Source organism: Lemur catta, chromosome 6 (assembly GCF_020740605.2).
Source record: "Lemur catta isolate mLemCat1 chromosome 6, mLemCat1.pri, whole genome shotgun sequence".
NCBI classification, from domain to species: Eukaryota; Metazoa; Chordata; class Mammalia; order Primates; family Lemuridae; genus Lemur; species Lemur catta.
Genome location: NC_059133.1, coordinates 53,901,820 through 53,973,908, shown reverse-complemented (window position 1 = coordinate 53,973,908; position 72,089 = coordinate 53,901,820). Strand labels below are relative to the sequence as shown.

Here is a 72,089-nt window from a genome sequence, read left to right as displayed (position 1 = left end):
ACTAATTTCATTCAACACACTGTGGATCGGTTTTAGTATGTTTCTCTGAAAGAGCGTGATAAAGTTAGTGATTGTGTGGTCAAGGATTTTGGACTTGAGCGTGGTTTGGACAAGTCAATTTGTTGAAAATCCACTTCTAGATTGGCAGAACGAAGATGACATTTTCTGTTTCACATTATGACCAGTGCTTTACAGCTTATAAAAGTGTTTTAAAATACAATTTAAATAATGTATGGTGCTATGGTAGATGATCAAGAGAGATTGTTAATATGAAAGTGTAAGTTATACTAATAAGAGCATACATATAATTAAATAACTTAATCCTAACAGAATTCTGAGATAGATTGGAAGTGATTCTACCCACTTCCCAGGTGGGAAATCTGAGGCACAAGATGAGAAAGTGACTCACCACAGAACAGATTAGGATCAAAATAAAATTAGAGCCTGGACTTTTCACATTAACATCCAGGCACTTTCCCACAGATCACACTTTTTTTTTTCAACCACTCTAAAATATACTCATGTATCAAATGACAGTATAGCTCTTGTTTACTGAATATGCCTGAGCCCACAGTGAGAATTCAGCTATCCATTGACCTCAGAGAAGCAAAGGTGAGTTACTTACCGCCCCCCCCCCATCAAGGGTGTTCTGTGGGTTTTAAAAGACAAATTATTTTAAGTCCTGCCTGAGGGAGTCGAGGGGGGGAAAAACATTTCTTGAGCATCACCATACTCTGGTCACTGAGATAACTGTGGGGGATTTTACATTTGTCATTCCAATTTTAATCCCAACAACAATTCTAAAGAGAGAATGTAATGGAAGAAATAAAATTGTATCGCAGTGGGAGAGATACAGAAGAATTGTCTGCCTTGGATTGTCAAATATTGGAAGAAGTGCAAAGTGGAGCTTCTGCAATTTCCTTCCCAGCCACTTTAAGGGGAAAGTAAAGCATGTTTAGTGATTATTAGCGCTAAATACTACATGTATCTCTTTAAAACTTACAGCAATTGTCTGGTTAAGTATAAGTATCCTCATTTTATAGATGAGACAATTGAGTCTCAGATATTTAAAGACAAAAATGTTACTTTAAGTCTCACACCTGGTTCAGTCGTATGGACAGGGATTGCAGACTGAGCAGCCTGCACTAACGTCCATTCTCTTTTCATTATACTACAGTGATATTCTCTAATATACCACATGATATAACACAGACCTGTGCCTGTGCTGTCTGATACAGTAGCCATCAGCACGTGTGACTGTTTAAATTTAAATTAATTTCTAAGAAATAAAATTAAAAATTCAGTCCCTCTGTCACATGTCAATATTTCAAATATTTGATAGTTATCTGTGGTCAGTGGCTACAGACCACTTGGACACAGCAGGTACAGGACATCAGACACAGGACATTTCCATTAATACAGAAAGTTCTAGACAGAACAAGATCCTCTCTAGGTGAGAAGTGGTGTCATGAAGTGGGTGAGGGCGCAGCCTCTAGAGTTAGCAGATTTGGGCTTGAAACCTACTTTTCCACTATTAACTGTGTCACCTTGAGTGAGTTACCCATATTCTTTAAGGCCTCAATTTACTGGTTGAAGCATGAAAACAGGAACAGATTTTCCCTCAAAGGGTTATTGTTAGAGTCACATAGCAGAAATCCAGAAAATTGGTAAGAACTTAGCAAAAGTTAGCTATTATTACAGGCTGTCTACAGTTTTGAAAAAATCACTATGTTTTGTTAGAAATAAGCATGAAAATGGTGTATACATGTTTGATGTACTGTAGTTATAAAATAAGCTATGTTGGTGTGGGAATTTCCTTAAAGCAGACATAGTAAAAATATTATCCAGGAATCTTATTTGTGCATATGTTTTCTACTCTACTCAGGGTAGAGGTACTGTATTTCATCCTTGAATTCCTGTGGCTTGGCATAGTGCCTGCCTTAGTTTGTTCTGTGCTTCTATAACAGAATACCTGACACTGGGTGATTTTTTAAGAACAGCAGTTTATTTCTCACAGTTCTGGAGGCTGGGAAGTCCAAGATCAGGGTGCTGGAAGGTGTCTGGTGAGAGCCCCACCTCTGCTTCCAAGATGGTGCCCTGAACGCTGCCTCCTCCAGAGGGGAGCAATGCTGCTCCTCGCATGGCACAGGAGCAGAAGGGAAACCCAATCCTCAAAGTCATTTTTACTGTGGCTCCACTCCCATGACCTAAACATCTCCCATTAGCCACCCCCCCACCTCCCAACACTGTTGCATTGGTGATTAAGTTTCCAAGAAATGAGTTTTGGAGGGGATAAACATTCAAACCATAGCAGTGCCTTATATATAGTAGTGCTACATATGCTGGCTGAGCTGAAGTGAGAGAGAGTAGGAGAGAGAAAAGGGGATGGGCAGGTACATTTTGTTTTGTCTAGTCCATCACATTGAACATCACACCACAACCCCCGAGTCCCACATAAATGAGCTAAGGTGACCAGCGATTCTGGTTGCCCTGTTCAGGACTTTGCATGTTTTATAACTAGAAGTTGTGCATCCTGGGAAACCTTTCAGGGCCAAGAAAACCAGGAAGGTTGGTCATTTGAATGGGTTTAGCCTTAAGGAAAATCTTACTTTGAAGTCGAGTAAAAGGTTTATCTTCTTCTACAGCCTAATATTACTTTAATAGGAAAGATTTCCGTTCATTTTATGGTTAAACAAATGAAGTTCAGCCAAAATATGAATAAGACTGTTGATATCAGAATCTCTCCTATGATGTTGAGGGAGAGAGGTTAGAAAATGGGAAGGTTCTAAAAGGAGAGTGTTAGGTCAGGGAGTGCTGGAACTAGAAAAAGGTTAGAAGGACCTAAGAAAAAATTTTGCTCACTGCTCAGTTGACATATTTTATCATTCCATAGTATCATTTCTTTTAGAAATAACAATCCATAGGTGGTATGGGGTAGAGAACGGACACAATGAAGGTTTAGAATACTGTTAGGGAATCTTGGCCTGGGAACTAGAAGGTCAAGTTCTAATCTCAGTTCCGTCACTATTTTTTGACTTTGGACAAATCATCTAATGTTTCAGAAACTCAGTTTCCCCTTGGAATGTAAAGAGAAATTTGGGCTAAGTTGATTTTGAAGTTCTTTCTACGCAAAACATTTAGGATTTAATGGGAACATCTTACTCAGGATCCCACCATTATTTCTTTCTGACCACTCACTAGTCCAAGTACTGCTGGTGCTAGCATGGGGATGTGCTGCCACCTGGTGGCAGTTTGAGCTATCTTCATGCACTAGTTTATAGGGAAAATTTCTGATTAATGTTAATAAAATATGTTGCTAGTTTCTCCAAAAGGAATACAGACATTTGCTTAATATTTGGAAACTTTAGGATGTGGTACCTATCCTTAAGCTTTTTTCTACTGACTGAACCTTTAAGTGATCACACATCATACCTACATATATAAAAGCATGTGATTTTAAAATAAAAATTAATTCAATTTATGAATTTATGATATTTAAAGTCAACTATTCTTAAACATTGGATAAAAAATATTTCTACCACGCAGACGATCCAACTTTTTTCCAAACTATTTTTCAGAAAATGCATTGTTCAATACCACATTCCACACACATTGCACTAGACAGCTCTTACACAATGACTTACTGCAAGTGGGCATTCAGTAACTATTTATTGTACCAAAAATAATGAACAGAGTTAACATATGTTGAGTGCTTTGTATATGTTGGGCACTTATCTAGGTACATTACAAATATTGCTTTAGAAATATAGGTGCTAATGTATTGATCTAGGTACTTCAGAAATATATTCAGAAATATATTTACTCATATCACTTTTATCTCCTATCTCTTCTTCAAAATTTAATAAAGCCAAAGAAGGGCTCTGGAGAAGATAGGGTAGTGTAGCTGCCCTTTTATGACTACGTCTTTGTCCTTGGAGCTCCAATGGCCTCATTCAGAGGAAAAGAAGCCTTAAACATTTTGTTCTGCATAAAGTCACTGTGTCTTAAAAAGCTTTGCATATTAAGCAAAATTAGTTCTCTCCAGTAAATTACAATTGGATTATTTGTCTGTGGGCATTTTTGAGTTTCTGTAGAAGACCTACCGACCACTTAATGGCTCATCTAAGCACGTGTGACACCACTGTGACACCTTTCTCCGTCAGTTTTAGGGGACTTAAGAATTTGTTCTTTCATTTGGATGTGATAGTTCAGCACGCTACAAATCCTCAGAAAGGTTATGAAGTTGAAAGACTCCATTTTTTCCCTATATGCTCTAACTCTAGCTTGGTAAAAATTTATCTTACCAAAACTTCTAAAACACACCTGATATCTTTGCTGTCTAAGTATTTAAAGTTAATGTCATCAATGCAGGTGGATGAGCATGCTTTCCTCTGAAGGTGAGGCAGTTAAGTTTCCTGTAAACTAAGTTTTAGTATCATTTCAGAGAGCTGAACTGTTTCTAAAGTAGAATATTAAAGTTTATTGCTATCTTTGTCACACAAAAGCAAACTGTTTCCAGTGTATTCTACTCATGGAAAATGAAAAAAAAATTAAAGCATATGATAGATCAATAGCTACATATTAGATATTGTGGATTTTGTACTTGTATGGCAAGCACTTATACAAGGTAGCTATAATTAGACTTATTTCTTAATAAAATTTATAGTAATCCATAGTCACTAAGATTCAACCTTTTTTTGTATCAGACACAATTTCTATTTTGACTCTTTAGTGGCAGTAATGATCAGGTTTACATTTATATTTTTTATTTTGTCAAAAATATCAAGGGATTCTGTATTAATAAAATACTACTTAAAAATACCCCGAAGTTGATTAGCTTAAGACAATAAGCATTTGTTTACTCAAGAGACTATAAGTCAGCAATTTTTTTCTGGATTCTTCTAGGCTGTTCTTTGTCTTGGCTGAGCTCACTCACATGACTGGAGGTCTGCTATAGTTCCATTGATCTTGGATGGTCTCAGCTGGAAAGACTTGGATGAAGCCCTTCTGTTTCATGTATTTTACCCGACAGCAGGTTTCCTCAGGAATGTTCTTATGGCAAAAGGAGAGAAAAGCAAAAATGTGAAACTGTTTTTCAAGTTGTACCACATCTTATAACATACAAGTTCAGCACAGAGATAGCCTCCACCTCTTTAGTGGTTGAAATTGTAAAATTACAGAGCAAAGGGTAGTTATATAAGGAGGTTGAAAATTTAAGACATTGAAAAATTGTAGTCTCTTGATCCTGAAATCTATTAAATAACAAAGACAACTTATCTGTACCCATGTACCCAAAATACAGTGGCAAAGCAGAGACAACATAAACGTTCTCCATTGAATAGGAAAGAATGAGCAGCACGTAGCATCACCGGTCCATAGCAATTTTGAATTCCCACTAGTGAAGCCTTGCAAGGAGGAATGTAATGCTCTTCAGTTCTCTTCCTGAGAGTGAGTCACCAGTCTACTGTTGTCCACAGCGCTATCCTTTGACACATCTCTTTTTTTCATCATAGTCCTTGGCTACTTCTGATAAAATGATCCTTACAGACATCTGAGTAGTTTTTTTCAGCCTGGTTGCTGCCTGTGGAAATTTGGAATCCAAGAGGATTTTTTACACCTCAAACAGGGTGCTACTCGACCCTTTTGTCTGAAATAGCCTCTTGATCTTCACAGGAAGGGTAACACTGTTCAATGTTTTTTTCCTTTCCATTGTTGAGGTGTCACTTCTAATTATTATCTTAGGAACTATGGAAAATGGTTGGATAATTTTAGGGTTCCACTGAAGACAAAGATAATACAGATAAAAATATCATTCATCATCTCACAACCCAAAATCTGATTAATGAACCACAGGCATATTTTGTGCTTCCAGGAATTTATAGTAATTAGGAGCCAGTATCTGACAATATCCAAGAATGTTTGGTTACTTCCTTTCACATTTAGGCTCTTACTCTGTGATAGTGATGTATGTCTACTGGGAGAAGGCTGAGAGAAGGCTTCATATTGAACACTTGTGCTGTTATATCAGGCTTATTCTTCAATGGTACTCAGTTTTCCTGCAATCATATAGATGTGTCTAGTTTATTTGGAGTTTATTTTTAAATAGTTCTCTTAGTTTGTGTTCCTATAAAAAATACCTGAGGCTGGGTAATTTTTAAAGAAAGGAGGTTTATTTGGTTCATGGCTCTGCAGGCTGTACAAGAAGCATGGGGCCAACATCTGCATCTGGTGAGGGTCTCTTGCTGCTTCCACATGTTGGAAGGTGAAGGGGAGCCAGCATGTGCAAAGTCACATGGTAAGAGAGGAAGCAAGAGAGAGTGAGAGGAGAGGTGTCAGGCTCTTTTAAACAACCAGCAATTGTAGGAACTATTAGAGTGAGAACTCACTCGCTGCCCTCCTCAAAGCATTAATACATTCATGAGGGCTCTACCCCCATGACCCAAACACCTCCCTTTAAGCCCCAGCTCCAACACTGGGAAAAAATTTCAACATGAATTTTGCAGGGATCAAATATCCAAACCATAGCAACAGTAGAAGTTTCTTCATATATCCTGGATGTCAGTTCTTTGTCAGAAATATATATTTTCTGCTAGTCTGTGGGTTATATTTATATATTAATGGTGTCTTCTGAAAAGCAGGATATTTTGATTTTGGTTAATTACAATTCACAATTTTTAGAAATTTTATAATTAATGTGTTTTAAAATTCTAAGACATTTTTGACAGATACAAGGCCACAAAAATATTGTCTTATGTTTTCTTCCAGAGCCTTGACAATGTTAATTTTAGATGCAGAATAATTATTCATTTGGATTAATTTGTTATATGGTATAACGTAAGGATCAAAGTTAATTTTATTCCACATGTTTATCCAGTTGTTTAATCATAAATTGTTTAAAGGATTGTTCTACGTTCAATTGAATAGTGTTGGAACATTTGTTGAAAAGCAATAAACTATGTATACTTGAATTTATTTCTATCACTTTCATCTAGTTCATTGCTCTCCTATGGTAATACTTTAATTACTGTAGTTTTATATCATAGTCTGATTTTTGTGATTTGAAATTAGGTAGTGTAAATCAAATGCTATTTTAAATAAATATCTTGTTAGAATTTTTATTGAGATCATGTTAAATTATAGATGAATTTCAGGAAATTTGACATCCTAACAATATTGACTTTTTAAATCTGCAAAATGGCATGTATCTCCATTTACTTAGGTTTTTTTCATAGTAATATTTTATGGTTTTAAGTGTGGGAAATCTTAAACATCTTTAATAAAATTTAAACCTAATTTTCTCATTTATTTGGATATTATAAATGTTATTATTTTTATTTAATTTTATTTTGCAATTATTTTTGTTAGTGTATAGAAATAAACTACTCTTTATATATTAATTTTATATCCCAAGATCTTTCTAAATTTATCTTTTAGTTTTAGCAGCTTTTGTGGGAGACAAAGGGGTGAAATCATTAGGGTTTTTTGTATTAATATATAAAATTTATCATTTGTGAATAAGGACATTTAAACTCCTTCTTGACCAATCCGTATGCATTTATCTTCTTTTCACCGATAGATATGATGTCAGTTTTAGGGTTTTGTAAACAACACTAATAGCATGCTTACTGTTGTGATAGCAATGTTATAAATGTAAGAAATGCATTAGCCCATTTAGTCATCATAGCCTTCTGGCATACATACTACCATTATTCCTGGTTTAAGGATGAATAGTTTGAAGTTGAAGGGGGTTAAATGTCTTATTTTAGCTCATTATGTAACTATTAAATGGTAGAGCTGAATTTCAAACTTACTCTTCTTTGCTATGATATTTTACCTCTTTATACTTTTTTCCAAGAATTATCAAAATGTTCACTTATTGTGGTGGAGTTTGTTAGGCCTTATGTATCAGAATATTTTTACGGTACTCTTGCATTTAAGTTACAAAATTTTAGGTCCTAAGTTCTTGACTCAATTCTTTCAGTGTAGCCTTTGGGAAGTCAGATGGCGATATCATTCTTGCTCCTTTTAAGATCATCTATTCTATTTCTGAAGGGTTTTTACAAATTTCTCTGTAGTGTAGATGTTTCTAAATTTTACCATAAAGACTCTGTATTTTCCTCTTTAAGTATTGTGTCTAGTCTTCTGTGAGCCTTTTTTGTTTGAAATTGTTCACATATATATGAATGTATGTCTAATTCTCATAAATTCTGAATCAGCGTAGCTGTCCTTAAGCATGTTTCCATCCATGTCTAGCCTGGGGATAAAAATCATGAGATGGTGTGGAACTTTCTAAGTTCAAAAGAAACATCTATTTTTCTAAAGATCAAGTAAATTTATTTTTTCCCTAATTGCTTTATGGAAAAGAAAACAACATAAAAAACTTATTGGCAGACTGAAAAGTCTTTCATAGAAAATGTTTACTTAATCATGGTCTTGAAGTCTTTGTTTCTACTTTTATAATGACAATTAGGAAGCAACTTGACTAGGTTGCAAGGCACCATGCCAAATGGAGCAAAAAAAAGTTACTATTCTTCATTAAATTTAAATCTGAAGGCAAACTATTCTCTGCCTGAAAACAGTAGGAGTATAATAAATCCCAGCGGGGAGATTCTGGGCTTGTGGATGGGACTAATAATGAAGGAAGTTTTTGTGTTGTAGTTGCAAATGTTAAAAGATCAAAGAGAGAAGTTGTAAGAGCACTAGCGATTGGGAGGCATGTTTCTTCTACCTTATATAGTTCCAATTCAAATGCTCTGAATGATTTATAGACTACCATGCCAGCATCTAGTGACTTTTTTGCACTAACTCATCTCTAACTTCTAAAGCTGAAAAAGCTCCTGAGCAATCACTATTGACACTAAACTTACTTAATGACTATAGTATAAAATTGTTTATTTTAGCCACCTCTTCTGGTATTACTTCTAAAGGATGTATTCAATGTGAATAACAGACCCCAGATTCAAAGAATAAAATTATTTCTTCTTCATAATGAAAAAAAGAATCATCAGTTTCTACAATAAAAGTCTTTAAAGTTTGCTATCCTTCATATTTTTAAAATGCAGATAAAACTGAGTGAAAAACTCTTGATATTCTGCGTTACACAAGGAGCATGTAGAGAGTAGATACAGTTACTGTTACAGATGAAAATCAACTTCCAGGTGAAATACCACTAGAATATCATATTCCAAAGTCAGTTCTAGCTCATGCTAGTTGCCAGTGGCGAGAAGCTGGTGATACCATAGGATTTGTAGATGCCAAGGAAAAGCTAAGTAACCAGTAGGAATTCGAAGTAATTATTATCACAGAGGGAACCGATAGGAAGAGAGACTCAGGAATTGGGGAAGGTTTTCCAAGAACCTACAAAAAAACCCATAAGTGAAATAGTCACTCTTTAAGATCTGCCTGTCAAGAGAGCAGTGATGGTAGATCCTAATAACAGTATCCTTCAAACCAGAATTTCCCTGTTCTCCTTATTCCTTCGTGTACTCTAATTGTGGTAGGTTAGAAAGATGGGAGAGAAGAATTTCTAGCCAAAAAAAGAGAGAAATGAAGCTTGGTCCTGCTCTCCTATTGCAGATGTCCTCTCTTCAGCAAGCTCTATGCATGTCATGTGTTATAAATTGTGAAACAGGTGTTTAGCCACCACCTTAGTGGATTTTACATTGTGGCCTACCATCTTCCATGATATGTGGTCTATATCATCTCCACTTAGAGCTGAAATATCCATTACACTAGCTTTATATGCTAACTTATCTTTTAATCTGTAGATCTATATTTATGTATAGATAATATCATGAATAAATCCATCCAGGAAGGTCAAAGTCTGCACCTTTCTTTAGCTTTTTAAGTACTTTTAATTGCTGCACTACTAAATAGTTTCTTGCATAAAAATTATTTCTACTGAAAATGTAAAATACAAATTACAACTGTAAGCTTATTTGCTAGATATTTAATGTTAACGTTAATGTTTCTGCATATATCTGTTTAAATGCTTTTCTTAAATTAAAGCAAATTATATAGCATATGTAGATTTTAAATTCAATTTTGAACTATTCATTAGTTTTATTTATTAGTTGTAATATTTCTTATTATTAGTTTTCTATGTCTTTTCATTGGCTTTTTACTTCAGGTGTAGGTCAAACTGCATATTTTTTTATTGTTAATTACATAAACCTTTGGTGATCTCCTACTATGTGCTAGAGATGGTGTCTATGCTGTTTGTGTTTCCATTTTGCATTTCGTATTTACTACAGTTCAGGCCCTTCTGTCACATCAGATGTCAATGTTAAGTTTCACAGAACTGTATATTATTTATTTTAAATTTATGTTGATTTCATTCATTCAAGTAAGCATTTAGAAAAACATGATGCTCAGAAAAATAAAAAAGTAAAAAGCAAATAGTGCAACAAATGCTTTTTTATTCAGTCCTGGTTGCCATAAGTACAAAGTGGGTTCTTGAAGTTAAATCATAGCAAATATTCTAGTCAGTATATATGATGTTTGTCCTTTCGTTGTTTTTTGTGACATTGTCATTTTTATTCTGTGAATTCTTAATATTATACAGCTGCATAATGGTTAAAAATATTATTTGTGAAGCCAGAATTCTGGATTAGGATTTGGGTTACATCTCTTGATATTAACTTTCTTGGTACTTCTGTATTATCATCTCTATGATGATAAAAATAGTACTTAAGAGGTTGAGACTAGCATTTAAAGTTGTTTTGAGTATTAAAAGATGCAATCCATGTAAAGTACTTGGAAAACTGCTTGACACAAGTTGAATTTTCAGTAAATTTAATAGATCACTGCTATTGTTGCAAGTTGCCCCCAAACTCTTTTCAGAATAAGGAGCTATAAATAAAATTAATTAATAAAAAAATGAGCACTAATGATGCACTACAAATTGTGGTGTTATAGGGTCTTGCAGAGCAATACATGCCATCTTGAAGTAGCTGAAAATTCAGTTGGAAATGTAAAATGACATGTATGAAACAATCAAAGTATAAATAGGTGCTATCACATGCTGGGATGACTGTAATTATATTAAAAGAGAATATGAAGTGATGCCAAAGTTGGCTGCTGTAGCAAGACAATGATAATTCTGATCTGGATCTTAGATGGTGGTAGGATTTAGAGCTAGACTCAAGGAGAAAGTATAATTTGTAATACAAATCAAGATAGTGAGCTTACATTGAGCAAGATGAATGGATCCAAACTGAGGCATCTCATCTGATTTCATGGAGGTTATAATTTGGAGAGTAATAGAAAGCCAAATTTGCTAAATAGGAAATCTGGAAACTAATAAATTCTCTTAAGAAAGAACTGATATGATTAAAATAATGCCTGAGAAAGACAAATCTGGAAGCTGTAAAAACAAAAAGAAAAAATCACTTTTAAATCGAGATGAGGAGGATCCAAATCTGGATTACTACTATAGCAGTGAAAATAAGAAAAAAAAAGATGAAATTTAGGATAATTTTGAGGTGCTAGATTAAAAATATTATCTTAGAAAATAGAAGATACATTGTTATCACTTATGGAAATTTGGTAACTGAGATAGAGCCCCATTAAAAGTTGTCATTATTAGCCAATGCAGACAGTGTGTATGTGTGTGTGTATGTGTGTGTGCATGTTGGATAAGATGGAAAAAACGGGGAGCTAGATCTGCGTGTTTCGTGGTTGAAAGGGTAAGCATGTAATCACCTTTTGTACTGGTTTATTTGTCTCATTGTCTCATTGCTAGTATTTCCTTTTTTTTTTTTTAAAGATAGTGTTTATTTTGTCTATTAATAGAAATGTTTTAAAATGTGATATTCTATTGTGTTAAAAGGAGAGATACAAAAGAAAAGAACCATTAAGCTTCCAATTCAATGTGGAGGGGGAAAAAGTTGACTTACTCCATATCCTAACACTAAAAAGGACCATATACATTTCCTGGTTAGGAAATCATTTTCTTTTCTGTCTTTTTTAAACACAGTTGCATTCCTGTTTTCTTTTATTTTTCTTCTCTTTGTGTGTGGTAAGAACACTTACTTAACATGAGATTTCAGTCAAGTATTGAACAATTTCTTGGTTTTGCTCTACATAACTTAAATTTTTTTCATAATTTTCTCAACAGTCAATAGGATGCCTTAAATTGATGAAAGTCCATTACTTTTGAGGAAGTAATTGCTCTTTGTGTTCCCTCCTGCCTTTCTTTCATATTTATAGCTATGTGCTAAGTCCAGATTGAGAGAGGTTGACATTAGTTGTTTGATATGCTAATAGGACTTGCAAATAGGCACCTGGTTTTAATCTCTATATATCAAATTCATATTAAAGGCAATATTTTCAGTTACCATGGTAAATGAACATACCAAAGAAGGTTTAAGAGGTATTTTTGATGATATCAATAAGGAATTTCAGTACAGCAGTAAAAACAAAGGTGTAGGAAAGATGCTCAGGTTAGTAAAAGAGCGTATTGTTAACAGTTGGGAGCCAAGGATCTCCAAAGTCTACTCAGACAATGTAAGTAGTATGCTGAGACTGATTATGAGGAGAAGGAGGAGGGCTAGAATGTGAAGCTGGATATATGTGTAGAAGTCAGATTGTGAAGAGTTTATATGTGAAGCTAGACTGTGAAAAGCTGATTGAGTTGTCTGGATGCTTAACTTTGTGAATTAGAACCATGGTAGTCGGCTCACACATAGGAACAGATTCTCAGATGACAATTGAATATGTCCATAGACAAAATGATTAATACATAAAAGTTTATTTTATATATTAATTTTGTAGTTACGTATACACATCACAAAGCTTGGTATATGATTTGCTTCAGTATCATCGTACATTTCACAAAGTTATTGGGTGAGTCTAGAATCTGGAAATGTGAATTGAAACCTCTTTCTAATTAAGGCAGTAGTCATTCAGAAGATTATCATATAATGTATGTTTATTTTAATAAAGATATTTTATAGTCTTTGTGAATAAGAGGTTGGATTTACAGTGATTGAAAAAGTATACATTTCTTAAGTTGATTAATTGATGTTCATTAACCTGGAGGTATGCTTTATCAAACAACCTTGACTTATTTCTGTTCAAAAATCATTTCAGTGAAAACTTTGAAAGTGATATAATAAAACTTTCTTATGTCTCAAACCATGCAGCACTCACTAATAAAACATGAAGAGCCCACAAATATATTACACTGATTTTTATAACATAGAAATATAGGAGAAAACTAACAGCCCAAAAGGTAAAAAAGGTTAAATATAAAATACTGAAAACTGGGAAGGGATAGTCAGAGAAAAAGAAGATGATACAGGAGAAATCACAGAACAAGATTAGGGACCATCTGGCTTAGTAGCCATTCACATAAGACCAAAATAAAACATAAACAAAAACAAAGCTAAAGGTTTCTTTTGACTGAAAGATTAGTAAGAAGCAACATGAAAAAAACATTTAAGTCTTTTTTTTTGCTCCAGGAAGGTTTGCCCCAAGCTTTAATTTATAAAATATGCAATATCTGTGAAGCACAATAAAGTGAAGCACAATAAAATGAGGTATGCATGTATATATCCTGGATAGAGCTGGAACCCATTCTACTAAGTGAAAACCCTTAAGTCTTATGTGCTTTAAAAGAAGTATAAATTGCAAGTAATTAGGCACTGATATTTCAACTGGATAGATTGTACCTAGCCTGGTTGGTGTCCAGTTGTACCAGTAGAGTTTTTGACAAGGACACTAGCAAGACAGAAATGATTATATTGCTGCTGAAAGAGTCTAACAGAAATTAAGAATGCCAAATCCAGAAATTTGGAGACTATGGGACAATATATATATATATATATATATATATATATATATTTGTCTTTTTAAACTTTGAAAGGATGTTAGAGAATAAAATAGAAGTATTCAGTGTAGCTTCAGAAAGCAGGATTTTAGGTAGAGGCTCAGACAATCAGGTGGGTAGAAATTACAGAGGAGCAAATTTTAGCTTAATATAAAGAAAAAACTATCTAATAGGGAGTCTTGTCCAAAATAACTTTGTGATCGTCCCAAGAGTATTCAACAAGTGAAGAAACCACATTTAGTGTTTGCTCCTCATATATATAGTCCTCATGGGATGGCCCTGGATTTTAACCTTGTTATAAAATTATAATTGACTTATTTTTCAGCTCTCTCTCAAAGGGACTTCTTCCTCCAAACTCCGAAAAACTTTATGCTGCAATTCTCTGACATAGTTTCATGAGATGGGGAAAAACTAAGACTACCGTGGATTCTAGCTGCTACTATTTTCGTAGGTCATCAGGGATCGGGGAATCTTGCTTTTCATCTTAAATTTCCATTTTGCTCCCATCTCCATTCTAAGGCCTGTGAAACACGTCAGTATGGAGGAGAGAGATTTTCATGCAGTTTGATTTCATAGATTTATTGGTGCTTATTCAATTTTGGTAGAGAAATACCCATACTTCTCCAAGAAAGCTAAAGAGATTCCTAGTCCATCATCTTCACCCTGTATTCAGAAAGACAACTACAACAGGTTCCCAAACAAAATTATATTAAAGAAAGAGTAAACTTTAATAATAGGTAATGGGAAATTATGAAACTAGGCAAAGCCACTAAGAACATGGTCATGCCATGTCTACGAGGGTTGTTATTTTATTGGGGACTAAACATTATTTGAGATGTTTCGTTTTGACATCCTCATTGATAGTTTTTATTTTTCAAATATATTTTCTTTTCTAGAATGAAATAAATAATTTGGAACTCTAGTTTCATGTGAAAAACTTCACAAGACAGAAAAGAAGTATAAATTCAGGTAAGAATAATTATAAAACAATCATATCTAGTTTAGTCATACAGTAAGACAGCCAAGAACATTTTCAATCTGCTTAAATATGTTTTTCTTGCATTTTAAAATGTGCTATGTCATAAATTAAAGACTATCAAGGTGAGAATATACCTCAGTAACTCATATTTCATTTCTTAAACAAAATCATGGCTAAATCAGACTAAGAATATGACAATTGATGCTTACAATATAGTCCTGGTGATGTATATTCTATAATCTCAATCTTTATTGTTTCACTGCTTAGAAAACGTCACAATCATTATAATTCTCCATTGTCTCTATTTCAAGTTTTTCAAACCTAAATTGGCTCTTCATTTAAAATTCTTCATTGTGCAGATAGACCTTTTTGTAGTTTATGTTCTATAATTTTGCATGAAAGAAATAATATTACTGTACTATATTTCATTACTCTAGGTTAGATACATCAGCTTATCCTCAATGATACATTAACAGCACTTTCTGAACCCAAAATCATGACACAATATGGTCAGAATATAGTGTGGATTATTTAAAGTCAGTATTGCTCTCAAAAGTTTGCCTATCCTAAAGTTACTGTGCTCATAGAACTTCTCAGCTAAAAGTTTTATTACTTCCAGTTTGGCATTTTTACAAATGTGTTCTTTAAAAAGCTAGTAGTGAGTGTTTTTGTTTGTTGGTCATTTAGAAATGAATTAAAGGTAGTAACTATGTTGTAATAGACATTTCACATCATGTATCATATCATATTATAAGTCAATGTTACATTTAATTCTTTTTTATCTTCATTTTTAGTGCCAAACACTATACTTGACACAGAATAGATGCTTAAAAATATTGACTCAACACATTAATGGATGATTAGACAGATGAAAATGGATTATCCTTGAAAAATTAATATGCTGCTTTCATTGATATAGGCTCAAAAAAGTAGCATTTGTTTGGTATAAGAACTTGAGACTTTTTCTTCTCCTTATTCTCATTTTCTCCCTCCTTATCCTCCTCGTTCTCCTCCTTTTTTCTTTTTAAACAAGATAAAATGACAAGGCCTGTAAAGCCTGACTTTTTAAACAGCTTTATTGAGATATCATTGACACATGAAAATTGTATATACTCAAGGTGTAAAACTTGATGTTTTACTATACATATACATTATGAAATGATCACCACACTTCAACTAATTAAGTCACAGACTTGTGATGCATTGCAGAAGGAAGAGATATGTGAAATTATTCTAGCCTGTCTTAAAAGTTCTTCCTATTCTCTTCTTATAACAGACCTTTTCCCATTCCAAACCAACAAATGATGGCTGACACTTGAAACTGTTCTATTCAGCTTTATGCCTTAAAAGATTAATTCTGTTAGTTTTAGAATAAAATTTAATTGTCCTTACGTATGTTAACCTGCCAATAAACCTAATTCATCTCTCCCAATAAAACCAAATTAGCATAAATTTATTTGAATGGATTTCAAATATATCATAGAGCAGTTAGGGTAAGGATGGAAACTGAAATAGTAATATTATTATGTTTAGTCATTTTTTTTTTTGTTGATTGGAATTTATATGAGTTGATGCCATATCCTTGTTGGAGAAAGTTGTTGAGAGGTAACACATGAGAGATGCAAAGAAGGTCATGAGAGCTTTGCAATTTGAGGGACTTTTGTAGAACATAGGAAAACAAAAAAAGTAAACTTCTTACAATTGAGGGAGGCTGGAGAGTCAAAGAGAAACTCTGAATACTCCCTAATTTTGATTGCTAGTGTACCACTTATTTCAATTTTGGCAAAGACATTTTCTGGTTTTTAATTTCCATACCACTTCTTAGAAGAATTAATGACATTTGGTTTAAATGTCACCAAAGAAGAAAAGATGTGGGAGGGTCACCCTTCATTACTAGACAACTTCATTTATAATGAGTGTGTTGTTTCATATAAAAATTAAAAACCCAGAAATATTTCAAAGTAACCCCTAAAATTGTTTTGATTGCTTAACAGGTCATCCAAATCCAAATAGGTTAATTTCCACGTTTTTAAGAAATTAATACTTACTTATTCTTAAAATTGCTGAGCTTTTACCATCAGGTTGAGTTCAATAGAGTTTGCTATCTAATCTAATATATCTTTTACTCAATCAACATTTTTGACTCTTTCCTTACTTTAAAACTTTTAATTTTTTCTCAAATTCAGAAAAGTTTGAGATGACATGGATTTCTTGACAGATTTATATAAAAAAAAGTAAGGTCAATGAACTTCACAGAATAAAAAATATAAAGTCATCACTCGCATTTTACTTTTGCACTTAAATAAAATTAGACTAGTTCCAGGAGCTGAAGATTCATTGCATTTTAAAAGATCTCTAAGTAAGACAATTAACTCTGGTAATTTATTTGTAGTTGTAAGAGCTTTTTGGGTAGAAGGTTCATGTTACCTTGGAATGTACTTTTAGCTTTCTATTCCATTATTTATTTATTTTTTATTACTGTATTGAAGCAAAGGATCATTAAAGGGAAAATGAATATTAAATAATAAATTAAAATCAAAGGAGGAGTCTTTTCCTTAGTATTAGGAATTTAACAGGCAGTATTTTGAAATTACCATCTCAATCACAAATGGCATCTCATAAACCATCTTATAAGATAAGGCAGAGAGATATAAAGAAGTATCGAACTACATTGTGTTGAAATTAATACTAGTTTGGATACAAAACACTGCACCTTGAGTCCAAATTCCACTGCTAGCCACTTGTGTTCCCTTAGGCAAGTCAAAGTATCTCTCATCTTTTCTTTTTTAATGTGTGTAAACTTAATGAGATAATGGATATGAAGGCATATGTCGACTATAAAGTCATCTTTAATATTAAGTGTTATTTGTGATAATAGAGAAGGAGTGGAAAGTTTATGTATTGACTTTCTCTTATACCTTGAAGCAGAAATTTGCCATGGGTGACAAGGGAGGAGGCAACCATTCAGATGTGACTGACTTCATTCTTGTAGGCATCAGGGTCCGTCCAGAGCTTCACAGTCTCCTCTTCCTGCTATTCCTGATTATTTATGGGATGCTCCTTCTGGGGAACCTTAGCATGATTGGCATCATTGTGACTGATCCCCAGCTGAACACACCAATGTATTTCTTCCTAGGCAATCTCTCCGTCATTGATCTCTCCTACTCCACTGTTATTGTACCCAAAGCCATGGTCAACATACTATCTCAGAAAAAGACCATATCCTTTGCAGGTTGTGTGGCTCAGCTGTTCCTTTATGCACTTTTCATGGTAACAGAGGCCTTTGTTCTGGCAGCCATGGCCTATGACCGCTTCATTGCCATCTGTAACCCGCTCCTCTACTCTGTCCGTATGTCAAGAAGTGTCTGTATCCAGTTAGTGGCTGGTTCCTACCTCTGTGGTTGGGTCAGTTCCATCCTTCAAATCAGTGTAACATTCTCCATGTCTTTCTGTGCCTCCCGAGTCATTGATCACTTCTACTGTGATTCAAACCCAATTGAAAAGATCTCCTGTTCTAATATCTTTATCAATAAGATGGTGTCACTTAGTTTGGCTGTCCTCATTATTTTGCCCACAATAGTTGTTATTGTAGTATCTTACATGTACATTGTGTCCACAGTTTTAAAGATCCGCTCCAGTGAAGGAAGGAAGAAAGCCTTTTCCACCTGCAGCTCCCACCTGGGGGTTGTAAGTTTGCTCTATGGGACTGTCTCCTTTGTGTATCTCACACCTCCAAATAATCCTGAACTTCGTAAAGTGGCTTCCATATGTTACATTTTGTTCACACCTATGTTGAATCCTTTAATCTACTCTCTAAGAAATAAGGATGTTAAAGATGCCATGAAAAAAGTCTTATGGAAGAAAAAAGTTTTTCTCTAAATCTGTTTCTACTTGCTTACTCTTTCTAGCGTCAATTAATTTTGCCTGCCTGATCTACACTTAGGTCTTTAAAGTTCATTTTTTAAAAAAGAAAATCCCTTAACTCTTCTATTCCACAGCACAAGTACTTTCCTATAAAGTATGCTCCAAATAAATTACTCACTTTTTTTCTCAAGGCAATGTTAAATTTGAAAGTTCTGGACACTGATGAAAATTTGCTGTGTTTCTACAAACAGTTATGTATTTGTCCCTTTCTTTCTTCCTCTTCAGGCAGTAATATGTTAGGTGGATGGAGCAGTATAGGATTTTATTGTTTCTCTTTCCTGTATGCCTAAGTAAAATTTAGATAGAGAAAGTACTTTACGTAATGATTAACTTGGAAACTGTATGTCCCAACTGGTTTGTAGGCAACTGATACTTGGTATAAACGCTAGTGTTGTGTTTCATTTTTGATGACAGGCCAAAGATGTGATGGCAAATGTATATGATGAAAAAAATGGAAAGGAAAAATAACCAGAGTGCTCTTTGTTTAATTAAAGTGGCTGAAGAAGAACAAACATGGGAAAATTGCTTTGATTTGTTTTATATCAAGACATACTGTTTAGTGTTCTCTAAACTGCAGTTATCCCTGCTTTGCTCTAATGTAATGAAAACATCTTATGATATTTGTGTTTTTCAGCTCCTGTCCTTTATCTTCTGGGTAATATCAATTATTGGTTATAAATATGCAAAGTAAAAGTTCTATATTGAAATGAAATCAGCTTGAATATCTCAGTTAAAAATATCACAAGACCTTCCAATACCTTTATGAACAATTAAATTATATGTGTGTGTGCATGCATATATGTGTTTGTACCTCTATATGTGTGTGTATTAGTTTGATTATGGTGTGATAAAAAATGTGATTAGTCCTAAATGTCAAATGTCAATTGGGAAAAGGGTAGCTGAGAGACCATTCCACAGCTTTGACAGGTTGAAAGGGAAGCCAGGTTTAAGAGAAAGTTAAGCTAGAGTTATTGTTCTGCAAGTGATTTAAGTATTGCTTCAGATAAACAATTATAATCCCCAAATATAAAAAATGTTACCATAGACAAAAATTAAACTTAAGAAATAAAATGCAACTTCCAGTTTTGTCCATAACTTGGCATTGTAAAAACCTAAAATAAGGATCCTTGAGTAGATCTTTTTTCTGTTTTTGTTTAGATAGCAAACTTCCTTTGATGCACATACAATGGCATGCATCTTTGTACGTTAAATATTATTAGGAGAAGGGATTTAAGGATAATTATTTTTTATCAAAGAGATAAAGAGGGATGCTAAGAGACTTAATAAATCAAGGTTATATTTATCCCCTCATCCCTAAACCTGTCAATCCCCCATTTTTCTTGATGCTTAATTTCATAAAAATACCATTTAAGAGCAAAATAGGAAACCAATTCATTTGGGAAACTGATCTTTGGTATAGATTATTATTGGTCTGGAAAAGTCTTTTTATTAGGTTTAGGTTTACATATTTCCTTTGAATGCCCCTTAGCCTTAGATTGTCATTCTTTGATATATCTAACAAGTATAGGTTATTAAGGACTATTGGGAAAAGGCAATAACATATTGGATAAAAATATAGCCTAGATCCATTTGCTTTAGTTTTAAATATGGTGAATTGCATTGCCTGTTTTGTAGCCATAACAGATTTCAGTATTCCAGTGCATAACCTCACAAGTGGCATTGCTTAAACCATTCCAAATGCTCCAAGAAATCTGGAAAAGTTGAAAATCCAAGGCAGAATACTTTTGAAGGTATTAAATTCCACTATCTCCTGTTTTCTTTTAATTGCCACAAACATTTTCCTTGGTAAATTTTTTCAGGGTTCACATGCCTTGTATGAAAAGTGGTGCCTAATTTATAACTTTCTTGTTACCTATGCAATCAAGATTCCATCAGGACAACCCAATGTCATACCAACATTTTATTGGCTCTTACTGAAAAAGTATTTTCTTTTTTTTTTTAATGATACATGGATTGCTTGTGAAATGTTGCTACATCCAGGAGAGTTTGAAGATCACATTCTGTATTCTATATATCCTAAGTTGTGGTTTAGAGGGGACTTTAAAACTATATACCAAAATCCATGTGAAAAAAACTTTTAATATTGTGATCTGATCTTGAAAGGCTGAAGATTATATTAGGTATCTCAAACACTCTTATCTAGCTTGTACTGCATTGTTTCATCTTCCCTGGTTACAACTTTTTGTACATGAACATATATTGATTGTTCTGTAACATCATGTGCTGCACTTTGTCTTTGAATTTGGTATATTGTTGATGTTTACTATATTTAGTGTGTCAGTGCAGAACTTTGGTGAGAGCATTTATAATAATTCATTTTATTGCTAGAATGCTTAGATTCTTTGACTCAGATAGTTGCAAAAGATAAGCACTAAATTAAACTTTACAAGCGTAAGTTAAAATTACTAAATTAAACATTGTGTACTAGCACCCAGAGCTTGTTCCATTTGCCTTACCTTCAGATAGTTTCAACTCCTTACTGTGAGGTTAAAATTATTATGGTGATTAGAGTAGCTGAACTGATAAGGTATTGTAAAATGTTTTAATGTTGAATTGGTATTGGACTATGTTATTCTTACTCTTATAAATTGAGAATGGGATGTCACTTTGCCCAATCTCAGGATACCAGTATAGATTATAAAATAAATAAAAATTCTGAATGTTATAAACTGTTATCCTAGTGATCTCAGTGAGGACAAAACTACTGTTGGGGGCTGGAAAGGGAGAGGAAGAAGATGGAAGATATGGATTAAGAAAAAAAGCAGGGTGTCCTGGAACTGAAAACAACATGAAAAAAGGAATCCATTTCAAGTCACTTCCTAATTATTCCAATTTTGTTTTTTAAAAAAAGACAAAACAATGAAACAAAAACAAAAACTTTAACCAAAGATTGATTTCCATATTACTTTTAGAGAATATGGCTTCTAGATTTTTGAAATAATTTCTTTTCTTATCAACGTTTTAAAAGCATCTATTTATTCACAGCTTTTGGCCCTCTAATGACTGGCATCAATTTCCTCAATAGATATCTTATAGTTAGGTTTCTTTTGTGAAAAGCTGTATAAATTAACTTTGGATGACTTGAGCAACAGATAAATATTTAGAAATATAAATATTATTTAGCTCTGGCTGCATAGGGAGAAGATGAGTTTCTACTGAACATTCCAGGGAGCTAGAAAATAGAGAAAAAATTTTCAAACAGAATCCAAACTTGTTAAATGCCACATTATTAGAAATACTTACTTCAGTAAATTTCAGACTCTTTCCCCCTCTGCTGGAAATTTAAATTCCAGTGAATGAGACCTAAGGGTTCAAGTTTTAGGCATTTTCCTGGGGAGGATGAGGCTCCTAATTGAAGCTCCAATAACCTATATACAATTGTAAAGAGCTAAAATAGTCAGGGTAATTTTTATAAGGGAAACTTGATGGTGAATAGACCAAATCAACAATTCTCCTAAACATTCATTTATTTTACTGTACACATTCTACATGCTTTTGTTTCCATGTATGCAATTCCCAAACTTCTAACATCTCATATAATGTTTATTCATATCTACACAAACTATTGTCACTCTATCCCCTAAGAATCATGACCCGAAATATTGTTCATTGCTCTATCCAGTTCCCAGCCTAAGAACCCTGGTTGATTTCCATTTCTCTATTAATTAGTTGAATATCCTGTCTTAATATTCTGTAATCTATACACTAATGGTAAGTCTAACTATCATCATCAGTACTATAATCAATAATAAATAAAATTTATAAATATATCTATATTTACATATGAATGAGAAAACAAAAGACAATTTAATCAAATATTAAAATGTTTGAACCTTCCTACAGTCCTTCTTTGTGAAACTAGCCAAGAGCTCATGGTGCTTATTATACATTTCTTACTTCTCTTCTATATTTGATGTTCCCTTGCCTTTGATCTCAGCTGCTCAGACTTCTATGTTTAGTGTGTTTATCCTAATCTATATCCCTAAAGGATCTGTACTTTGGACTGTCTTAGTTTTGTGAGGTACCTGTAGTATAGTAGACACTATTGTTTGCCTATATGGTAGCCACTTTCTTCTTTCTTCTGTCAAATTTTGTGTCAGAAAAGTTTCTGTCATCAGTGGGACCTCTTTAGTTTATTTTTGTTGCAGTGTTTTCATTCTTGTTTAGTGATAACTAGTTTTGGAATGGGATCATATCCTATTAAAATATATTTAAATAAGATGTAAGAAATAGTCTGTTGGAGAGTTTGGGAAATGTGGATATTTATTTTTCCTTATTTTAAAGTAGGCAGAATTAATGAAAGAGTACAGCTTCTTCCCTCCTTTTTGGACTATGTGAGAACAGAGAATAGATTGAGGCAGGATTTCTGCTGTTGTCAAGTAAAATCAAAGTGATTCTATTGTTTTATCTTTAGCACAAAGGAGAAAACGATTCAGATAAATATTTGCAAAATATATTCTCAAGCACCAAACATTTTTTTGCTCCAGTGAGGATCTCATCTATTTTAATAACTACAACTAGACTCATCATTTGATAAAATTACAATAAACTAAGGTGACTTTCAAGAGCCCTATCTTTTCACTGGACAAACTATATAATCAATGCAAAGAAAGTGTCAAATTTATCTTTTTAGTCTTTGCTGGTGGCACTATTCTCTGCTATTCCTCTTGTGATCTGTTTCCCATTTCATGCGATATTTTGGTAAGAAGCTCCACTAAATTCCATTTGGCCCTAATCACTTTATTAGTTACTCTGTGTCATGGATCAAATGTATATGTTTGCCAGTTTCTTCAGCCTTATACTACAGTTATATTTACATTTAGGAAGTGGGAAACACACTAGGAATTTTGAGGTTCCATGGTACAAGTGAAAGCATCATTCCCTGTCTTGCCATTTCTCATCCTTCATTCTGATGAGCAGCTTGGATGACATTCTGGGTCCTTAGGATTTCAAGACAGTTCTCAGACAGGATCTAAATATCCCTACAAGTCCACAAAATGTTTAGACATATACTTTTCTTCAGAGTTTGGTCACCTATAAATTAACCATCAAAATATTTAAAGAAAGTTTGTTGGAAGAATTTCAGTTTACACATTTGGTAGTACAATGGGGTCCTTATTCAAGGGTATGCACACTTATTCATTCTAGTGACTCTGTCAAAATTGGGAGATGAATTTGTTCTGAATCATGGTAGCTTTAGTTAGGTTTATGTTGATCAGATCAATTCTCTCTCTTTCTCTCTCTCTCTCTCACTTATTTCATTCCTAGACACCTCATGATTAACTAACTATAGGTGGAGATCACTATAACACATCCATCGTTTTGACTAATAAGCCAAAGCTGCTACTGTCATGTAAACCAAATCTTCCTTTGTTCTCTCAGTAACATGCCACAATTTGAACTCTGTCACACCACTATTACCACTGATATCTGGGAGACCATTTCAACTTTATCATCTCCCCACCAACATTCCTAGAGAGAAGTATCACACATCACAGGTGATTTGAAAGTTGCTGTTGTTCTGTTAGTCACTGGCAAATGGAAGATTTTCTAACACATCAAGGAACACCTAGCCAGGGTATATTACATAATTATGAAAGTAGGCCTTCTTATTTGATTAAGGGTTTAATAGAAATACCTTTAGGAATTTATTAATATGATGTTGGGGATAATTTTGGAAATATCCTTTAAAACATTTTATTTAATATTTTAAAATATTAAAACTAACAAATTCTATATTAATTAATCAACTCTGAGGTGGGTGGGGATATACAACATTTTTCTAATGCTTCTCTATTAGGCTGGTCTGGGACAGAGAGTCCTATCTAGGAATTTCACTTGGTTAATGTTAAAAAATGAGAAGTTTAAAGATTCGTCGTTAGGTTTGCATGACCAAAAGCAGAAATCTTCAGTCAACAGCACTTTTGTTTACCAGAACCTTAATTAATTTTGAGATATGCAATGGATGCCCCAAAGTCTACTTTGGGGTAGACAATGGAATGAAAATAACACTGGGCATGATTTTAAAAGTATTTTCTCAGCATAAGCTAGCAGTTGCAGAGAGATCATAAGGGGAGATGAAGATCGCACAAAACCATTAGCAGAGGTGAGAGCCACTGGCAAAAATATAGCAGTGACAAATTTCATGGTGAGGTGATTGGGAGACATTTTAAAAATGTGAGATCTAGCATCAAATTTTAAGTACATTTCTGTACTCTTTTTTTTGTTATCCTTAAACCCTTTGGAAAAGACTGCTTTGCAAAATAAGAGTAAGCTAGTGTTGCTGTGGGAAACTAAGGAACAGGTTGTAAAGGGTCATGGAATCGCCAAGAAATCATCTCTACCTTGAGTTTGGGGTGCTAACTTCATGGTTTGGGAAGACAGTAGTTTCAGTAGTTGCAGCAAAATGGGCAGAGGACCAAAATATACCCAAGAGTCACAGGTGGGAGCCAGCTGATAACTGAGCAGGCAGCGCTGGGGATGGGCTCCAGAATGGACTTTAGACAAGCTCTGTTCCTCCAAGTAACTGGAAAAAAAAATGCCCTCAAAATGTAGAGGTTGGCTAATACGCTATTAAAGAACTATGCATCTCAGAGAATGTTGTGTGTCCCCTGATATGCATTTTTCTATTATTTCCCTAAAAAATAAAAAAAAAACATTTATCTATCTGGATGAAAGATTTTTTTTCTTGAGTTTTCCCTGCATCCCCATATTGCCTTGTGATAAGTTTGCTCACTTAAAAATATGCTTGAAGTGGGGAGTGAAATGCAGGATAATAGACAGCCATCCTTTTAGAGAGATTGGGCATTTTCCAGAACACTTGATTTTGAAACTTGAGAAAAAAAGGGGCTTTAAAAAATATAGAGTAAATTCAGACAATATTCTCCTTCTTACAACTGAAGCAGAGTAGGTGTCTCTTTCATTTCACATGAAAGAAATTTTTGATCCATATTCAAATACACTTAACTGGTCCCTCAATATGTATTATAGTGCTATAGGTGGATCATAAGGTAGATACGGTGTTTGGAGAGTCCTCATACACAAACATTTAATTTACAAACACTCTCAAACTTACAGAAAATTTCTGGTACAAAATAAATAACTTTTTAAATGAAACATTTAAGAGTAAGCTGCTGACGTAACACTCTATCATTCCCTGATACTTTAGTGTATAATTCCTACCACAAAGACATTCTCTTGCCTAGCAATATTTCAGTACTCAGCATCAGGATTACTTTACTACTGTAAACTAAAATAAAATTTTAAGGCTCATCCTCCACTGGCTGACTGAATGGACCCCCTCGTGGCCAAAGGAATATCCTAAAATTAAATTGCCTGCCAGGAGGGAGGTCAGACATGCCTCATCATGCCCCCCTCCCTTCTTGGGGACATCCTTTATAACCCATTAACAAGCCTAAGGGTATGCAAGGAAAACCTACAGGCCCTCAATTTACATAACAAATCTATGTCCCGTGGCTTATCTCTGATAAACAGCAACTATGTTAAAACATTCCAAGGCCTTAGACAAAGCTTCATGTCTTTAACCAATTATAAGCCAAAGAATCTTTAAACCCACCTATAACCTACAAGCCCCCCTGCTTCCAGATGGCCCACCTTTTCAGGCCAAACCAATGTATGAGCCCCATGTATAGATTTATGACTTTACCTGTGACTTCTGTCTCCCTGAAATGTATGAAACCAAACTGTAACCCAGCCACAGCGAGTCCACTTGCTCAAGGCCTCTTGGGCGTGGCTCCAGGTCACCATCCTCAAATTTGGCTCACAATAAATCTCTTTAAAATTATTTTACAGAGTTTGGCTTTTTTTTTCTGTTGACACTACCATCTAAACCTCTGAAATATTCAATCGTTCCAAAGGTGTCTTTAATATTAATAGTAAAAGGAGTAGTTATAATAAAAGTTTAGAATCACATTTTGTATATGGTTGTCATGTATATGCCTCCTTAAATATGGAACAGTTCCTCAGTCTTTCCTTGACATACCTTGATTTTTTTTATTGTTTTTTCTTGATATTCTTGATGATTTCAAGCCAGTTATTTTGTAGAATGCCCCCTCAATTTGTGTTTTTCTGATGTTTCTTCATGATCAGGTTCAAGTAGGTATCCTTGGCAGCACTGTTACACAAGTGGAGCTGTGTTCATATTGTGTTCTCTCAGGAGGCACGCAATTTTGATCTGCCCCCTAACTGGTAATGTTTACTTGATCACTTGATTAAAATAATATCTGCCATCATTCTCCCCTGTAAAGTTTGTCTTTCTTCTTGTAATTAATAAGTATTTTTATTGAACGCTTTGAGACTATATAAATGTTCTAGTTCTTGATAGACGTCCAAGACGGCTGATTAGAGACATTGCTGGTCAGACAGCCCCAGTGGGAAGGCAGGATATCCGGACAGAGGAAAGGGAGGAGTTGCAGCTCAGGTGTGGATCGCAGAGCGAGATGGCTGGAGGCCACACGGAGAAAATTGCAAAGCTGAGAAGGAAGAAGATAAAGAGAAGATATTGGCGAGGAGCAGAAGCAGAGAGGCTCGGAACCGGTGAAAGAGTTAAAGAGGGATTCTGTGAGCAGTGGGACACTAATTTTACTGAAGGCTTTTCCACCCTCCACCAGCCCAGGCACCGCAGCACGTAAGTAATAGTGGGATGAACCAGTGAGTTCCAGGAGTTTGGGAAGCCCGTGAGGGGCTCCCGCTGGGAGAGTGCCACCAGAGGCCGGAGTTCCGGCTTTCTCCCCCCCAGATGCTTCGTCCCCTGCACCGCCCCTGTCCACTGTGACTGAGAGAGCAGTTTGAGCTTGGGCTGACCGGGAGCCACAGCCTCTCCCCCACCCATTACAACTGTGAGCGTAGTTTGAGCCGAGAAGTTCACAAACAATTGCAACTCTCTGGGGGACACACATCCCTGGCTGAGGTCTCCATGGAGAGTGGGGTCCACCCCTTTTCCCTTGAGGACTTGTGGTGGAACCAGGGTGTACAATTTGGGAACTTCCTGCCTGCCAGCATTTCGCAGGGTCGCTTGCCAGTGGCTCAGATAAGCAAGCTGGTCCAGGTGCCCCCCAGGCGTGACAGGGGTGCAGGGGACCCAAGGGAGAAGTCTGGGAGCTGGACTCAGATGGCAAGGAAGCCCCTGTGGATATAGCTGATGGGAGAGTGTGGAGGAACGGAGATCTAGGGATCTGGGAGTATTCTAGTTCCTTCTGCTGGAGAACCACCGTATTGGATAAGGATGTGGCATTCGGAGAGGCATAGTCTAGCTCCTGGTTCCATGACAGCCAAATGCTTCACACTCAGGCACACTTGCTGACCAGGTGCTGCGGCCCCTCCCCCCACTCATTACAACAGGGAGAGCAGTTTCAGCTGAGAAGTTCATGAAGCGCCCTTTCTCTCCAGTGAGTGCATGCTCCCGGCTGAGGTCCCCACGGATAGTGGGGCCTACACCTCTTCCTTTGAAGACTTGCAGTGGAACAGAGATGCACAATCTTGGAACTCCCTGCATGCTGGTGTTTCACGGAGATGCACACCAGTGGGTCAGACACAGACTGGGGAGAGGATTGAGAGCTGGACTCAGGTAATGAGGGCGCACACATGGACTGAACTGATAGGAGTGTGCTGTGGGGCTCCAAGGAGTGGTGATTTGGGGGAGTGTCCACCCCTACCTGCAGAAAAACTGTGCTACCAGATAAAGGCAGAAAGATCCCAGCCCAGGGGCTTAGCACACCTCGAAATAGCCCTCCTGGTTTGGAGAGCGCCTTAGGAGAGCTGACCCTCCTACCAGTAGCTCCCCCTGGTGGCCAGAAAAGCAACTTCTGAGCCCTGCCAAGGCTTTGCAAAGCCTTTTAGCCAGGAACTGCCTTGCTCCTCCCCCAACCTCAGTGGTGGTGAAGACCAAGCAACCCTCCTGGGAGCTACAGGGTCCCTCCTAAAGCTTGGGGCACTCAAGTACTCCACCTGGGGGACCAGAGTCTACCATGGGCCCAGAAGAATATCTTGGCAGCTGGCTCTTTCACACAAATATCAACCAATGACAGGGAGGACAACTATACAGCTCATCATAGCATCTTCCAACTCAAGCAAACAAGGCGTGGCTAATTTGTACTCACAAGTACCACCCACCATATTGGAGATGAAGCTGGGGGATCCAACATAATTCACACTCCTGGGAAGAGGTGAAGACAGCAGGACACAGGAACACCCAGGAGGATCATCCAACCTGCTTGAACACACCATAGGCAACTTGGGACCAGCACTCTTCTCCCAGGGACAGGCCCACAGGCCAGACCAATGCCCCTAGGACTCTATCAAGAGGCCAGATGAGAAGGAATCAGTGAAAGAACTCCGGAAATATGAAAAATCAGAGCAAAAGGACAATCTTAAGTGTTAATGCACTTTCTGAGAAAGTTTCAAAATACATGAAGCAAAAACTGATAGAAATGTAAGGAGAAACGAGCAAATATAGTCATACCTTGGCATCTGTAGAGGTTTAATCCCAGGACCTTTCTGTGGCTACCAAAATCCACAAAAACTCAAGACTGTTATATAAAAAGTGTAGTATTTACATATAACTAAAGCATATCCTCCCATATACTTTAAATAATCTCTATATTACTTATATTACCTAATACATGTACATACTATGTAAATGGTTGTTATTTTGTATTGTTTAGGGAATAATGACAAGAAAAAAAAGTCTGTACATGTTCAGTACAGATGCAACCATTGAACACCCAACTACATTTTCAACCCTTGATTAGTTGAATCTGGGGATGCAAAACCCACAGAGATAAAGGGGCAGGTGTACACATGCCTAATATGGGATTTCAAACCTTTTTCTTAATAATTGTTAGAGGAGTAGACATAAAATTGGTAAATGCACAATATTATCAGCCAACTTGACCTAGCTGACATTTATAGAGCATTCTGCTCAACAACAACAGAATATAAATTTCTTTCATGTGCACCTGGACCATTTATGCTAAAGAAAATTGTATCTAGTCATTTTATCTTGTACATTATGTTCTAATTTTTTGATAACTGGAATTTAGTGTATGGTAGACTAAGAATGGCTATAGTTCTGTGTTTATGTCTTTCAAGTTCATTACTTCTTTCATTACTTCTTGTATTTCAATGAGATAGGCACATTCTGATATCTGGACCCTCAAACTTGTGGTCTGGCTAGAAGTACAGTATTCAGTCTACCAGAGGTGATAAAGCCTTGAGATAGCTGTTGTCATTTATATTTAAACAGATTAACTTATTAATTGAATCTTGGTCATTAATTTTAATTATGGATACACTGGTGACATGGTCTGTAATATGTTTTATGATATAATATGCAAAATAGAAATCACTCAATAAAGCCTACTATCCCACAAGAAAACAGGAACAATGATCTGGAGAACATAAGACTATGAGCTGTCATGTAAAAGAAGCAATAGATAAATTCATTGTGAATGGAGAAGGTGTAAATTAAACAGATAAATGAAAATTATGTAAAATACAATATCTCAGTCTAAAGCAAATTTTTCTAACAAGAAGTTGTTTCTAAAAAGACCCAGAGATGGTTCAAGGTGAGTAATAAGAGTTGATATTATCCGTTTTTATTGTCTCTTCCTATGTGACCCTCTTGGGATGAACCTGGAACTTTCCGTTGTTATCACCCGTAATTGACTTATTCTAAGCTCCCCCCAGAGGGGTCCCTTTCTACCAAGCCATGCTATAATTACCTGAAATAGTTGCAATAGAGCCAACTAATGGCACCATCGATTCCTCCTGCTGTATTCTCACAGTTCATCCAGGGCTACTCCTATTCACTGGTGAATTTATCTTTGTCCTACTTAAATTTCCATTTTGCTTTCATCATTCTCATTCTAAGGCTTGTAAAATATGCCACACAGAAGAGAGGAATGCTCATGTAGTATGATTCCACAGGTTCAGTTGCATTTTTTCTGTTTCAATAAAGAAATGTTCATAGGTCTGGAAGAGGCCTTAATAGATCACCTCTTCTGTCCTCTTTTCTCTAGAAATGGGTGCATAATTACAGGGGATTTTTAGACAAAACACAGCTAAGGAAATGAAAAAGACATTCTTAGTTGAAGAATGGGATATTATTAACCTATAAGAAAAGTTTAAAACTGAGATGAAAATTATATATTTCAAAACAAGGCTTTTATGTCTTCGGCTAAACTTTTATTTTTTATTATGCTTAATTTTGCCATTGTCTTTAATTTCCTTTATATATTTTACAACTTTTTTTGTCTTTCTAGAATTAAATACAACAAATTTTGTATCCTTCCATCTACCAGTAGAAAATTGTTCAATAGAAGTAAAGAAAGAGGAAATATTCAGGTAAGAGATACAATAAATTTGTTTATTTCAGTGAAATAATTAGTCATCCATGAATATTTTTTGTGTGCTTTATCAAATAAAAATTATTTTATAGTTGGTAAAATTTGCCTGTTACAAATTTTTATAAAACCCTGTATGCATCTTAAAAAATAATATCCCTTTTCTTGAAGGGCAGATCACAACGTACTGGTTATTTTGTAATAAATTGAAGGTGGACAAAAAAGAAAAATGCAATGCATTTTTACTTTGAGAAGAAACTGATTTCTAATACTTGTGCATTTCCTTATTCTGGCTAGCATAGAGTAGGTGGCCCACAAGTGTATAGTGACTAAATGAATGATTAAATGAATGCATATTATCATTTTCAATATATTAATCTCAAAACAATTACTTCCTGATCACTGGATATTGACAGATATAATTTTGGACAATACTCTGTATTTTGATTAATAAAACTGGGAGCTAGAAGTAAAATAAAGAAAATTTCTTGCTAAAATACTTATTTCCAAATATCCAGTTGTGTGGAATGAATTTGGTAGTATTGACAAGGCCTTCTCATTTACTTTAAATATTTCTGATTTTTTCCTTATTTTATTAACCATCTGTATCTCATGATGAGTGACTGAAATCCCTCTGTTGAATCTTCATTGCTTTATCTCTAGTTTTACAATAATATTTAAGTACAATTATCTTTGTAGAAGTTAACATGGGCACCTAGTGCTTTTCTGGACAAGAAATTTAATTAATATTGTTTAAGTGAATTTCAATATGGAACAGGAGCTGTGGGGTAGAGAAGAGATCTGAGAATCACATTACTGAGTTGTTACCAGTTTTCTCCTCTTGCGAACTAACTTGCTAACTTTTTAAGAAAAGTTAGTATTAGGAGTAGAGGAAAAAGATCAGGTGATGAGAAGATGAAGACAGCAATGGGAGCTGAGGGATTGAGGGGAAGATAAAAAAAAGCAGGTCACGTGTGTGAGGGATGGTAAGAACGATAGGCAACTCACGGTAACTCTGCCATTCATGCCAAACCACAAATATTAATAACACTTTTTAGGTCATGTGCTGCTTTTGATAAACCACATAATATCTCCCATATGCTAGGAGTGGGGTGGTAAAATAACAATTGGTTTTAAAGTCTGAATAAAAGAAAAAAAATGACTGCATCATTCTATTGGAGAAAACAGAAACTCTGTATAGTTATAGGACAAGAAAATCAGAGTACTTAATTGGTTGATAGATTCAAAGTAATCACCATGACAATTTTAATACGTTTATAAATCTCTTTCTAAATATAGATATCATAAAATGAGCTTTCAAAACTAATATTTTTCCTAACCAAAAATTTTAGTCAATTCATTGTTTTGAAGTTTCCTTTTCTCCAGCTCCATGGGAGTTTAAGATTAAATTGGATTCTTGACATATCTGTACAGAGATTTGTAAGACCCATGGACTTCTCCTTGTAGCATGTCTGAACTTTGTTCACTTCAGGAAGCTGACAATGTATCCTATTTTTAAAGTTTTCAATTCAGAATACTCAACTAAATCCCTTGGTAACTTATTTCAAACTATCACAAACTGTTAATATTGTATTGACCTCTATAAATGTCTAATGTCTATTCATAGAGTTTTAAATCTAAAGATGAGAACAAGTATTTATACATCTCTCAAAACCTTCAGATACTATTTATTAAGCTTACCATGTAAATCAAGTGAGGAGCTAAACAGATATAAAGGAATAATGCTATAATGTTCTAAGAGTGAAAGGCATATTGTTATAATGGAAAGAGCACTGGGTTTGGAGAAACACATTAGAAAATGATGAACTTCATAGCATACTTTTGTGATGATGGGCAATCCCAATATATCTCATATTCAGTTTCTATAAAAGGGTACAGCAATTCACACATAAGAGAATTGAGTGAAAAAAAGGAGATGACAACACAAATTTCATCTTCTACAACAAAAAAGGGATATTTTTATGACACCAAGATATAGGTAGAAAATTCAATTTTTAATCTTACCTTGTAACTCTTAGCAGGTTCTTACCATGGGTGACAAGGGAGCAGGCAACTATTCAGATGTAACTGACTTCATTCTTGTAGGCTTCAGGGTCCGTCCAGAGTTCCACGTTCTCCTCTTCTTCCTATTCCTGCTGGTCTATGGCATGATCGTTCTGGGGAACATTAGTATGATGGCAATCATTGTGACAGACTCTCAGCTGAACACACCAATGTATTTCTTTCTAGGCAATCTCTCCTTCATTGACCTCTTCTACTCCACTGTTATTGCTCCTAAAGCCATGGTCAACTTCCTATCTGAGAAAAAGACAATCTCCTTTGCAGGTTGTGCTGCCCAGTTCTTCCTTTTTGCCCTGTTCATTGTAACAGAGGCGTTTGTCCTGGCAGCCATGGCATATGACCGCTTCAGTGCCATCTGCAATCCTCTTCTTTATAGTGTGCACATGTCAAGACGCCTCTGCACACAGATGGTTGCTGGTTCCTATTTCTGTGGCTGGGTCAGTTCCATTCTCCAAGTCAGTGTAACATTCTCAGTGTCTTTCTGTGCATCCCGAGTCATTGATCACTTTTACTGTGATTCTTATCAAATTGAGAAGATTTCCTGTTCTAATCTTTTTGTCAATAAGATAGTATCTCTGAGTTTGGCTGCCATAATTATTTTGCCTACAATTGTTGTTATTGTAATATCTTACATGTACATTGTGGCCACAGTCTTGAAGATCCCGTCCAGTGAAGGGAGAAAGAAAGCCTTCTCCACTTGCAGCTCCCATCTGGGGGTTGTAAGTTTGCTTTATGGGACTGTTTCCTTTGTGTATCTCACATCTCCAAGCAATCTTGAACTTCGCAAAGTGGCTTCAGTATTTCACATATTGGTCACACCCATGTTAAACCCTCTGATCTACTCACTAAGAAACAAGGATGTCAAACAAGCTCTGAGAAAAATCCTATGGAACAAAAAAGCTTTATCCTAACTGTACTTTCTTGTGATTTCTTCAATAATGGACCCATTGATTCTTTGATTTTGATTTGCTTTTAATATGGGGTCAAGTTTGAGTCACTTAAGGGTCCCAAGGAACTGTTGGCAGTTCCACAAATGAATTATTTTCATTTAAGGAGAAATACTAGTCCATCATTCACTCTTCTATAAGAACAGTGTTATATCTAGATTTCTTGGGCATGAATAAAATTTGTAGTCGTTCTATTAACAGAAATATACTTCTTACCCTTAATTGGTATAACTTTACAATAGCGAGAGAAAGAAAGATTTATTTATTTTTCTTCGTTGCCTATTGAGATGCTGGGCAGCAATGTTGATTTGGTAAGGACATTAAACTCAGAATGCATAATCTCTTATGATTAGCAGAAGCACCAACCCAGGGAAGGATAATTTTTGAATTGAAATATGTAATTCTATTATAAAATCTATTCATAGTGACTTGATTCTAAACCTGTAATTCTTGAATAAAATCCATGGTATAAGTTTGTTTTTCTCCTGTGCCATCATGAATTTAACAGAATAACTCAGTAAACCATTGGTGTTTAATTGTATTTGATTGTAATTTGTTTTTAGTATTGATTGTTATTGATTTGTTATCCTATCAAAGAGATGGAGAAAAATATTTTATATACAATCTTTTAAAAACTGGATACCCTAATCCACAAAGGAAAAGTTTTTAGTATTGATATCCTGTCTTGAGGGGGCAAAGTTGCAAAACTGCAAAATTGTTTCAAACAACTTTCACCAGTTAGTACTTGATAATTTTTCTTTCTTTGATAGTTGCGATATATGTTCATAACTTTTACTGCTATGTATTTGATATTTAAATTATATGTGATCTCTTTGTCTTCCAAACATTTGTTGTATTGATGCTGAACTTTAATGAGGGCATTTATACCTTTTTTGGGTAGTATTTTGTTGCCACATAGCTATGATTTTCCTGATTAAAGCGTATGTTTTCAAATGCAAATTGTAAGTACTTCAAATCTCCAAATATGACACATGTATGATGGGTTAAAATTGTAATGTTGATGGAAAGATGCAGAAGTGAGGGGATGTTGTAAAAGGTGTTGCACTATTTCATGTATGTTTGCCTGCTTCTATTAATGTAGTATCAGAATATAGCAATATAGTCAGTAAATTTTTTGGAAGGTGTCAGTGATCACAGAGAATATTATCCCAACTCCTTTCAGAGGATACAAAAGGAGGGGCAGCATAGGAAGGGATGAGGATGGTAGAGCAGAAGTACCCTCATATGTAACATACTCTTAATAAAAATATGCTTCTCTTCCAATTATTATGTATTCCATTTAGAAAAATTCTCTAACCAAAGACTACAAATTCTGAATGTGGTTCTAGATTTCAAAAATGGATTTAATTCATTCCTTAGCAATATTTCCAATAAATCAATTAATATTATTTCACAACTATCTGAACTTCAACTATAAACATCCCCTTTTCATTTGTTTCATTGAGTGTATTCCAGGTAGGTTTACTTGTTTGTAAAAATTGAAAAACCACTTTGGCTAGTATAAGGAAGAAGCATATATTGGAAGAGTATGTGGAGCACACTGAATGAGAGAAAAGCTAGAGAAAAAGCCTTGTAATTTGGTAGAGACCAAGGCATCTCAAAGAATGAAGTTGAAAAATCTGCTACCAGAATCCGCTCTTACTGAGTGCTATATGAAAACTCCAGGCATTTCCTAACTTTTTTTTCCTTTTCTGTAAATGTAATTTCCGATAGGGAGTAACGTGCAGACCAAATTTTGGGTACCTTGCCTGCACTATGCTATGGGGTAGCTGGACGCTTGACTATGACCTTATCTAAGTAGAAAAAATTTAATCTTAAAGGCATAATGGCACACCTATTAAATGGCTAAAATTTCAAAACCTGATAATATCAGATTCTGGAGAGGATGTAGAGCATCAAGAATTCTCTTTCATTGCTTTTGGGGATGGAAAATGGTACAGCAGACAGTTTGGCAGTTCCTTATGAAATTAAATGTAGATTTACTGTAAAAACAAGCATTTGTGCTCCTAGGTATTTACCTAAGTGATTTGAAAAGTTATGTTCATAAATACTGCACATGAATGTTTATAGCAACTTCATTCATAATCACTCAAACCTGGAAGCAATGAAGATGTTCTTCGAGGCATGAATGAAACCTTAAAAATTCTGGAAGAAAATGTCGGGAAGACTCTTTCAGACATTGGCCTAGGCAAAGAATTTATGAAGAAGACCCCCAAAGCAATCACAGCACCAACAAAAATAAACAAATGAGACCTGATCAAATTAAAAACCTTGTGCACAGCCAAGGAAACTATCATTAGAGTGAATACACAACCTATAGAATGGGAGAAAATTTTTGCTTTCTGCACATCGGATAAAGAGCTGATAACAAGAATCTATATAGAACTTAAGAAAATCAACAAGAAAAAAATCAAACAACCCCATCAATAAATGGGCAAAGGACATGAACAGAAACTTTTAAAAAAAAGACGGAACAATGGCCAGCAAACATATAAAAAAGTGCTCAACATCTTTAATCATTAGGGAAATGCAGATCAAAACTACATTGAGATATCACCTAACTCCAGTGAGAATGGTCCTTATCAAAAAGTCCAAAAACAACAAATGCTGACATGGATGTGGAAAGATTGGAGCACTCTTACACTGCTGGTGGGACTGCAAATTAGTACAACCCCTGTGGAAAATAATTTGGAGATACCTCAAAGAGCTAAAAATAGAAATACCATTTGATCCAGCAATCCCACTACTAGGCATCTATCCAAAGGGAAAAAAGACATTCTATAATAAAGACATCTGCACTCGAATGTTTATGGCAGCACAATTCACAATTGCAAAGATGTGGAAACAACCCAAGTGCCCATCAATACATAAGTGGATTAATAAAATGTGGTATATGTATACCGTGGAATACTACTCAACTACAAAAAACAATGGTGATCTAACAGCTCTTATATTATCCTGGATAGAGATTGAGCCCATCCTTCGAAGTGAGGTATCACAAGGATGGAAAAACATGCACCACATGTACTCACCATCAAATTGATACTCACTGACCAACACTAAGGTGTTCACATGGTAATAACACTCACTGGGAGCCAGTTGGGGGGCATGGGGGAGTAAACCCACAACTTATGCAAGCAGAATGCACTGTATGGGGCAGGGACACACTTGTAGCCCTGGCTTGGGTGGGGCAAATGCATTGCATGTAACCAAAATATTTGTACCCCCATAATATCCTGAATAAAAAAAAAAAAGATGTTCTTTGATAGGTGAATGGATAAGCAAACCGTGGCATATTCACACAATGGAATGTTATTTAGAAACAAAAGGAACAAATTATTAATTCATGCAACAACATTAAATGCATTTTACTGAGTGAATGTATGATTACATTTATATGACATCCTGAAAAAGGCAAAACTATAAGAAATGAAAATAGATGCATAGTTTCCAGTGATTTGGGGAGGGAGTAGTGTTTGACTAGAGGAGCCTCAGGGAATTTTTGGAGTGGTGAGAATAATCTGTGTAGTGCTGTAGAGGTAGATATATGACACCATGTGTTTGCAAATCCCGTAGAACTTCACAGCTCAAAGATTGAACCTTATGTATACAAGTTTTAAGAAATCAACTAGGAGATCAAGGGATCCTGGGTTGAAATGCAGACTCTGAGAAAATATCACACTGTAGTACAAATGTATGACATAATCTCACTGAAGAGGGAGGGAAAACGGTGCTGGCCTAAGTAATTTTGGAAAACAGCTTTTGGCTAGAAACTATGAGACTAAATACAATAAAAATAGTGAATAAATACAGTACTCTGGCTGGTAATGTTGTTTCTCACAGGGGTACAGATTTACAGTAATGGAACTGCTGTGCATGCATACTGGGATTGAACAAGTAAATGCGTAAGTGGTGAACTGTGAAGACTATCAGATTTCTCACTGTTGGAATGGAACGTTATAGATAAGCAAATGAGAAGACTAGAGTGAACCATGTGGTATGGTATTAGGGTTGGAGACATCAATATAAATTCATTTTTAGATTAATATAGAGATAGATGGAAATAATCATAGATATGTATGTATGCATGGGTTAGCATGTGTATTTTCTAGCTCTCTGTAGAGAGTCTAGAAGCAATGACACCCCAGTAGCAGCAAGCATACCTACCACCCCATCCTAATTTTTACCACCATTCCCTAATAAAAGGAACCAGGAATATTTGGAAAAATGTCTGATTCTCGGGTGAGGGCAAGGAGCATCCAAGAAGCCTTAAGCATACGGTAGTGCCAAAAAGTAAGGAGTCTTTTAAAAACAAAAAAGACGGGGCATTTTAAAATGACACAAGAATTAATTTGAAAGAATATCCAATGGCCAAAGCTGGAAAATTTGAGCAATGAAGTAAATAACACAATATTGGATTATAACCCAAAGTATAAAATGATATAATGAGTTTATAATAAACAATAATTGATTAAATATATAAATGTGGGAGAAGAGGTATATTTTCTAACATAAGAATTCCTAATAATGTGTGAGATACCTTCAAATCTCAAGGAGGTGGAACTTCTGCCCCCTTGAGGGTAGGATAATCTTAGTGAATTGTTTATAGATAGTAGAGTATGGAAGGTGTGGGAAATAACTTGATAATGGAGAAACATAGAAAACACTCTTTCAGGCAGGTGATCAAGATTAATATCATCAGTGATAAGCCACGTTGATAATACATACGTGCTGATATGATGAGAATGGCACTTCATCTCTGTGGTCTTTCTCCCAAGCCCCATGTTTCCACTTTATCCAAGAGAAAAACATCAGAAAAAAACAAATTGAGAAGGCTTCTATAAAACATCTGGCAATTGCTCCTCAAAACAGTCAAGGTGATCAAAAACAAGAAAAGTCTGAGAAACTGTCAGAGCCAAGAGGAGTCTAGGAGATATGAGAACTAAACTAATGTGGTGCTCTGGATGGAGTTCTGAACAGAATCCTGCAACAGGAAAAGGGTATTAGGGGAAAAAATAGTAAAGTCTGAATCAAGTTTTGAGTTCAGTTAGTAGTAACATGCCATTATTGCTTCCTTGGTTGGGACAAATGTTCCATAGTAGTGTACGGTGTTAATAACATGAGAAACTTGGCAAGGGGTTTGTAGGACCTCTCTGTTCTATTTTTGCACTTTTGAAATCTAAAACTATTCTAAAATAAAAGTTTAAATAAAAAGTACAAGCATATTTTTAGTAAGGAGAAATTAATATCAGGCAGACTAAATTAAAAAAAGTCCACTACAGTCCAACACTTAGGGAGTGAACCCTACCATGTCCATTTTCAAATACGTATTTCTGTTTTTGACACCAAACAATTATTCTGGGGTCTATCAAAACAAACAAAAACATGCAGCTTTTTGTAAATATAGAAAAAAGGAAAGTGAATATAACATGGCACAACATGTATTAATAATAAAAATAAGGGCCGGGCGTGGTGGCTCACACCTGTAATCCTAGCACTCTGGGAGGCTGAGGCGGGTGGATCGTTTGAGCTCAGGAGTTCGAGACCAGCCTGAGAAGAGCGAGACCCTGTCTCTACTAAAAATAGAAAGAAATTATATGGACAACTAAAAGCATATATAGAAAAAATTAGCCGGGCATGGTGGCGCATGCCTGTAGTCCCAGCTACTCGGAGGCTGAGGCAGGAGGATCGCTTAAGCTCAGGAGTCCCTTATTTCTTCATTTAATTTTTTCTTAGATGATTTATTGAACTCTCACAGTGGGGTATTGAGTTCTCTGGCAATTACAATGGTACTGAAATAGGAATAACTTTATGCTAGACTTCCCCATAAAACCTTCTGCATATGGTAGTGAGAATGAGATATTTTTAATTTCTCTCATTTTCTATTTTATATACTGCTCAGAATTTCCTATTATGATTAAATATATATTGTTTTTGTGAAAGTTGTATATATGATGTCTGGCTCAAGTGTATTTTAAAGTCAGAAGTAAATTTTTATGAGTGAATGGCTCCTATATCCAGTTTACCTGCTCCTGCTGCATTGCTACCTTTCTTTCCAGCTACACCTGTGATCATATGTGACATTTCCTAGTCACAGTTTCTGAGGAAAAAAATGAATTGATCCAGGTGTATAGATGGTGCTGCATGTAATATAAGCACCAACTGGAAATGGACTGCTGCCCAAACCAGTTCAACTCAGAAGTGTTTCTTGAAGGACACTGGGTAAGAAACATATTCTTAATGGACATAAATTCAAGTTGTATAACTTGATGCTCTAGTGCCTGGTATATGGCCCAATACACATACCTACACAGGCTTAGTGGCAGTGGGCTAATAGTTTAGCTGGATATCTAGGAACTTTGATGCAATAAAATTGAGGAATAATTGACAAAGTTGTCAAAGTGAACATGGAATGGATGTATATCAACAATTGCCACTGACCAGCTGCATATATAAGGATTTTGTGAATGGTCAAAAAAATGTGGGAATATTAGCTTCCCATAAAAATGCTCAGTAAATCACATCATATCAGATGTGGAGAAAGTTCTCAGTAATCTAGGGAAAGCAATGACTTATTCTTTTCTGACTTCTTTTCCATTCAGCTCACTGCTCATTCGTTGGGTCCTCATAAATGATAGAAGCATGGTGGAAGCAATAGAACTCAACAACATGAATTTCTCAACAGAGACTAACCTGGAAACTGCCAATGCTAAGTGTCCAGTTTTCTGAAAACAGTCATCAAAAATAAGTCTCTGATAAGCATCCCATAACTAGGGCTATCAGCCAACCATCCTGTTTCAGCCTGATTGCTTTGGTGTTTTTCTACCAAGAGGAATACCTACTTGTTCAGACACTGCTCCAGATATCATTTTGCCTTCCTGTTTACATTGCTTTTGTTAATACCACCGTATCAGTAATCAACAAACATCTCAGTCACTGTTATGCCACGTGGCATTAGTGCTTTGGCAGGAGGCACTCGTTTTACAAGAGAGGTAAGGCAAAGTACTCATACCCGTGGAATTCAATAGAATTATCATGCACCGAGTAAACAGAATCAGATGAACTTATCGAATGGTGGACTCCCTTTTTGAAACTTGCTTGGTCAAACTGATCATTGTCATTTTATAACGTTGAGTAACTGTCATCTATTTCTCTCATAATCAGACTATAGTTCCAATTACAAGGGTTCCAAATGGGAATGGCAACCACTGCTATAAAACCTACCAACTACCCTTCAACTTTTTTTTCTTGATGTCCCTATGACAATGATCTCTGCTGCATTATTATTCTTACTACCTAACAGATGAATAATTTTACCACGGAGCACAGCAATTGCTAAAATGAGCTCTAATTTGAGGCTTCCTCCTGAACACATTAATTTTGCTGGACCAACAGGTAAAATAAATGCTTTGTATTCTTTTGTGTAACTGATTCTTATTAGCAAAAGGTATTAATAGAAAGGGTACAGAGAAGAGTGTATGTTAGTAACGCAGGGAAGTTTCCAGGAAGTCTTCTAGTACTGCCATGACTAATTACAAATATTAATGAACTGCCACAATTCAACAAAGGCGGGAACACAAGGTCTCAGAACCTTCATCAGTGAAGTTTCTGTCACCCTACCAGGTAAACAACTTCAATATATTGAGGCAATTACTCAGACCAAAGGGAATATGGATGGATAAATATAACTATTGTCTTTGACCAGCTACATATATGATGACTTTATGAGCCACCATTATTTTCTTCCTTTTCACCCATTCCCCTTTCTTTACTATTTCACATGATGCTTTTATAGCAGTTATCTTAAAAATTTAATTTTTGTCAAATATAAATGATGAGTTTTTGACTGATGTAGCACTATCCTTCAAGGTATTTTAAAATATATAAGGACTGATGAGAAATTATTAACTTAACTTATGACACATAAATAAATAACTTTCAAGCAATTAAAACTTCAAAGTGAACCCAACTTTAGATTCAGTCAGTCATTATTTAACTTTACTTGATGAATTAGAGGACAATTGTTGGGTTTTACCCCATATGATGGTCATGTTATTCTATTACCTATAATTAATTACTATTGAAAAGTATAGCTAAAAAATAATCAGGGAGAGTTTTGGCTGAATGGAATTTCAAAAAGAATAAAATTATCTTTATAACTAGAACCAATAATTTTCCTATGAATTATATTTTGCTATTTTCTTTCATATCTGTTTCTATTTGTTTACCAAAAATTGTGGTATAATAATTAATTAAAAATTCTTTTTCAGTGAAGAAATTAAAATTGAAGTTTATTTTGGTCTGTTCCAAATGGGTCAATGAAGGAAGGGAAGAAACCCTTGTGTGTACTTTAAGTTCTGTTAGATTTTTTTTTTTAAATCTTGAACCTCTGAGGTCCTTAGACTTTGCTACTGGAACTTAGATGTCTTAGTAACTGACTTGTTTTCTTCTCTCCCAGAGGTACTATCTCCCTTAGGTAAGTGAAATCTCAATGCTGCAATTATTTGAAAAAGTTACAGTGCCATAGCAAAACCAAAGCCCTTACAGACAACTGCTGCTAATATTTTGGCAGTTGATTAGAGATTCCAAATGGCTCAGGGCCTCTACTTGCATGTACATGGCAAACTGATCTTCTTCCTTAAAAACATAAAGCATCTAAGAATGCAGGATAGAGAATATCCTGTGGATTGGCTCCTCAGCCGTACTTTGCATATGTATAGAATGTAATTCCTGGAATTATTTCAGTTTTGTTAGAACAACATTTGCAAGAGTCACCTTGTTTCTCTTCTAAAAAGGACTATAGAATTTTTTAAGAAATCAACTACTAAAGGAAAGGACAGTTTTCTAAACAGAGCAAAGAGGATGACATTTTTGTATGGCAAAAATGTAAAGCTGGGGTAACGCATGCGAATTTGGGGGGAAGCGTTCATTTTATCTTCAAGTAATGATTTTTCAGTCCGTGTAGTTGTGACACAGTCATTAAATAACTTTATGTTCACCCTTTCTAGAATTAAACAATAAACAAGAAAACATTGGAATTCTGCAGCTTCATTTTTAACAGAATCTGACAAGCTACCGAAGAGTACAAGGTAAAAGTAACATTTAAAACATGAACGGCCGGGCATGGTGGCTCACGCCTGTAATCCTAGCCCTCTGGGAGGCCGAGGCGGGTGGATCGCTCGAGGTCAGGAGTTTGAGACCAGCCTGAGCGAGACCCCGTCTCTACTAAAAAATAGAAATAAATTATCTGGACAACTAAAAGTATATCTAGAAAAAATTAGCTGGGCATGGTGGTGCATGCCTGTAGTCCCAGCTACTCGGGAGGCTGAGGCAGGAGGATCGCTTGAGCCCAGGAGTTTGAGGTTGCTGTGAGCTAGGCTGATGCCACGGCACTCACTCTAGCCCAGGCAACAAAGTGAGACTCTGTCTCAAAAAAAAAAACATGAAAGGTTTTGACAATCGGTGTCAAACTGACTACTTGTTTGTTGGCCTCTTTGGGAAGAACTCCCTTTCCAGATATAAATGTCTTCAATCATAAATTTATTAATGTTTCTGATGTTGTGACATTTATAACATTTCTGATATAAATTTATTAAACATTTTTCTGTGATTCTGTATGTTCATTATCAATCAACTTTTATCTGTGTAATAAATATGTATTGATTGTCATTTGCCAGGTATAGGACATTATGGTGACATTATACAGTGAACAAGTTGAGTTTAATCTTAAAGATGTTATTGTCAAGTAAGGAATAAGTAATATTTAATAGTAAAATTGAAATGTAATGTTGCATTAAATTTGATAAGAATAAATCTTGAAAATTAAAATAACCTGGATCCTTGTCTCTATGCAAGATTAAAAGCAGATTAGTAAAATATGTTATTTTTCAAAAAGTGGTATTTCATGACTACTTCAGGTAGAATTTTTTCACTTCTTATATCTCCCATCTCTCAGACCCAAAACATGATCTAACTAAAATTGTAGTTCTTTGTAATGTAATTACTTGCATACTTACTTTTTGATAGAGCTTATAAATATTTCATTTTCAACATTTAATACAGTCTTGCAAAATGACAATACACCATGCAATTTTTCTCTGAATCATCTTTTTATTCTCTGGCAAAATTATTTCCTCTATTAACAGTTTCTTTTATTCATTTCCTCACCTTAGAATGGTTTATGCAAAAAATGCCACATACATGTTATTAACTTTCTGGCTAGTTAGCACTAATTATTTTGGTGTGACTTATGGGGTGAACCAAGCACTGAAATGTATAATAAAATAATAATGGCTAACATTTACTGAATACTTACTCTGCCATAAATGGTGCTAAATGATTTATAAACATGTCATTTTCTATCCCTAAGAATACTTTGAAGGTTATATTATTCTCACACCATCTTCCTTTATATATGGGGATGCAGTGGCACAGAGGGCATCAGTAACTGTCCAGGCTCCCTTAGAAAGCGAGAGAAGCAGAACTGGAATCTAGATCTAGCTCAGTCTAAAACTGAAACTTACCACTGCGATATTACATACCTTCATGCTTTTCTCTGATTCTGCATAATCATTATCATCCAACTTTTACCTATATATTGATTATCATTTGCCAGACACAGAACACAATGCCAGCAATATATGGACAACAGGTTGAGTTTAATTTTAAGTAAGTTATGGTCAACTGAAGAATGCTTAATATTTCATATTAATATCAGAATATAGTGATATGTTTGGAAGAGATGTTTTAACCTAGGGTGAAGAATTAGAGGATTTATTTTGAAGATAAGAAACTTTAATTAAATTACAAGGAAAAGTATGTCAGTTAAAGGAACAGGAAGGGCTCCCTATCAAAACACGACATAGTGAAGTAATTAATCATTAGTAGTGATTAAGAGCATGGATTCTGGAACCAAGTTTTTTGGCTTAAAATCCTGATTATAATCCTAGTAGATGAATTTCAATAGCCATTTTTTCTCTGTACCTCAGTTTCTTTGTAAACAGGAATTTAATAATACCTCCCTCATATTATTATTGTATGGACTAAATGAACTATTCTAAAAGCATTTAGAAAACTATTTGGCATATAAACAGTGCCACATAAAGATTTGTTATCATTATTGCCTAGACAGAATTAGGTATATAAACCCTGCAGAGAGAGAAAAAGTGGATTGTACTGTTAATATAAGGAGTTAAAAACCTATTTGAGCTGTCTAACAAATGAGTTAATCAAGGCTATGAATGTTGTATTCACAGTAAATAAGAATGAAATCAAAATTCCCCATATGTGTATTTTGCAGTATTAATTTCTAAAGTGACTCTTATCTTGACTACCTATAGATCTCTTCTTAAAGAGCTGTGAGTCTGGGCTCATGAATTGCAGGGAAATTTTCTTTATAAATGGGCTTTGATTGCCTATCTGGAAGAGAATTCCTAAAATGTGAGTATTAATAACTTCTGTTATATACCCACCTTTTATTTTAGTGGATATATAACTTTCATCAGAATTCAGTTTCTGTGATTTCCAAAAGGTAATTGTACCTCCTAAGTAGTTTTTAAAACTCTTTATATCTGTTCATACTCTAAGCCCCTACATTTCCCTAAACTTGACTACTTAACCCGGAAATATCTCCAGACTACCTAACATGCTTCCTGAATGTAAATTACTCAATTATTTGTGTTCTATGATGTTGAAGTTATTCTGTAAATCATGAGTGGGAAATATATAGAGAAGTGATACTTGTAAACGTGAAAGATATTTTGGTAGGAAGGCATTGTATTGGATACAGAGACAAAAGAGCCAATTCCACCACTTAAGTAAAGGAATTAAGGAAAACAACTAATCTTTGTATAATATTTAACATTAGTTGGTTGGCTTTAACAGAAGTCACAGTATATCTATGAAGCTGAAATGAATTATGATTACGGAAAGTTAGGATCAAAGCCAAGAGTTCACTTGTTTATTTTGCTTTGTGCCTTTCAGCAGGTTCTCTGCCATGGGTGACAGAGGAGCAAGTAATCACTCAGAAATGACTGACTTCATTCTCATAGGCTTCAGGGTCCGCCCAGAGATTCACATTCTCCTCTTCGTGCTATTTCTGCTTGTATACTCCACGGTCCTTCTAGGAAATGTTGGCATGATGGTCATTATTATGACTGATTCTCGGCTGAACACACCAATGTATTTTTTCCTAGGCAATCTCTCCTTCATTGATCTCTTCTATTCGTCTGTTATTGCACCCAAGGCTATGATCAACTTCTGGTCTATGAGCAAGTCCATCTCCTTTGCAGGTTGTGTGGCTCAACTCTTTCTCTTTGCCCTGTTCATTGTCACTGAGGGATTTCTCCTGGCAGCCATGGCTTATGACCGCTTCATTGCCATCTGCAACCCTCTCCTCTACTCCATTCAGATGTCAACACGTCTCTGCACTCAGTTGGTGGCTGGTTCCTATTTTTGTGGCTGCATTAGCTCAGTTCTTCAGACCAGCATGACATTTACTTTATCCTTTTGTGCTTCTCGGGCTGTTGATCACTTTTACTGTGATACTCGTCCACTTCAGAGGCTATCTTGTTCAGACCTCTTTATCCACAGAATGATATCTTTTTCCTTATCCTCTGTCATTATCTTGCCCACCATCATAGTCATTGTTGTTTCTTACATGTACATCGTGTCCACAGTTCTCAAGATACGTTCCACAGAGGGACGTAAGAAAGCCTTTTCAACTTGCAGTTCTCACCTGGGAGTAGTGAGTGTGCTGTATGGTGCTGTCTTTTTTATGTATCTTACTCCTGACAGATTTCCTGAACTGAGCAAAGTGGCATCCTTGTGTTACTCTCTAGTCACTCCCATGTTGAATCCTTTGATTTACTCTCTGAGGAACAAAGATGTCAAAGAGGCCCTAAAAAAACTTCTAGAGAAGAAAAATACTATTCTGTGAGTAGTATTTTTCTTTCTTCAATTGTATTGTGACTATTTTATACCCCTTGTAGCCATTAATGAAATTCATTCTGCTGAATGTCATAAAAATACTGTCAGACCCTTTTTCCATATGATGTACACTTTGCATATGTTACTTTTTTCCCCCCCGAGACATTATTAATTGTGAAAGTCTTGGATATTGGAAATGCCCTGTTAGTGGAGAATTTTTATTGATGAGCCCTTCCACTTGTCTCCAATAACATATTTCACAGAATTTATATGTATTTATTCTTATGGAATACTATTGAACAATACTTTTACATTTTATTTTATTATGCTGCTTTAACAAAATTTTATCTAGTGTTTGTCTTTGCGATTGCCTATTCCTCCTATAAATAATCATGGATAATTAACAAAGATGCCCAGATTTTTAAAAATAAAATATTTGTCTGGCATTTGAATGTTTTATTGCAGCACAATTCACAATTTTAAAGCTATGGCATCAACCTAGGTGCCTATCAGTTCATGAGTGGATAAAGAAAATGTGGGGTGTGTGTGTGTGTGTGTGTGTGTGTGTGTGTGTGTGTGTGTGTGTGCGCGTGTATCATATAGTACTGCTCAGCCATAAAAAGTGATGAAATAATGTCTTTCCAACCAACTTGGATGGAACTGGAAAGTATTATCCTAAGTGAAGTATCTCAGGAATGGAAAAACAAGTACCCCATGTTCTCACTAACAAGTAGAAGCTAAGCAATGAGTACACATGGGCACAAAGAGTTGCAAAGGACACGGGAAACCAAGAAGGGGGAAGGTTGTGAGGGAGGTGAGGGATAAAACTTACCTGTTGCATACAATGAACACTATTCTGGTAACAGACATTGTAAAAGCCCGAGTTCAGCATTATACAATTTATCCATGTAACAAAAACATTTGTACCCCCTTAATATTTTGACATTTAATAAATAAATTAAAAAAATATTTTTCTAATTTTTAACTAATTTCATTAGCATGTTTTTATTAAATTTTCACCTTGATCAAACATTTTTATGTGTTACATAGAGATTAACTAAAAATAAGAAGAAATAAACAAGTTTCACCATATACATCAAATTGGAACATTATATATTCCAGCATTATTGAGTGCTCTGAGGCACTGCTAGTTGCTGGATCCTGATATGAAGAACTAAAGTAGGTGATAGAAATCTGAAAAAAATTTCTAGCAATCATTCTTTCAATTTTGATCTTCACAGTTTTGTCTTGTCTTTGCTAAGGAATATTTAATGAAGGTACAGAATTGAGAGAGTCATCAAAATAGAGTATTATCCAAAATTTACTCATCTATGCTTCTAAATTTATTTATTTATTTGATTAATTTTATTGAATACTTGTGTACTGGCCTCAGTATAAGCTCAGGATAAATAACCTAATTCTTTAGGGAGTTTATAAATTATTGAGATGGTCATATCTTTTGATGTACATTACAATCCAGAAATTTGTGCCAAAAGTACAAATAAAAATTACAAGATGGGGGGCCTGAAAAAAGGTGGTTGGTAATAATTGAAACTCTTCTTGGGCTGTGTGGAAGATGGATTTAAAGGACATTAGATTGGAGTCAAGGAACTTGCTGCAGTGGTTCCTGATATTGATGTGGGCTTAAAGTATGCCAGTGTCAATGAAAAAAGCCAGATTTGAAAAACTGTAGGTAAAATGCACAGAACACATTAACTGCTTACTATGAGAAGAGTGCAAAAAAGGAGCTGTATCTCCCCATTTTTTAAATTAAATATGTGTGTGGTGATGGTACAAACAGATGGTACAAAAAGTGCAGGAGCTCTCAGAAACTAGAAATAATGGGAAAACCTCCTCACCTTGATAAAGAACTTGTATAGAAAAGCCACAGCTAACATCATACTTAATGCCAAGAAACTAGACATTTCCTGCTATGATCAGGAACAAGGTAAGGATGTCTTCTCTCACCTTATCTTTTTAAATATTGTACTGAAATTTCTAGCTAATTCAGTAAGACAAGATAAGGAAACAAATGTGTTATGGGCAGAATTGTATCCCCTCAAAATGAAGGACTAACCCCTAGTACCCCAGATTGTGATTGTATTTGCAGATAGACCCTTCAAAAAGGTAAATAAGTTAAAATAAGACTGTTGGGTGAGCCTTAATTCAGTCTAACTGGTGTCCTCATAAGAAGAGGAGATAGGGATGCAGAGAGACACTAGGGGTGCATGTACACAGAGGGACAACCATGTGAAGAGGCAGCAAGAGGACAGCCATTTGCCAGCTGAGGAGAGAGGTTTTGGAGAAAACTACCCCTGCTGGCACATAGATTTTTTGACTTCCAGCCTCTGTAAGTGTAACAAAACAAATTTTTGTTGTTTAAGACACTGAATCTGTGGTATTTATTAATGGAATCCCTAGAAAACTCATAGAAATAATTACATAGATTGTGAGAAAGAAATAAAACCGTCTTTGTTTGCAGATGACATGGTAGCTATGTAGGAAATCTAAGGGAATCAGCAAAAAATACCCTTCTGGGTATTCAAGTGCCAGACAAATATTTTATTTTTAAAAATCTGGGCATCTTTGTTAAGTGATTGTAAGAAAGCTGCAGACTGCAAGTTTAAGATACAAATATAAAGCAAATATTAATGGACATGAAGGAATAAACAGATAGCAATCAATAATAGTAAGGGGCTTCAATACTCTTCTTTCAACAATGGATAGATAAAATAGACAGAAAATTAACAAGGAAATATTGGACTGGAACTGCACTTTAGACGAAATAGATCTAACAAACATATATAAAATTTTTCATCCAATAGCAACAGAATATACATTCTTTTCTAGTGCACATGACACATTTGACAGGATAGACTGTACTTAGTAGGCTAAAAAAGAGGTCTGAACAAATTTAAGGAGATTGAGATCATATTTAATATTGTTTCATAATATAATATTTATAGTATAAAACTAGAAATCATAACAGAAGGAATCTCAGAGAATACACATATATGTGAAAACACATGCTCCTGAGCAACCAATGGGGCAAAGATAAAATCAAAAGGGGAATTAAGAAATATCTTGAGACAAACAACAGTGGAACACCACATATCAAAACCTATGGGGATTCAGCAAAAGCAGTTGTAAGAGAGAAGTTTATAGCAATAAATGTCAACATTGAAAAAGAATAAAGATTCCAATAGTCTAACATTATGCCATCAATACAAAAATCAATAAAAGTCAGTGGGTTCTTTGAAAAAACAAACAAAATTGACAAACCACTAGCTAGACTAACTACATAAAAGAGAGAAGCCTCAAACAAATAAAATCAGAAAAGAAAGTGCTCACACTACATCACATGCTTCATTAATAAAAAAGATAATAAGGGAGTATTATGAATAATTTTATGCCAACTAATTGTATGACCTAGAGAAATGAGTAAATTTATAGAAAAACATAGCCTACCAAATGTGAATCAAGGAGAAATTGAAAGGTTAAACATATTAATAACAAATAAAGAGATTGAAGAAATAATTGCAAATATTCCAACAAAGAAAACACTTAAACCATATGGCTTCACAACTGAATTCACCAAACACTCACTAAAGAATTATTACCAATACTTTTAAACTCTTACCAAAAATAGAGCAAGAAGGAGTTATTTCCAATAATATTTTATGAGGCTAGCATCACTTTGATACCTAGGCCAGACAAAGACACCAAAAGAAATAAAATTACAGGCCAATACCTTTGATGACTCTGATGAACTTCTACGCAAAAAATCCTCAATAAAATATTAGGAAACCAAATATAACAACATATCAAAAAGATTATACATCATGATTGAGACTTATCCCTGGCATGCAAGCCTGGTTTAACATATGCAAATTGACCGAAGTGTTACATTATGTTACCAGAATGAAAGATAAAAACCACATGATTATCTCAATTGACGCAGACAAAGCTTTTCACAAAGTTCATCATTCTTTCTTGATAAGAAATTCTTAAAATTTAAGGTATAGAAGAAAAGTTGTACAACATAATAAGGCCATTTATGAAAAACCCATAGCTAACATCATAATCAGTAGAAAAACAGAAAGATTTTCCACTAAGATCCAGTACACAGCAGGAATGCCTATTCCCACTATTTCTATTCAAAATAGTCCTGAAAGTGCTATAAAGACCAATCAGACAAGAAATGGAAATTAATGACATCCAAATTAGAAAGAAAGAAGTTAAATTTTCTCAATTTGCAGATGACATGATCTTATGTGTAGAAAACTTCGAAAATTGACAAAAAACTGTTAGAACTAATAAATAAATTCAGTAAAGTTGCAGGATAGAAAATCAACATACAAAAATCAGTAGTATTTCTATACACAAATGCCAAACTTATTGAAAAAGAAATCAGGAAAAAATCCCATTTACAATAGCATCAAAGAATAAATAAAATACCTTGCAACAAATTTAATGCAGGTAAAAGATCTGTACACCAAAAACTATAAAACATTGAAAAAACAATAGCTATATAGCACCTCTTGTATTATCCTGGATAGACCTGGAACCCATTCTACTAAGTGAAGTATCCCAAGAATGGAAAACAAGCACCACATGTACTCACCATCAAATTGGTTTTAACTGATCAACACTTAAGTGCACATATAGCAATAACATTCACTGGGTGTCAGGCATATGGGAGGGGAGAGAGGGGATGGGTATATACACACATAATGAGTATGATGCTCACTGTCTGCAGATGGACACACTTGAAGCTCTGACTCGGGTGGGGCAAGGGCAATATAGGTAACCTAAACATTTGTACCCCCATAATATGCTGAAATAAAAAAGAAAAAAAATAAAAAATGAAAAAAATGGAAAAGAAACAAGTAAATGGAAAGATGTTCCATGTTCATCAATGAGAAAAATGGATATTATTAAAATGTGCATACTACCCAGAGCAATATACAGATTTCATGCAATTAATATCAAAATTTCAATGATATTCTTCACAAAAATAGGAAACAAAATCCTGAAATTCCCATAAAAACTCAAGAAAAAAACCCAATAGCCAAAGCAATCATTAAAAAGAAAAACAAAGTTGGAGTCATCACATTTTCTGATTTAAAATTATATTATTAGGTTATTAAGTATGAAATGTCTGATTTCCTTAAGTATTAATAACTAGGCTCGAACACATCTTTATTAATCAAAATAGGAACCATTACAATCAACACATTTTTTGCCAACAAGAAATAAGTCCGTTTATTCCTGTAGCATGAAAATCTGTGCTTTGGGATTTGACACACTCCTGGAAGGCATTTTCTGCATCCTCCTGGTTTTGGAAGCATTTTCCCCACAAAAGTTGTTGAGATGCTTGAAGAAGTGGTAGTCAGTTGGCAAGATGTCAGGTGAATGTGGCAGGTGAAGCAAAACTTTGTAGCCTAATTCATTCAACTTTTGAAGCATTGGTTGTGTGACGTGTGGTCAGGCATTGTCGTGGAGAAGAATTGGGCCCTTTCTGTTGCCCAATACTGGCTGCAGGTATTGCAGTTTTCAGTGCATTTCATTGACTTGTTGAGCATACTTCTCAGATGTGATGGTTTTGCCAGGATTCAGAAGGCTGTAGTGGATCAGACAGGCAGCAGACCACCAAACAGTGACCAAGACATTTTTTTGGTGTGAGTTTGGCTTTGGGAAGTGCTTTGGAGCTTCCAACCACGGTCATCACCAGTTGTTGTATAAAATCCGCTTTTCATGGCATGTCACAATCTAATTGAGAAATGTTTCGTTGTTGTTTCATATAAGAAGAGAAGACGACACTTCAAAATGATGATTTTTTTTTTATTTTCAGTCAGTCTGTGATCCATTTTAAGTTAGTTTTCATTAAGTGTGCAAGGCCTGTCCCTAGGTTTATTTTTTTCCTTGCAAATTTCCAGTTGTTGCAGCACCATTTGTTAAAATAATTATCTTTTCTCCATTGCATTGCCTTTGTTTTTTTTATGAAATATCACTTGATTATATACATGTGGATCCATTTCTGGACTCTATTCTGTTTAATTGATCTACTTATCTATCACTTTGCCAATGCCACGTTGTCTTGATTACTGTAGATTTATAGCAAGTCTTGAAGTCTTCAAACTTTGTTCTTCTTTAATATTGCATTGTCTTTCTGGATCAATTTATCTCTCAGTGTAAACTTTAGAATCTGTTTATTAATATTCACGAATTAATTTGCTATGATTTTAATTGGAACTGTGTGAAATATACAGGTCAAGTTTGGAAGAATTGACATCTTGACTATATTGATTCTTTCTGTCCATGAACATAGAATATCTCTCCATTTATTTAGTTCTTGTTTGATATATTTCATCAGAGTTTTGTAGCTCTCCATATATAAATCTCACACCTATTATGTTAGATTTATGCATCTAAGTTTTGTTATTTTGGGTGCTACTGTATGAATATATGGTATTATGATTTTTTAAATAAATAAAGTTTCTTTAATAGATGTTTACATTAATTTGCATTAGTATCTTTCTGCCAACTTTCTTTTTTTCTGCCTAGTCAGTGTTTTATAATTACTTTTTGTTTTTGTTTTCTCAGTCATTCTAAAGCACTAATTCCTCTTAAAGCTGCCAAATGTTGAAGGTCTTTATTGTACTTGACAAGCCAATCAGGTTTGCCTTTAGTAAAATAATGCAAAACTTTTATTCTTTATGAAGCATAGTCGGTGAAATTATCAAAATGGCAATAAACCTTTTTGTAATTTAGGATATTTAAATGTTTCTTTTAAAGAAATAACTTACTTACTCAAAGTCTTCTTAAGAGTGAAATAAAATTAATTAAAATTCATCCTCATAGTGTTCTCAACATGGCATTCACAGGTATCTGAGACTTTTCTGAAAACCAAGATTATAAACAGACAAACTTTTTGAAGCTCATTGTCACAAATAAGTAATGACCATTCTTAATTTTAAATAGGGTATGCTGATAAATTTTAAAATCAATACATTTTTATTGTGGTAAAAAAGAGTAACATGAAATCAACCATCTTTACAAATGTTTAAGTGCATCGTAGAATATTGTTAACTTATACAGCATGTTGTTCACAAGATATCTATAACTCTTTCATCTCACATGACTGAAACTTTATTTCCATTCAACAGCGACTTCTGATTTTCCACTCTCCCACTCACTGGCAACTACCATTTTAGCTCTGTTTCTATGGTTTTGACTAATTTAAATACCTTATATAGGTGGAATCATTCATTGCACATCTCCCTGCATAATGCCCTCAAGGTTGACTCACGTTGTAGGATAATAGAATTCTCTTCCTTTGTATGGTTGAATAACATTCCATTATTGTATATACAACTTTTTCATTTAAATAATAAATGTTACTGTGTATATTTGAGGTTTACAACATGATGCTATGGGATACATACAAATAGTAAAATTGTTACTATAATGAAACATAATTAACATGTTTATCATCTCTAATACTTAATTTTTGTGACAAGAGCAACTAAAACCCACTTATTTAACAAAAATCTCTGACAATACAGTGTTATCAACTTTATTCCTCATGTTGTGCATTAGATGTCTAGACTTGTTCATCCTATATATCTACTGTATTGTATACTTTGACCTGTATCTCCTCATTTCATTCCCTCCCTGCCTTCATCCACAGTAACCACTACTTCATTCTCTATCTCTGTGTATTTGAGCTATGTGTGTGTGTATGAGTATATGTATGTGTGTGTGTGTGTGTGTGTGTGTGTGTATGTATATTCCAAATATAAGTGAGATCAAGCAATATTTTTTCTTTCTGTGTCTGGCTTATTTTACTTAGCATAATGTCCTCCAGGTCTATCCATGTTGTGAAAAAATGGAAAGATCTCCTTTTTATGGCTGAATAATATCCCAGTGTGTGTGTGTGTGTGTGTGTGTGTGTGTGTGTGTGTTTGTGTGTGTATGCCACATTTTCTTTATCTGGTCACTGTCAAGAGGCATTTAAGTTGTTTCTATATCTTAGCTATTCTGAATAATGCTACACTAAACATGGAAGTGAAGATATTGTTAGAGGTGATTATTTCTTCTTTGGGTATATATATATATATATATATATATATATATATATATACTCAGAAGAGGCATTGCCAGGTCAAATGGTAGCTCTATTTTTATTATTTTTAGGAAGCTTCATACTGTTTTCAATGATTGTATCATTATAAATTCTCACCAACAGTACACTAAGGTTCTTTTTTCTCCACACCTTAATGAAAACTGGTTATCCCTTGTCTTTTTGATAATAGCCATCCTTATGGGTGTGAGGTAATATCTCATAGGAATTTTAATTTATATTGTACATATGATTTATGATGTTGACCACTTGTTCACATACCTGTTGGACATTTTTATATTTTCTTTAAAGAAATATTTGTTCAGGGTCTTTGCCCATTTTCAAATTGGATTATCTGCTTTTCCACTATTGAATTGTAAATGTTCTTTAAATTTTTGGACACTAACCCCCTATCAGATATGCAGTTTGCAATTATTTTTTTCTCAGCCCATTGGTTTCCTTTTCATTTTTTTTACTATTGCCTTTGCTGTGTAGAAGCTTCTCAGATTGATGTAGTCCCATTTATTTATTTGTGTTTTTGAAGCTTACACTTTTGGTGTGATTAAAAAAATCTTTGCCAAGACTGAAGTCAAAGAGCTTTTCCCCTATGTTCTCTTCTAGGAGTTTTATGATTTCAGATCTTACATTCAGATATTTTATCTATTTTAAATTTGTTTTTATATATGGTTTAAGATAAGCGTTCAATTTTATTCTTTTTCCCTGAAAATTCTGTTTTCCCACCACCATTTATTGAAGAGATGATTCATTCCTCATTGTGTCCTCTTGGTGCTTTTATTGAAAATTAGTTGACTATATATATTTAGACTTATTTATGGGCTATTTATTCTGTTCCATTTGTGTATGTTTCTGTTTTTATGCCATTCCCATGCAGTTTTGATTATTATGGCTTTATATTAGGTCATGAAATACGAAATGTCCAATTTCAAATCAAAAGCATAGTTTACTATATCTCAAACAAGAAGCAGTACAATTAATCAAAGTATGCACCTAAACTATCAACACAATTTTGCTATCTTAATCATAGCTTGTTTTTTTGCCAGCAATGAAACAGCCTGGAAAGTGAGCAGTGATGAAATCATCAAAGACATTTTCCACAGCTTGTTGAGAATTGAATATTTTTTCTTTGCAAGAAGTGATCCAAAGCCTGGAAGAGGTGGTAGTCAGTTGGTGCAAGGTCTGGTGAATATGGTGGATAACAGAGAGTTTCTAAGTCCAGCTGCTGTAGTTTGAGCAGCAGTGTTCGTGTGACATGTAGTCTAATGTTATCTTGCAAGAGGATTGACCTGTCTCTATTGAGCAATCTTGGCTGCACAGTTGTAAGCATCGTCATCATTTCATCCAGTTGCTTACAGTAGACATCCCCTGTTATGGACAGATCCAGTTTCATGAAGCTGTAGTAGATAATACCAGTGCTTCACCACCAAACAGACACCATTAGCTTTTTTTAATGAGTACTTGGTTTTGGACTGTGTTTTACCACTTTACCTTTGTGCAACCATTGTGCTGAATGCTTGCAATTGTCAAAAAGAATCCATTTTTCATCACACATAATAAATATGGTGTAAATGATTTGCCTTTATGTTTTGACAGCAATGAAAGGCAAGCTTCGAGACAATGTCTCTTGTGATGCTCATTTAATTCATGCAGAAACCATCTATCTAGCTTCTTTACCTTGCTGATTTATTTCAAATGGTCCAATATTGTTGGAATGGTAATAGCAAACCTTGCTGCTAATTCATGCTTAGGTTGAGATGGATTTGCTTCCACTACAGCTTTCAGCTCATTATCCACCTTGGTCTCAGGTCACCTATATGGCTTATTTTCAAGATTAAATTGACCACAACAGAACCTCTCAAACCAGTGTACTGTGTGTTCATTAGCCACAGCCTTCCCAAATGCTTGATTGATATTTCGAGCTATCTGTGCTGCATTATTCCCATGACAAAACTTACATTTGAAAATATCACAAATTTTTCACTTATGCATGGTTTCACAAATATTACTCTAAAAAAATTGAAATATAATTTCAGCTCAAAATGTACATTTGAAAGACAGGATTTACCTTCACAATAAAAATAAAACAAGAAGTGTCAAAGTGAAATGTCAGAGATATCAACTGTCAAACTTAGTATAATATATATAGTTAAGAAGGTATGACTCAGATAAACAATTTGAACAATTTGAGAAAATGGAACAATTTTGAAAAATGAAGAAAATGGAATAACTGTAAATTGGTATAGTAGGAGTGCTACAGAATTTTAAAGTAGTTGGTACCTATTATATTTTATAAAATATATTTTTCAGTACACACAAAAATTTTTACAATAAATAATAATCTAAATATAATACCAATTATATACCATGTATTACATTAGTTAACTGATGCATATTAAAAGATACATTGCCAATTTGAATGGGAATATGCACTTTGCTTTCCTTGTCCAATTATTTTTTACTTAGTGGGTATATCAGTTGTCATTTTATTCCTAATTATTTTAGGTCAGAACTCATTTTTAGAATTTGATATAATTCATGAAACTTATCTATTATATAAATATACAAAAACTTTATTTATAATTACCAGGGTAACACGAAATCTTAGAAGTTCCTTCAAATATTCCAGATAAAGAACCCATAGTCTATATAAAGTATATTTTCTCTGTTTATGCTATTCTTTAATAGCTCTTTTAGAAATCAAGATAAATTAGATATATAAAGTAAAAAATTATTAAAAAAAAAACCCAAAGGAATACCTGGGAAGCAGGTGTGGATGGGTGGAATGGTGGTAAACCTGATTTATATCAGCAACATTTAGTGATTACCATTAAATAAGTGTAATCAACTTGTTTTTGAGTCTGTTGGTATATGGAAAACAAGAAATGGGTATAGTTTATTACATATTTGGTTGAATAAAGACAGAAATTTCTGGAAGCAATATTTGTAAAATAATGCAATGAAAAGCGAGGAATTCCCTTTTAGAAGATCCTCTATAACTATTAATGACTTTGAGTAATTTTTTTTTTTTTTTTAAGACAGAGTCTCCGCTGGGCGCGGTGGCTCACGTCTGTAATCCTAGCACTCTGGGAGGCCGAGGCGGGTGGATCGCTCAAGGTCAGGAGTTCGAGACCAGCCTGAGCAAGAGCAAGACCTCATCTCTACTAAAAATAGAAAGAAATTATCTGGCCAACTAAAATATATATAGAAAAAAATAGCCAGGCATGGTGGCGCATGCCTGTAGTCCCAGCTACTCGGGAGGCTGAGGCAGGAGGATCGCTTAAGCCCAGGAGTTTGAGGTTGCTGTGAGCTAGGCTGACGCCATGGCACTCTAGCCTGGGCAACAAAGTGAGACTCTGTCTCAAAAAAAAAAAAAAAAAAAAGACAGAGTCTCAATTATTGCCTGGGCTAGAGTGCCCTGATGTCAGCCTAGCTCACAGCAACCTCAAACTCCTGGGCTCAAGCGATCCTCCTGCCTCAGCCTCCCGAGTAGCGGGTACTACAGGCATGCGCCACCATGCCTGGCTATTTTTTTCTATATATTTTTAGTTTTCCCGCTAATTTCTTTCTATTTTTTCAGTAGAGACAGGGTCTCAGCTCTTGCTCAGGCTGGTCTCAAACTCCTGAGCTCAAATGATCTGCCAGCCTCGGTCTCCCAGACTTTGAGTAACTTTGAGTGAGAAAATTGCTGTTCTGTCTGGAAGCAATAAAAAGACCTAATTCACCGGTTCTAAAACTTTTACAAACTTTCCCTTTTATAGGGACTGATTTTATTAGAGTCAGTTGGGGATCTTAAAATATAAATGAATGCTTCTCCCTAAGAGACTTTTTCATATTCAGATTAATTAAGAATAAAGTGTTACCCAGGAATCAGCATTAAAAGCAAAGCAAAACAAAACCTCCCAGATGACTCTGAGGTACGGGAAAGTTTGGCAAACACTGACCTAATTGACCTCCAGAGCCCTTTTTATTTTTCAAAAAAACCCACAGATTTTAATATATTCTTCTAACTTACTTTCTTGGTTTTAAGAATAACTCTATGGCTAGATCAAAAGACTTAGGACTTACAACAGATAGCATATAGGAAGAATTCTGACTTTCAGTTCTGACTGTATAATATAAATAATAATATTTTCTCAAGGTTCAAACTGAAGACCCAGTGTGAGATTCTCTTTTGGTTCTAATAAGGAAAAGGTATAGAAGGCTTATAAATATATGTCTACTTGTTCAGTGTACTCAAATACTTGAATAAATCTATATATACTGTGAAGCATTTTTGTAATTAATTACACTTTTCTTAAAGCTTCCGTTACAAGAACAATAAGCTTTTAAAATCCTTCAGTGAGACTTTTCTTTGGAATAAGCTGGATCTCAAGACAGGTAACTGGTTTTTAAAATCATAAATATTCTGAAGATAGTTTTTGAAACTTAGCAAAATTTATTTTTTCTGCTCATTTTCTCATATATCAATTATTTATTAAGTACTTTCTATTGCCCAGGTGCTACATATTTCTTTTAATTTATAGATATCATTTAATTTAATCTTTGCAACAACAATCCTATGAAGTAGACATTCTAAACCATATTTTGCTGATGAGCAAACAGAGGCTCATGGAATTTAAATAATTTGTCCAAGATTACTCATCCAGTGAGGGGCAGAGCATGGATTAAAAACCAGATTTATGTCAATTGAAACCCCATGCTTTTAACCAATAAAATATTTTGACTTCATAAAAAATCATAAGAGAAGCTAAATCAGTTTCACCTCTTCTGACTACATTGTACTTCTAATTTTATAAAAAATTCCAAATAAAAATATTAACTTCAAATATGATAAGTTTCTTGGAGCAACATTTTTTTGTTAGTTCAGAAATTAAATAGAGTAATGGAACCACAGAATTATAACAAAATTTCTCTTTTCCACTTGAATTTAACTTTTCAGATATATTAAAAATTATTAATGTTTCATCTGTATGCCTCTTTAGTATTTGATATTAAGCATTAATTGTTATAAAAGAATAAAAAGCAAAACCTAAGCAACATGGAATTTTCCCCTTACTTATTTGCATTAATGTGTTGTCTTGTGTTTTATTAACAATATATAAAGGGAGAATATTTCTTGTTGGGAAGTTAATCTTATACTTTACCTGTAGTGCTTCTATATAAACAAAATAATTCATAAGTCTAAGACAGTAAAAAGAAAACACATGCTAGAGTTTTGATGCCAAAAAGCAAGCAACTAGCATTTAGAGATTAGTAGTAAATGAAATGGGAAATAGAAGTAGAGCATTGCAGTTAGTGTACTGGGTAAAAGTTTGATTAATCACTTTGGATGACTTTCTTCAAGAATGGTGCTTCATTGAGCATCATTAAACTATAACCCCATGTTTCTTGATATTTTTACGTAGCAGAATGTTTTAAGAGATCCACATTAAATTCATCTTGTGGTGGGGAAAGGACTTGATCTATGTTTTCACCCAATTTTCCATTCCTAAAGCACAAAGAACTTTATGTGTCTGCTTGTTTACTTATTTATTTGATGAAGATTTATGATTTTAAGGTGTTTGAGTCTGGCTTTTTACATCCAATTTCATATAATCCTCACAATCTAATAAAGTAGATATTATTAGTACCTCCCATTTGGAAGAGGAACACTTTTGAGGCATTGAAAGTGTAGAAACTTATCTCAGATTCTTTTAGACTGAAAGAGGTAAACTTTGGACTCAATTCATCTCATTCCAAACCTCTTAACAAGTGGCCTAAAATGACTGATAACCTCACTGCCCAAAACATCGTTTGCCCATTGATATTTCTCACATCATACAGAAACTAAATATATTAGAAAAAAACTAGCCAATCTTATTTTGGTTGTAGTTTGGGTGCTTCTAAAGTGTAACGCTATTCCATCAGATGCACTGCCAAGAAAATCCCAATTTGTGTTGGCATTTTATTTTTTTCACTGGGAACTTCAGGAACCAAAAGTTGATCCAGGCTTTCCACAAGCTTCATGATAATGCTCTCATTTTCTCAGGTTGGTCTCAGTTATGAAGAGTGAGCTGAACAGGAACTACTCAGAGTTGACAGAGTTTATTCTGCTGGGATTCAGATCATCTCAAGAAGTACAGATTCTTTTATTTTTACTATTCTTGCTTCTCTATATGGTCATTGTGTTGGGAAATACCAGCATGTTAGTTGTCATTAAAATAGACTCCAGACTTCACACGCCTATGTATTTCTTTCTCAGAAATTTGTCCTGTTTAGATCTGTGCTACTCCACAGTCATTGCTCCCAAAACTCTAGCTACTTTCTTGTCTAAGGAAAAGAAAATTTCTTACAATGGCTGTGCAACACAATTCTTTTTCTTTGCTCTCTTTGTTGGGACTGAAGGTTTTCTTCTGGCTGTGATGGCATATGATCGCTTCTCAGCCATTTGCTCACCTTTCCTCTACAATGTACGTATGTCTCAGCAGGCTTGTGTTCGTTTGGTGATTGGATCATACATCTGTGGATGCATCAACTCCATGATACAAACAGGTTTCACCTTTAGTCTGCGCTTCTGTGGGGAGAACAGATTGGACCATTTTTTCTGTGATGTCCCAGCCCTGATCAAGATCTCATGTGTTGACACCTTTGTGAATGAGATTGTACTGTTTATTCTTTCTGCCCTCATCATCCTCACCACCACAACTGTCATTCTGGTATCCTATGCTTATATCCTCTCCACTGTCCTAAAGATCCCCTCAGTGCACAGCAGAAGTAAGACCTTTTCCACTTGCAGCTCTCACATCACTGTGGTGAGCTTATTCTATGGAACTGTGTTCTTCATGTATGCTCAACCTGGGGCCATCTCCTCACCAGAGAAAAGCAAGATTATAGCTGTGTTCTATACTCTTATCATCCCTATGTTAAATCCTCTGATTTATAGTCTAAGAAATAGAGAGGTGAAAAATGCTCTAAAAAGGATAATGATGAGAAAAACACCTTTAAATTGACCTCTAGCCATCTATAAAACTGTAAAAGCAACTAAAACCAATACTATCAATAATTTGTTATAGAATAGTTTCAAAGAAAGATATGTAAAAGTTTCAGAGGTTAATGTTTATTTTCATTTTTATTATCAATAAGTCTTTTTAAAAGTAAATTAACAATCAATATAGGTTTTTCATATTTCTACATAATTTTATAGTGTGATATCGAGGTATTATATAGGTTTGTTGTTATTGTTTCATGTGGCTTAGTTGTATTTAGAATTGTAGCTAAAATACAGTACTATCAATTTGGTACATTAGTATACCCATTAAATTTATTAACACAATATCTGTGTGTGTGTGTGTGTGTGTGTGTGTTTATGAACATCTATCTGTTTATCTATCTATTGGAAAGGGAAAATAGCGATAGACACTACTGAATGCTTTACCTTCTTTGTTTTATCCAGATCATAAGCAAGTTGGCCATTGTCCAATCTTTGCAAATGAGAATTAGAAGTGCTATGGCAATATAAATTACTGGCTTTGCCAAATAATTATACAAAGGAGTAGTGCCAAGTATTATACCAATAATGTTGTTAAATCATCCAGATATTAATGATTTTATCCATAAGCAAAATAAATAAATAAATGAATGTCACATAGTTGCTGTAAAACTACCTTGTCCTGAGAGTCTTAATAATAAATATTTGATAAATAATTAGTATTATTTATGCTTATTGATATAATTAGTTTCTATTTATGTTTGTGTGTCATTTCATTAGTTATGTATTGATTTGAAAATTCTTATTTTCCTCTAGATTTGAAAAATTATCGCCATGGATAAAATGTTTTCTTAAATATTAATAATTAAAATATTAATATCATAAACTAAAATAATCAAATCATAATATTTAATTAAAATTATATAATAAAATGTTATACCCTAAAAATCTTATAATAACTTAATCTTTTCTATGTCTATACTTTTTACTTTGAATCCTGAAAATTTTTTCTTATTTTTGTCCCTTAATTAAACTTGCCAAGGGGTTTGACTTTATACCACTAGAATTTTGAGTTCCATATCATTGTTTTCAAAGTATTTTATAATGTGATGTCTAGTTATTACAGAGTTTGTATTTTTCTTTTGTTTTGCTTAAGTGTATTCAAAACTGTAAACATCACAACTAAATTAATACATGCATTAAATTTATTAATATAATATCTGTATATAGATCTGTATATTGATGTAATTATTTTAATTTATTTTTCTAAGATCTTGTTCTATTAGCTTTCTTTTTCTGTATTCACATGTTGAATGCTTAGTTATTTTATTTTCAGTTTTTATTTTAATGAAATATGTATAAAACTTTTGCAGTATTTTGAATATAACTTATTTTTACTTTCATTATTTTATAAATAATTTTCTTTTAACTTTAATGTTTGCTTTCACTTATAAATTATTTAGATAAAGCTTATTATTTCAATATAGTTGATATATTAAGATAATATCTTTTCATTATTGATTTCTAGTTTTATTAACTTAAGTTCTGGGAATTTAAACTCAAAAAATCTTTTTGGGAGAATTTATGCTTACTTGCCAAGATATTACATTTTGTAAATATATCATGAATTCAAGCAAATATTTCCTATTCTCTTATATATTATAAAATCAAATCTTACAATGTATTAAATATAATAAAGGTTGATTACTTTGGGTGAGTTGTAGTTTTACCAGTTAGACACTGATGGTTTAATGTTAGGAAATGCAGTCACATTCACCATATTAACTGATTAAAAGATTTGAAAAGTTATTATTTCAAAAGCTATAGGAAGATCATTATGCCTTCCTGCTGAATTGATTCTTTTATCATTGTCACCAAGGATATAGAACTGACCAATACAATCAACCAACAGGATCTAGATGACATACACAGAACACCCAAAAACAGCAGAATATACTTTTTTTTTTCAAGCACCCATGGACATTTACCAAGATAGACCTTATCCTGAGCCATAAAACAAACCTCAAAAAAAAAAAAAAAGCTATCGGCAGAAACCTTGATAAATATTAACACTATCCAAAAATCTTAGTAACCTTAGAAAATAGCTAAACTTCATTACCTGATAAAACTTATGTATACAAACTGAATGAACATAAATTCTAAATGGGAAAATATTAGAAAAATTTTTTAATTGGGAAAAAGACAAAATATCCATTATCTTTTATGCAGGTCAGCATTCTGTCAGAAGTCTAGCCAGTGTAATATGAAAATAAAAATTAGAAATATACGGGATAAAATGTGGGATTAAACTGTCATTTATATGATCATTTAAAGAGTTTATAAAAATGTTGGATTAATGTACAAAAATCAATTGCATGTCTACATAATAGCAGTAAACAAGTAAAATATTTAATTTAAAAGATTATACCATTTACATGTGTAATCAGAGATTATCAACAATTTAGGAATAATTTAACAAAGATATATAAGACCTTGGTGGAAAATTATAAAATCATTTTAGTTATACAACAGAAAATATTGTTCAAGAATTACAAAGAGCATTAACCATGTAAGAAAAGATAGGTACATGCAAATGGAGTAGAATTAAGAATTATTTTGGCCATTGAAAGATGCTTTATAGAAAGCAAAAGTACAAAATATAAGCCAGAAGAATGTGTTGACAATGCGTACAACCAAGAAGATTATATACTAACTCCTACAAATCTATAATAATGGCACAACTAACCAATAGGAAATAGGAAAAATTGATTAACACACATTTCACAGAAGAGTACACAACAAAATTTATTGGGATGTTTTCTATAAGAGAAATGGAAATCAAGATTACAATAAAATTCCATTGAGCAGCCACTCAATTGGAAAGAAATGAAAACATCTGACCATACCAATGCTGGAGTATATATGGTCTATAGCATGCATTCTTAGCAGGGGCAATATTGCCTATAAAAGAGAAAAAACTACTTCTTATGTGTGGTAGAAAAATCTTATTCTCTTTGTGTATAATTTCTTAGGTATCATATCTTTTTTGTTTATACATAAAATAAAAATTATGTTTTTGACATGCATAGAATATATGAAGTTATACAGTATGTTTATGGTATTAAAATTATATGGTGATGACTAGAAAGTACGTACAAAAAAAGGCTCCTGGGGATGATAAGAAAAAACAAGATTGAATTTGAAGGTGGTCTACAGACTCTATTTTACCTTGCATTTATAAATAAATGAAAATAATCTTGGAATGAATTTGTCATTATCTCCTCTAGTAGGGCACTTATGTATCTTATTACCCAGCAATTCCTCTCCTGAGTAGACATCCAAGAGAAGATCTTGCTCATGTACTGGAGGAGGTATGTATAAGAATGTTATAAAAGCATAGTTAACAAAATAAAAATTCCAGAAATAAATCAAATGCTAATCAATAGGATTGTTGATTATGACAAACGGTATCTTTACACAATAGAATATTATGACACAAAATTATAGATACATTCACAATGAACATTAATCTAAGCAACAATATATTAAGGGGAAAAATAAGTCCCCAAAGATTACATATAGAACACCTTTTTCAAAAAATTGAAGTCTATGCTTTATTTAAATTTCATTAGTTTTTTTCCTTAACGTTCTTTTTCTGTCATAGGAACTTTTCCAGGATATCACATTACGTTATATTGTCATGATGACTTAGCCTCCATTGGACTATGACAGTTTCCCAGACTTACATTTATTTTTTATTTTTTTTCAGACTTACTTTATTTTTAATGACCTTGATAGTCCCCCCGCCCCCGCCCCCAGAACAACCTGGGTCTCATAATGTTGCCCAGATTAGATACAAACTCTTGGGCTCAAGCAGTCGTCCTGCGTACATCCTTGACAGTTCTGAGGAGTACTGGTCAGGTGTTGCAGAATGTCCCTCTGTTGGATTTTGTCTGATGTTTTTCTCATGGTTAGACTGTGGTTATGTAGTTTTGGAAAGAAGACCACTGAGATGAAGTGTCATTATCAACACATCATAGCAAGGATACATACTTTCAATATAATTTATCCTTAATGATGTTAACATTGATTAACTGGCTAAGTTTGTGTTTACCAGGTTTCTGTTCTACAGAATTACTTTTTTCCCTTTTCCATACTGTATTCTTTGGAAGCAAGTTACTACATACAGCTCGCACTTAGTGGGTGGGGAATTAAGCTCCATCTCTTGAGGGGAAAATGTATAAATAAATTATATGGAATTCTGTGTGTGATACCTCTAACTAAGGTAAACACAACTAAAATAAAAATAATTAGGAATGTAAACATATGCAAACTATATTAAATTATACCAGCTGAATTATCAACAAGAGAATCAGAATATTACCTTGGGTCAGAGAATACAGGTGTATGGGATGGAAGGGAACCATAGGGTTAGATACCAGTTATATTTAATGTCCATATGTAGTCCAAAGATGCTAACATAGCAGGAAACACAGATTATTATTAATTTCTTTCTGTACACTTGAAATGCAAATGTATTAAAACTATAATGTAGTATCATTCTGTATGTCCTTAATCATTTCCCCAGAATCCTACTTACTATATTATTAATATTGTTGCTTCTACTTTGTTGTTTACATTTCTTTTTCTCTTTAACATTCGTAACCATCTTTATTTTTAATGTGTGGTCAGTTTTTAATTTTTGTTCCCACCTGGCTTATGTTTGATATTTGCTTATATTGGGAATGAAGCAATAAAATTTTGATTTAATTTGTTTTCTTAATAACTATTGGTGTTAAACAAATGTATTTATTGTAAATTTATGTATTTGCTTTGATGATGTATATGTTCAAATCATTGTCAAATTTTATTATATTGTGTATTTTTTTTGTTGAGATTTTAAAATTATAAATTATGTACTTAAGTGATTTGCAAATATTTTATCTGCATATGTTGTCTTTTGATTATCTTAACCATGTATTTCAAAGGTTTTAATTTTAATAAAGTCAAATTTATCATTTGTTTCATTTATTGATAGTTCTACTGTGTTTTATCTAAGAAATCCTTGCCTAACTCAAGGTCACAAACATTTTCTCTTATATTTCCAAGGAATTTTCTAATTTTAGATTTTGCATTTATTTCTTTGATGCATGTTAGTTAATTTTTATTTGTAATTAAAGGTATGAATACATTTCTATTTTTTGCAAATGGATATTTGTTTCGGCACTATTTGTTGAAAAGATTATTTTTCTTCCAATGAATTGCTTTTGTGACCTTGCAGAAAATCTATAGTCCATATAGGTGTGGATATACTTCTGATCTCTGTCTTCCCTTGGTCTATTTGGGTATCTTGATGTCAAGTCCACATTGCCTTGATTACTGTAGCTTTATAGGTTACCTTAGAATCAGAAGCTTTGAGGCCTTCAACTTTGTTCTTTGCCAAGTTATTTTGACTATCCTAAGTCCTTTGTAAAATTCTATGTAAATTTCTATGTAAAATTTTAGGATAAACTTTTCAATTTCTATTAAGAAAAGGCTTTTTGGGATTTTGATTCAAATTGAGTTGAATCTCTAGATCAATTTGGGTATAACTGATCTCTTACCAATATTGAATCTTCCAGTTTATGGACATGGTGCTCTCCATTTATTTAGGTCCTCTTTAATTTTTCTAAGAAATCTTTTTTAGATTTTTGTTGTTGTCTTAGAGCAGTTTTAGGGTCATAGCAAATTGAGAGGAAAGTACAGTGATATCCCATATACCTCCTGCCTCCACACATGCATAGTCTTCCTCATTATCAACATCCCCAGAGTGGCAAATATGTTACAATTGATGAACCCACATTGGCACATTATTATCATCAAAACTACATAGTTTACATTATGGTTTATGCTTGATATTGTACATTCTATGGGTTTGGACAAAGGTTGTAGGGTTCCACAGTTCCCCTCACTTTCATTCTCTGTCCTGACTGAAAATCACAGAGTGTCATGACCAGTCTGTGACTCAGCCAGCTGTGGGTTTTTCTCAGGAGGCTTGAAGCAAAAACAGGACCTTGAACATTCCCAGCCACCAATAAAGGTATCAGGGTTGTTGCCCAAAACACTGAAAGAAACTGGCCCTAGACCTAAGCCAGATTCCTTAAACCCTCATAAAAACTCCATACTCTGGCATCCCTGCTGCAAACGTATTTAGGTAGAACTTTTTTCTCTTGCTGACCATTGTAGGGACTGATGCAGCACTCTGTAAGTTCCCCAAATAAATGTTTTGGACTGATCACCCTGGCTTTTAGTGCTTCTTTCTTTGGAACCCCAACCAGCCTCATCTCCAGACAGTCTGGGGCATTCATTTGTGGGAATTCCCTACTGTGTTTTGGGGGTGATTCCAGCTTCAGTTTCAGAAGGATGAAACAAGTGTAAAATGACATGTGTCTATCTTTATAGTATTATACAGAGTATTTTCACTGCCCTCAAATTTCTCTGTGCTCTACCTATTTATCCCTCCCACTTAGCCCCTAGCAACCACTGCTCTTTTTACCATCTCCACAGTTTTGCCTTTTCCAGAATGTCATATAGTTGGAATCATACAGTATGTAGTCTTTTTATTTTTATTTATTTATTTTATTTCATCATATTGCAGGGGTACAAACCTTTAGGTTACATGTATTGGATTTACCCCCACCCCAGTCAGAGCTTCAAGCGTGTCCATCCCCCAGATGATGTGCACTGCACCCATTAGATGTGAATATACCCATCCCCGCCTCTCCCCTCCCATCTGCCTGTCACCCAATGACTGTTACTACTGTATGTGCACTTAAGTGTTGATCAGTCAATACCAATTTGATGATGAGTATAGGAGGTGCTTGTTTCTCCATTCTTGTAATGCTTTACTTAGTAGAATGGGCTCCAGCTCTATCCAGGATAATACAAGAGATGCTAGATCACCATTGTTTTTGTGACTGAGTAGAACTCCATGGTATACATATACCACATTTTATTAATCCACTCATGTATTGATGGCCACTTGGATTGTTTCCACATCTTTGCAATTATGAATTGTGCTGCTATAAACATTCTAGTGTAGATGTCTTTTTTATAGATTGTCTTTTTTTCCTTTGGATAGATGTCCAGTAATGAGATTACTGGATCAAATGGTAGTTCTACTTGTAGTTCTTTGAGGTATCTCCATATTACTTTCCACAGAGGTTGTACTAGTTTGCACTCCCACCAGCAGTGTATGAGTGTTCCTATCTCTCTGCATCCACGTCAACATTTAGAATTTATGAAGAAGACCCCAAAGGCAATCACAGCAACAACGAAAATAAATAAATGGGCCCTGATCAAATTAAAAAGCTTCTACACAGCCAAATAAACTGTCATGAGAGCAAACAGACAGCCTACAGAATGAGAGAAAATATTCACATGCTACATATCCAATAAAGGACTGATAACTAGAACCTATACAGAACTCAGGAAAATCAGCAAGAAAAAATCAAGCGACCCTATCAAAAAGTGGGTAAAGGACATGAACAGTAACTTTTCAAAAGAAGATAGACTAATGGCCAATAAGCATATGAAAAAATGCTCATCTCTAATCATCAGGGAAATGCAAATCAAAACCACAAAGAGATATCACTTAACTTCAGTGAGAATGGTCTTTATCAAAAAGTCCTAAAACAATATATTTAGTTTTTTTAAATTAGATTTTCACATACTGATATTCATTTAAGTTTCCTCCATGTCTTTTTATGGCCTGATAGCTCATTTCTTTTAGTGCTCAATAATATTCCATTGTCTAATGTACCATAGTTCTTCCACTCACCCATGGAAGGACATCTTTCTTTCTACTGGTTTTGGAAATTATGCATAAAGCTGTTATAAATATCTGTGTGCAGGTTTTTGTGTGGACATAAGTTTTCAACTTCATTGAGTAAATACCAAGGAGGGTGATTGCTGGATCATATGGTAAGAGCAAATTTAGTTTTGTAAGACACTGCCAAACTGTCGTCCAAAGTAGCTGTACCATTTTGCAATTCCACCAAAAGTGAATGATTATTCCTGTTGCTCCACATCCTCACCAACATATGGTATTATCAATGCTCTGGATTTTGACTATTCAAATAGATATGTAGTGGTACCTCATTGTGATTTTAATTTGCATTTTCCTGATGACATATGATCTGGAGCATCTTTTTATATGCTTAATTGCCATCTCTTTATCTTCTTTGGTGAAGTGTCTCTTAAGTTCTTTGCCCCATTTTTTAATTGAGTTATTTACTTCCTTATTGTTAAGTTTTAAGAGTTCCTTGTATATTTTGATAAGTCATTTATCATATATGACTTTGCAAATATTTTCTCCCAGCCTGTGGCTTGTTTTTTCATTCTACTACCTGTTTCTTTTGTACAGGGCTTACATATTGATCATATTTATCACTCAATAGTTAATATTTTGATGCTGTCAAATAGTGTATTTTTAGGAGAATACAGTTGTACTCAAACTCCTCCAGAACTGAAGCAGAAGTAATATATCCCAACTCATTATGAGGCCAACACTACGTTGATAGCATATGCACATCTCATGAACATAGATCCAAAAATTCTTAATAAAATTTTAGAAAATCAAATCCATAATACATAAAAATGATACATCAGTGTTACCATATTATATAAGTCAATATAATTCACGAGGCTATCCTCGATTCAAAATATGGAGAAGTAAATTATACCTTTTTGTAAGGAGGAGCTGGCAAATACCAAGGTGATATTTGTAATGAACAACAATATGGTATCCCTTTGTTGAAGGGTGTGGAGCAATACATTAGAAGGAACAGGATGATGAATGTAGAGCCACTGTACAACTGCACAATTCCTGCCCTTTTAACCTTAATTTATAGAAAGAGAAAGAAATTCATAGCTTATTTAGGTCATTATTTATTTTGTGATTTAATTTTCAAGAACCATGCTTACAAACATGCTATTTCTGTCTGGATTCTTCCTCCACATCTTGATGCTGGATAATTGATTCTCCCATACCACAGAAGACTTGAGATATATTTTCTAGGAAGTGTGAAAGTGTGAAACTGAGTTTCTAGACTTGGAGAAATAATGCACAGAAGATGAGTGGTTTCATACCAAAACCAAGCAATTAAATACCAGAATCTAAACATATGTAAGATGTTCCAGGACTCCTGTCTCATTTGTCTACCAGAATCTTGGCTGTCAGATTACTACCAGTCACACAGGAACTCATAGTAATAGTTCTAAAAGGAGAGATTGAAATATACTGAAGTTGAGAATTTGACTATAAATAATCTAGTGATACTACAAGAAATTCTCAAAGCAATAAAAAATCACATTATGTGAAGAGATGAAAATGTGCATTTTAGTCCATTTTTATTTAAATTTCAAAGTATTATCACAGCATTTTTTCATATGCTTATTGACCATTTGTCTATCTTCTTTTGGCAAGCTTCTGTTCATGTCTTTTGCCCACATTTTAGTGGGGTTGTTTGATTTTTTTTCCTTGCTGATTTGCTTGAGTTCTTTGTAGATTCTGATTATTAGTCCTTTGTTGGATGTATAACTTGCAAATATTTTCTCCCATTCTGTAGCTTGTCTATTTTCTCTGTTGATTATTTCCTTTGCTGTTCAGAAGCTTTTTAATGTAATCAAGTCCCATTTATTTATTTATGTTGTTGCTGTGATTGCCATTGTGGTCTTCTTCATAAATTCTTTGTCTAGGCCAATATCTAGAAGAGTTTTTCCAATATTTCTGCTAGAATTCTTATGGTTTCATGCCTTACATTTAAGTACTTTATCCATCTTGAATTAATTTTTGTGAATGGTGAGAGATATGGATCTTGTTTCATTCTTCTGCATGTGGCTATC

General features: G+C 34.4%; 4 protein-coding genes across 4 annotated transcripts; all 4 read left to right on the top strand.

Moving 5' to 3' along the window:
* Positions 1-17,747: 17,747 nt before the first annotated feature.
* LOC123639699 (olfactory receptor 9K2-like) lies at positions 17,748-18,689 on the top strand. Its single transcript, XM_045553757.1, has one exon. It carries the CDS (start codon positions 17,748-17,750, stop codon positions 18,687-18,689), a length of 942 nt encoding a protein of 313 aa, XP_045409713.1.
* A 14,452-nt stretch (positions 18,690-33,141) lies between these two features.
* On the top strand, positions 33,142-34,110 carry LOC123640548 (olfactory receptor 9K2-like). Its single transcript, XM_045555159.1, has one exon. It carries the CDS (start codon positions 33,169-33,171, stop codon positions 34,108-34,110), a length of 942 nt encoding a protein of 313 aa, XP_045411115.1. The 5' UTR covers positions 33,142-33,168.
* Positions 34,111-46,105: 11,995 nt separating this feature from the next.
* On the top strand, positions 46,106-47,124 carry LOC123639700 (olfactory receptor 9K2). The gene has a single exon (XM_045553759.1). It carries the CDS (start codon positions 46,163-46,165, stop codon positions 47,102-47,104), a length of 942 nt encoding a protein of 313 aa, XP_045409715.1. The 5' UTR covers positions 46,106-46,162; the 3' UTR covers positions 47,105-47,124.
* Positions 47,125-61,278: 14,154 nt separating this feature from the next.
* LOC123639693 (olfactory receptor 12-like) lies at positions 61,279-62,226 on the top strand. Its single transcript, XM_045553751.1, has one exon. The coding sequence runs from the start codon at positions 61,279-61,281 to the stop codon at positions 62,224-62,226; it is 948 nt and encodes a 315-aa protein (XP_045409707.1).
* The last annotated feature ends 9,863 nt before the right edge of the window (positions 62,227-72,089 follow it).

Excerpts from the sequence above, each read along its gene's own strand:
- LOC123639693 (XM_045553751.1), top strand. The coding sequence starts at position 61,279 with ATGAAGAGTGAGCTGAACAGGAACTACTCAGAGTTGACAGAGTTTATT.
- LOC123640548 (XM_045555159.1), top strand. The coding sequence starts at position 33,169 with ATGGGTGACAAGGGAGCAGGCAACTATTCAGATGTAACTGACTTCATT.
- LOC123639699 (XM_045553757.1), top strand. The coding sequence starts at position 17,748 with ATGGGTGACAAGGGAGGAGGCAACCATTCAGATGTGACTGACTTCATT.
- LOC123639700 (XM_045553759.1), top strand. The coding sequence starts at position 46,163 with ATGGGTGACAGAGGAGCAAGTAATCACTCAGAAATGACTGACTTCATT.